The sequence below is a fragment of the Coenobita brevimanus genome, chromosome 53 (assembly GCF_032717465.1).
Source record: "Coenobita brevimanus isolate Jiangsu-jjx chromosome 53, ASM3271746v2, whole genome shotgun sequence".
Lineage (NCBI taxonomy): Eukaryota > Metazoa > Arthropoda > Malacostraca > Decapoda > Coenobitidae > Coenobita > Coenobita brevimanus.
The window spans coordinates 2644365-2716453 of record NC_137006.1 but is presented as its reverse complement, the minus strand read 5'-3'; the positions used below and the strand labels follow the sequence as shown (position 1 = coordinate 2716453).

General features: G+C 41.0%; 1 protein-coding gene across 1 annotated transcript; it reads right to left on the bottom strand.

The window, feature by feature from the left end:
• Positions 1-22295: 22295 nt before the first annotated feature.
• On the bottom strand, positions 22296-52898 carry RanBPM (Ran-binding protein M). The gene is made up of 14 exons (XM_080273083.1): positions 52709-52898; positions 35590-35701; positions 34640-34788; positions 33991-34085; positions 33053-33237; positions 32421-32533; positions 30530-30639; positions 29930-30062; positions 25877-26136; positions 24550-24589; positions 24352-24438; positions 23411-23565; positions 22903-23014; positions 22296-22435 (listed from the first exon to the last, which is right to left on the bottom strand). The coding sequence occupies exons 1-14, from the start codon at positions 52896-52898 to the stop codon at positions 22296-22298; spliced, it is 1881 nt and encodes a 626-aa protein (XP_080129209.1).
• Between the last annotated feature and the right edge of the window lie 19191 nt (positions 52899-72089).

The following is a 72089-nucleotide window of genomic DNA, read 5'->3' as shown; positions in this document are numbered from 1 at the left end:
TTTTTTTTTTTTTTTTTTTAACACTTGCCACAGGACTTCTGAACTGGACAGTGAGACAGCCTTCATAAGCCAAGTGCTGGAGAGGAATCTCTTCACTTGGTGGCACCAATACCAGCATAAACAAGCAGGTATGCAGCTTGGTTATACAAGTTCCAGAACTCCCTCCCTATCCCTCAACAGGATGATAGTGAACCACATAAGAGGGGGATCCTCAGCCTGCAGTCCACCATGTTCACATTCAGATGAGCCTGCAGCCAGAACAGTATCATCAATATTGATGTGAACCTGTTGACTAACCCTTAGTTATACCTAAATTTAATATCCGTGAATCACAGCACCAAGCGTTTGTGGTGAAAAATACCAGTAACTGAAATACTCCATCCACTAATCTTCACTGATGGTTCAACACCTTCATTATGATTTTGGGAAGAGGTGCGTTTTTTTTTTTTTTTTTTTTTTTTTTTTTTTTTACTGACTCAACTGACATTAATTTGCTGAAGCGAATGACCAAGGGATGAAAGAAAAAGTTAGCGTGGGCTTAACCCTTGCCGAGCTCCTCACTCCAGGCACAATGACAGTCTGCAGGCCTCATGTCATATCATGTCATATCGTATATACAGGCTCCAACATGCCTGCATGTGTCGGCCTTGGTCACCTAATGACAGCTCTCCATGCTGCTTGATCTTTAGCAGCCTCCCTATTCAGTCGCTTATCCCTGAGGTCACACTCAATGACCTCGTCCCAGATCTTTTTCAAGCTGCCTCTCACAATCCTACCCCCAACATTCACAATTTACACTGGTTATTATAAAACAATGACTCAGGGGAGACAGAACTACCTAACAATGAAGCAGCCTGGCAAGGATTAACAAGAAGTAAGACCATTTAAAAAGGCAATTTATAATGAGAACTTACTGTACTGCATTACACTACAATGTTTACTGATAACTGGACAAAAGTTAAATATTCCTTACCGGTGACTGTTGGGTGTGGGTGTTGTTGCCATGCTGGGATGTAGTGGTGTGGGTGTTGGGGGTGGAAAGGGGCTGTGTGGTGGCTGAGTCTGGCTGGGTGTTTAGCTCCACGGTTGCCAGTTGTGCAGGGGACACTATCTCTGACTCGTCGCTTGACCCCACCTGGTCCTTCCCTCCAATCAGATCCTTCCCGCCACCCTTGTTGGTCTTGCTCGAAGTATCGCTCTCATTCTGCCTGGTTTTCGTCTTCTCACTGCTGGCGTCCTTCCTCCTCTTGGTCTCTCTAGTATCCTCCTGGGAGCTGAGAGGTCGTTTGCCCTCCCCAACCTCCCTCTCAGGACTCTGTGCAGGTTCAGCCAGGCCCCTGATCTTCAGTGCCTCAGCTGCACGCATGAAGCGAGAGAGGTCCCCCTGGAGGATGTTGGCCTCCCCGACATACATGTAGTCCAGTAGCGCCTCAAGATCTTGGTGGCAGAGGTCCGCCAACACCACCACCACCTGCTGCGTCACCTCACCCACCTCAAACATGCGCTGGAAGAACTCACTGCACCCGCCCAGTACCAACCGGTGTACTGGGTAGAAACGACCCTCACACGCCAAGGTTGCATCGCAGTACCAACCCTGAAACACACAAGACAGCACTGGCATTACTCTAACAACCCAAACACATCAAGCCTACATCACAACACCACCAAAAACACACAACACATAACACACCACTAGGAGTATTCTACTCAGTCCTCACATGCCAAGCCTACATCACAGTTCCACCCCCATAAAACAAAACACTTTAGCTGGTGTTTTCATCTGACAGAATTGGGCCACTCTCACAACTTGAATACTGTTTGCACGAAATTTGATGGCCTTAGATACGAGGTAGGACTGAGTCTCCTTGGTTACTGAACTGGAAATCATCATCTGCATTTGTATCAACATTGCCTATCATCATCATCATCATCATCATCATCATCACAGCCTATCCTGGGACAAAATTCAACGGATTAAGATAAACAAATGCAAGCTGGCAATACTGTATACGAAGATATCACACGTGGACATCAACTTCGAGAAATTACACGACACACTAATGACATGTGGAGAGAATGGAGAATGAAAGACTGATTAAGAGGGTGTATGTAGGTGCAGTGGAGGGAGGGAGAGGGAGACTGAGGATGAGGTGGAGGGATGGAGTTGAGAGGTATATGAGGGAGGGGGGAGTGAGTTAGGGGGGAGGGCAGTCAAATGGTGGGTGACAGGCCAACTTGGAGGTGTTTTGTCTCCGGCCACCCTTTGCAGGATTACGGCATCAGGCTATACGTAGATAGCCTAATGATGCTTAACAGAAGGAAGGCTATTAACGTAAGATATCAGAATTTCCAGAGATGGGGCACACATCCATTCACTCGCCATTCAACCCTAAAAGCCAGAACAGGAAGTGGAGTGCGTTACCTTGGTGCAAATAGAAAGTGGAGCCTTGGTGGAAATAGAAAGTGGAGTGCGAAGCCTTGGTACAAATATAAAGTGGAATGCATTACCTTGGTGCAAATAGAAAGTGGAGTGCTTTACCTTGGTGCAAATATAAGGTGACATGCATTACCTTGGTGCAAATAGAAAGTGGAGTGCATTACCTTGGTGCAAATATATGTAGTTAAGTGTTCAAGTGAGGACAGTACAGGAGAACGATGGTAATATACCGCACTGTACTGTGAAACTGACCACACATCCATTCACTCATCATTAATTAAAAAGGCAAAGAGGAGTGCATTATCTTGGAGTGTGGAGAAGACAGTGTTTAGGTGAAGGAATGCAGTATATTTAACAACAGAGTCCAGATAAACAAAATATATATAAAAATAAAAATACAGTAAAACCTTGATATAATGGACTTCAATAGACCAGAATTCGCTTTTATTGGACTCGAGGAGCTACCGGACTAAATTCCTACATATCAGAAAAAGTTCAATAAAGCCAGCAGCAGTCCAAACTGCCTGACCACTTCAGCTGTGTTCACCAAAATATGGTAAGTGAAAGGCATGTTTATCAGTGTACAGTACAGTATTATTATATATATTATACCATCTGATTAATGTAGTGAAGGTATAACACAGTACAGTACCACAACGGAAGTCAAAACAGTTTAAAAACCGTTCATGCAATCTGGACTGATGTCTGATATATCGGAAAAAGTCCGGATTAGCAGAGGGAAGCTTGGATGTCGCTTTTATCGGAATTTCGCATTTTTCGGAATGGTTTGGGCCCCAATTAGTCTGTTATAGTAAGGTCTTACTGTGATAATAATAATAATAATAATAATAATAATACTGAAATAATAAAACATGCCCCCACACATCCCTTCCCTCATCACTAATTTTAAAGAAGAGATGAATGTAAAAAAAAAAAAAAAAAAAAGTCCCCACACATCCCTTCCCTCATCACTACCCTTAAAGAAATGAGGAATGTGAGAAATAAATAAAGAAAAATACCCATACATAAAATAAAAACACAGACAAAACACACATCCACACATCCCTTCCCTCATCACTAAATTTAAAGGAATGAGGAATGTGACAAATAAAGAAAAATAAATAAAACAACAAAAAACACACACCCACACATCCCTTCCCTCATCTATCTATCTTTTGCCAGAAGCCTTAATCCCGTACGGGGTGGCCACAAACAAATCGCCTCCATGTTGCCCTGTCACCCCCTCATCACGAATTCTAAAAGCCAAGAGGACTGGGTTACCTTGGAGCGCAGAGATGTCAGTGTTCGGGTGAAGGTGGTGCGATGGTCCCGCCACTTGAGGCACAGCACACCCTCCTCCATCGTCACGCCTCACACACACACTCACTCACCACTAATATGGACAGAGACACAATGCATTAGTTGGCAATATGTACAGGTAGTCCATACTCCGTTTTTTTCACTGAGGCGAAGATGCACTTGACAGGTTGGTGATGACTGGCTGGATGCAACAAGTCCGAATAACATTTACTAACCCAAATTTCCCCCTCAGATATATGTTGCCAATTAATAATGCGAACGAGTAAAGAGATTTTGAAGTAATGTTGTATTCAGCCAATCATCACCAACCTGTAAAGTGCATCTTCACCTCGATAAAAAAAACTGAGTATAGTAGGTTAAGAAACACTCTATCTATTTATTTATTAACCTATCTATCCATCTATCTAGTAGGTTAAGGAACACTCTATCTATTTATTTACTGTATTTATCTATCTATCTAGTAGGTTAATGAACACTCTTTATCTATCTATCTAGCAGGTTAAGGAACACTATTTATTTATTTATCTGTCTAGTAAGTTAAGGAACACTATCTATTTATTCATTAATCTATCTATTGTCACTCAATGTCAAGCCACCTGAGAAGGAAAACAGATGAATCAAAAGTGACATGAAAGATGGGAGAAATAGGAAGAGAGGAGGACTGACAGAAAAACAATGATACAGGTGAAAGAAGAAGTAGGCACTAGGCAGCACTACATCAAGTGAGTGGATGATAGTCACCACCACCTAACATTTTTAAAGTACTGTTCTTACTGAAGGAAAATTTTGTCAGTAGGAAAAATCTGCCAAAATGTGGAAGAATCATGAAAATAAAAATGAATTAGGGTAGACTGAGGATGAGATAATGTCTGACTATACAGATGTTTATAACAATGGTGGAACTTACCCGAAATTTTTTTACACTGATTCACTTTTTCATTTGTGGAGGGTTGGGAGCTGAAGTGAAAGATATCCATATGTTTAAAATTTGTCATGATGGTCATTTTTATTGGAAATGTCTTATTTTACCTCCCCTTTCCCCCCCCTTACATGGTGAAAACAAGCATTTCTATTTAAAAAAAAAAAAAAAAAAAAAAAAATCTTGACTGATAAACATGGAAGTCTTTCATCTGAACCCCCTCCTCAAAAAATTAATCAAAAGCAGGTACCTAACTGGAGGGGTGGCACAGCCCCCCTGATCCCCCACGACATTAACCCCTTCAGCCCGGCAATACATATTCATTTCTCATCCTTCCTACTTCCAGACGATTTTATTAACCTCAGGATGTATTTTTTTCGGTCTGGAGGGGTTGGTTATTTTTTTTTTTACCCTCTTCACTGCCAGACAACCCTCCGAAGATGAAGAAAATCGTCTGAAGGAAGCAAAAATAATATAAGAAAAAATTCATCCCTGGTCTGAAGTGGTTAACCATACAAACCTAACCTAACCTTGAAAACGGCAAACCAAGGCATTTCCGACAAAAATATTCATTATTATACAAATTCCAAACACACAGAAATCTTTCATTTGAACCCCCACCTTTAAAAGGTGAGGTCACACACACACACACACACACACACACACACACACACACACACACACACAAATCTAATCCATTATCACCAACTATACAAATGTCAATTCAAAATGAAGTCACCAAGATAATAAATGCATGAACAAGTGTATTAAGTTACAAAGTTCCCTGTAACTATTAGGATGTTGCAAAATACGGAATGTCAATGGCTGCTTTTCAGAAAATAACTGAAAAAATATCCAGAAGAATATACTGTATACTAAAATTACCATCAAAATTATGCACAAAATTGTTACGAGTACATTATCTACCTCAAAACATTACTGTACTCGATAAAGCTCACTCTCAACATTCACAACTTAACATTATATAAAATGTCAATTACTGCTCTTCAGAAAACTACAGAATTATAAATGGACTTTGCTGTTTCCTATAATTATCTCCCGAAATACATTCAAAACTGTTACAAGCATCAAGACTCGATCGTAAAACACTACTCAACAATACCGTTTTTCTGCATGGAATTTCTTACCAACAGTTCCTTCTACTGCATCATAATTACAAGAATGAAAGGAACATGCACGTAGCTTCGTATCTAGTTCCTTGGGCGTATAATGCATGAAATTACCAATGGTCTGGGGCTTGTCGGCGTCTCCTCTCCTTTTTATCCTGCTGTTTGACTTGTTTGTATCCTGAGCAACAGAAGGCGGTCGCGCCTGACGTCATAATAGGTTTCGTTATAACTGCTCTTTATGATTAACATTAAATCTTTTTCGCGACTTTTGGTGTACTTAGCTACTTTATTCAGGTTAATAACAGAAGATCTTGTATAAGTGTAAAATTTCTCATCAGGAGCCCTCGAAATGCAACCTTGAGTAACCTCTAGGGAATTTTATTAAGGCTGCCACAAAGTAAATTTATTCAGTGAACAGATATCTCAGCAATCTTAGAGTTAAGAAATAAAAATACGTTAAGTAAATGCACTGTTTCAAAAAATGCATGAACAGTAAAGTTGGGAAGAATTGACGAAGCATTCTGCTATACAAAACGACTGTGCACTTGAATCATAAAAAAAAAAAAAAAACTATGCATATATATGTTATTATCACTCCTTTGAACCTGTTATTAACACGAAGCTTAGGCCTGTCCCTCACGTTGCATCTCCTGCTGTCGCTTGGGAAGGTCGGGTGATTTTTGTTGATTCCCGCGGCGTCGCTTCCTTGGTGGTGGAACCTTTATACAGCCGCGGGAAATTTAAATCGAGTAAAGGTAATTTTCAGAAACACATTTTTTACTCCAAAATACATTACTACAGTATTTTATCTGCACTTAATGTTGACTTGCTGCATCCAGGAAGCACCTGGTACATGAATCAGATAACCTGTTTTTAAAATAAATGTATTGCATGTTCTTTGTATGTTGAATAAAATAACCTGATAATAATAGCAGTAATAGTAGTAATAATAATAATAATAATAATAATGCCTTCTGCTTCTCAAAAATGCCAGTTCTTCCTGAGGAATTCACTAGCATGTGACACTCATTTGCACTTTTTCAGTACAAGAATTGACATCACTTACACACTATACAGGCTTCATCAAAGAGAATTGAAGAGAAGAGAGAGAGAGAGAGCATGTGTGGGTTCAAATTAGTCACTCACTACACCTCCATATCATTCCAATCATCCAATTTCTACTTCACATCCATAGACTTCTTCAATCTATCTATCTATTGCCAGACGCCTCAATCCCGTTTGTGGTGGCCACAAACAAATCGCCTCCAAGTCGCCCTGTCCCCCACCATTTCACTGCCCTGCTCCCAACTCACACCCCCCTCTCTCATATACCTCTCCACCCCATCCCTCCATCTCATCCTCGGCCTCCCCATCCCTCTTCCCCCCTCCACCTCACTCACATACACTCTCTTCGTCAGTCTTTCACCCTCCATCCTCTCCACATGGCCAAACCACCTCAGTGTGTTCCTCATAACGCTTCCTATCACATCCACATCCACACCACAACGCTCCTTTATATCCTCATTCGTCAGCCTGTCTCTCCATGTGACTCCACAGGCTCCTCTTAAATAACTCATTTCCACTGCTCTCACTCTTGACTTGTGTCCTTCCAACAATGTCCAAGCTTCACTTCCGTACGTTAGAGTTGGTATCACAATACTGTCATGTAGTAACTTTTTCACTTCCATGCTCACTTCCCTGTTTCTTATCACTGCTTTCAAAGAACCAGCAACCTTTCTTCCCTGCTGTACCCTTTCAAGCACTTCACCCTCCAAACCTCCATCCTTACTCATCACACTACCCAAGTACTTAAACGTACTCACATTTTCCAATTCCTCACCATCCAACCTCGCTGTACATTCACTGACTTCACCTCTCTCAAAGACCATCACTTTACTCTTCCCTACATTCACCTTTAGATTCCGTTTCTTACACACTCTCTCAAACTCATCCACCAAGCCTTGCAGCTCCCCTTCGTCTTCACTCAACAACACAGTATCATCTGCAAACAACAGTACAGGGAGTTTCCAAACACTATCCTCTCTCACCAGGGCCACTCCAACATCCACTACCCTACCTTGTACCTCTTTTATTACCCCATCCATGTACAGATTGAACAACCATGGAGACATGACACATCCCTGTTTCAACCCAACTTTCAAAGAGAAAAATTCACTTAGTTCACCATCCACACGCACTGCAGCCTTCGCACCATCGTACATACTCTTCACAGCATTCAACAACTTCCCATCTACTCAATATATTCTTAACACTTCTTCAATCAAATATCTAAACCTCCTCAGTCCCATTACTTCTAAAATTTAGTTTTACAGCCTCTATACAATGTTAGTCAATAAACGAATGGCATGTTATTAAAAGGGCTGGTCTGGAGGGTCCTTCATGTAGAGGCACAGATGTAACCAGACAGCTCAATTGCCTAGTACAAATGTCCTTCATCTACTTCCTTACCTCACCAAAAAGAGGATGGTGGAGTACAGGAGGAGAGGGAGAGGGGCAACTTCTGCCTGAAGTCCATTGGGTTCACATTTCAGATGAACCTGGGGCTACAACATCTACAGTACTACTACTACTATTACTACTACTGCTACTTCTACTACTACTACTATTACTATTACTGTATTTGTGGAAGGGTGAGTTAAAGCTACCCATTACCCCTGCAGTTTGGAAAGCCTACCCTAAAAGTGATTATAATTGTTTGGAGATACCAATAAAATGATAATTATGTCAATGAACTGAAGTGATTAAGAATACAGTACAGTATCATCATCATCATCATAAACACCATTCTTCCTCTCATCATCATAAATACCAACCTCCTCATCATCATCATAAATTTCCTCCTTCTTCTCCTCCTCATTATTATCATCATCAGCATCCTCATCCAGACCTATTTTTGCACCTAAGGATGGTGTGAGTTAGTGTGCAGAAAGAAAAAATCCTGATAGGAAGAGGAAGCAACCAAAGATTTGTCCAACTAAATGGGCCACACTCTTATTCAAGCCACTGGAATCCTGGCTCCACCTAACAGAAATATGCATCCACACACACTTCATAATGAACATCAATCCAAAAATAAATAATGATAATAATATAAAATCATCATTTGTATCATATCATATTGTATATAAGGGCTATAACTTGCTTGCATGCATTGGCCTTGGTCATCCAATGGCAGCCCTCCATGCTGCTTAATCTCTGACAACTCCCTAATAATAATAATAATTTAATAATAATAATAATAATATAATGAGGGGCACTCATTGGAGCGCATCTTTCCAACAAGGGCAACATAATTTCCAAACCACTCTACGTTAATGGGTTAGGGTTTCTCATCACTGATTAGGGTTTCACAAAATGTGTTTCCCAGATCCAGAATCTGTAATATGATTTGGATCGGTCCCAAAAGTTAATCAATTGTTCCCTGGGACATGGGTTATCTACCTATCAAATTTGGTCCAAATCTCTCATTTAGTTTTTGAGTAATCCTGCTAACAGATGAACAAACAAACAGAGTTGAAAACATACTCTCCTTGTCGGAGAAAATAATCAGTCAATCCATCTATTGCCAGACGCCACAATCCCATAAGGGGTGGCCATTTGAGTTAGTTGTTTTATGGGTAGGGGCATGAACCCTCTGCCAACCCACTTGTTGGCATGCAGGAAACACATATGGTTGGTTATAAGGCTACTATCCAGTATTGTAAAAGGTTTCTTGCCTTACAGGAAACCATTAGGCTTGTCACTCAATACTGTATAAAGCCATCTAGAAATAAAAGAAGAGTAATAAAGAGTGACATGAAAAATGGAAGAGAGGAAGGCAGAAACAGAAAAAGAATGATAGAGGTGAAGGAAGAAGTCGACAGCACTACATCACGTGAGTGGATGATGGTCATCATAATAATAATCCATCCATCATCCAATCCTACGTTGCCCCATGAGGAGCATAGGAGCCCAGGGCTAGGCAAGTTGGTCCTGACATTTTTGATGAGAGTGACCAGCCTCACTCACCCCTGAGTGGCATTACATGAGCAATCAACCCCAACCACCCCTTGGATATAAACCTTCACCGACTCAATCCGATTGGAGCGCCATAATTACCCACTAAACCACCAGGCACCATAATTTGGTTATACGGTTACGACCCAGAGTAGTAAATGGTTTCCTGGTGTACAGGAAACCATTTGGCTTGTCACTCAGTGTAGAGTCACCCATAGGCAGAAGGAAGAGGAAAGAATGAAGGAAAGAAAGACAGAAGAAGGAGTGTAAAGTCACTTGTAGGCAGAAGGACGAGGAAAGAATGAAGTAAGATGATGATGATGATGATGATGATGATGATGATGATGATGATGATGATGATGATGATAATAATAATAATCAAAGGCACTACGGCAATATTCCGTGGAATAAAATAAAACAACTATAATTTCTTTGATAATATGTATTTTTTGCAGTTAATTCTTGCTTGTACATACACCTGCTTATCAAAGTCTATTAATCTGCAATGGCAATATTGAAAATACTGTAAAACTATCCATATTACTACAGTATTTCAAAATTAGTCATTTGTATATAGTAGTTTCAAGAATAATGTTGACTCTTCACTGCGCTCGTCCCAGTCAGGAGTAAACCCAGTACATTTGAGTAAAAAATGGTTCTCAGGGATTAAAAACTATCATACCAAATCCTGAATAAAAGTTAGACTAAGTAATGACATGATTCAGAGGACAACTAAAAAATTTCTCAACATAAAACGAGACTAAAAAAATGCATTCCACAATAAGGAACCTTGTCGATGTTTTGACGAACTCAGGGCGGTATCTCGGGTGGCACAGGAGGCTTCAAGCACCTCTTCCATAGCTATTTATTTTGTGCACAACACCTTAATACTGTATTCCTTTTTGTATTATTTATCACTTCTTCCTTATCTACGGTAATTAATTTGAATATTCCATCTCAATATTTCTTCTGCATTACATGCCACTTCCTCCTTTTCTAATTATTTTCCATTTTCCACCTCAGAATCCTCATCTAGGTCATTAATCACCTTTCCCACAGCTAATCACTTGAGTATTTTCTTCTTTTATGTTATTTATATGATGTTAATATTGACAGTGTTTGTATCATGACATAGAAGTGATATTACACTTTGTATTAACTTGTATGTTACTTATTCAGTACTGCATCAACCTTAATATTCTCTCAGTTTAATTTTACAATAGCCTGAAACAGTGATGAGAGAATAATATTACAGCTTAATATTCTCTTGCATGTTAGTTATGTCACTTTAATATTAACCTTATTCTTCTTGTCACTAAAATATCGATGTAGTTGGTACCTGTGACATACGTGATATAATAATAATAATAATAATAATAGTATTCACATGGATGTTAATTATGTCACTTTAATACAGAAACAGATTTGTATCCATAACATACAGGATAAAATCACACCTCCATATTCTTTTCTATATCCATTCAATATCAACACAGCATCAGTGACACACAAGAAGGAATTAAGGTGCAACGGGCAAAATAATTAACTGAAGCTGAGGCACTAAGAAATCTCCAATAGCCATTTAAGATACCACCCACAGAGGCACGTCCATAGCTCATCCGAAACAGCCAGGCATTGCGCAGTTTCTGTTCCACTCGGCTTTTATTTCCAGCATTCAGTTTTGCATGGCTTCTATTTCCGCAGTTTCCATTCTGTCTGACTTTTGTTTATGCACTTTCCATTCTGCTTGACTTTTGTTTCCGGGGTTTACATTCCATTTGGCTTTTGTTTCTGCAGTTCCATTTCCCTTGACTTTTGTTTCCGCAGTTTTCATTGAGTTCAGCAGTTGTTTACGTAGTTTCTTTTCTGCTTGTCTTTTGTTTCCACAGTTTTAATTCGGTTAGGCTAATAATTCTGCAGCTTTCTTTCTGTCTGGCATTTGTCTGTGCAGCTTCTAATTGCTCAGCTTCTATTTCCACAGTTTTTATCTTGTTTGGATTTTAATTATGCAGATTCTATTCCGTTCAGCGCAGGTTCCATTCCACTCGGCATTTTGTTCGATGTATTTCAAACACCAAGATTCATCCATACAGGAGGTCACGGCACCATTCACTGTGGGCGTCTGGCCTTGCCGTCACACATCCAGTCTAAGTCTTTGTAGAAAAATTGCACTAGAGAAGGCGAAGGGGATATGAAGTGGAAGGCAGCCACAAGAGTGCAAGAGTAATTTCCCTCAGACGATCCTCACTAAAACACGCCTAGTTCAACTCCTGGATAGAGATACACAAACAAATTTATGATCAATTTCCTGCTGCAACCCAGCTTGTTTTTTCAGGACAAATGAGAGACAAAGAACGAATCTGCTCTCTCCTTTCTGCGTCCTTCAAAATTACATTCAGTACAGGTATCTGCGTAACTAAGATCTGTTTATCGAGTTAGAAAGACAAGGGAAGGTTCTGCATTCTCTGTGTCTTCCTGTCAAAACAAATCACAGTTATGACAGAGAACTCATCATGAATTTGTTTGCGTATCCCAGTCTGAGCGTTTAGTAGTATTGCCAAGCCTTATATCAAGTTGGGCATCTGTGTACAGTGGTAATTTTTTCTATATACATATATAAACCAGTCTCTATCCTCCTATACACTCCACTAACCCACATATAAAAATCATATTCTCTCAGCAACAAACTTTCCAGGCTTGCAAATAATCCAAACTCTATAAACTACAAGCATAAGAGACTCCGACAGGAACCTCGGCCTCCACCTACACATGCACAGGACACAAAGCCATCAAGACATATTTACGAACAATTCCATGTCATAATTTAGAGTTTTACAGCGAGTGCTAAACAAGGGAAGATTTTGCACTCCTTTTGCTTGATCTTCCTGCAGAAAACACGTATAACCTGCTGTAAATTTTGCCTCGTCACTTACAATTTATTCATTAAGTTCAAACACGAGAAAGATGAAGATTCTACAGCCTCCTCATCCCTGCTGCATATTAAAACCTGTGTTGCGACAAGAAACTGATCGTATGTGCATTTGTGCATCCCAGTCCTGAATTCTAAGCCTGCCCTACACCTATCCACTTAGTTTACCAGAATACTTGTACACCCGTTCCCCTCCCCCTCAACTCATCGTCCTCACCACCTGCAGACAGCAAGAGATAGGGGGTCGTGTCCAGTCCCTGATTTCTTACAATTAACCAACACACCCTTTAAGCCTTCATACCCGCTTCCATGCTCACCTTTGATGCATGAAACATTTACACTCTCATAATCAGATAACTGGGAGAAGTCTAGTACCATTATCTTACTTCACCTCTTCATTTCCAGTTCCACGCTCATCTTTTACCGGTACCCTCTCACGATCAGAAGTCTAGTTATTGTATTTCACATCCTTATTTCCTATATTTGGGGCACAAACCAATTACCCTTTCATGATTGGGAGAAGTCTAGAAATCTATTTCCACTAACACAGGATGATTTTCTTCAGCTGAATGAGTCAAGACCCCCAGAAGCGTTAGTTACCGAATATTACGATTAACACTCTTAATCAGGGCAACTCGGCTACAGTATTCTACTCCTGCTAAAGGCCGAACACTTTTAAAGCCACCAATATTAACCATCTCAAAGTTAGTACAACTCTACATTCTATCCCAGCTAATGCCACGTGATTTTATTCAACAGACTGAGTCATGCTAGCCTGAGAGCATTACGATGCCAACAAACAAAACTCCTTTTTACCTCATACCACAGTCAACCTTGGCATATTTCATTTACCTTAACTTGGCCCAGACATTAATTGTTTTGCAGCTTAGTTCAGGTAGCTCAGTGGCAGAAAAAGACATTACCATGGCTTTACATCTTACCATAACACTTCTTCATAACCAAGATCATATTCTTGCTTTAATCTATCACTACAACTCAGCATTCAAAAAAGAGATGACAATTTTTTGGCCAAGTTAGAGTAAAAAGAGTATAGCTATCGAGGCGAGCACATGAAACATACTACAACCGTCATTACAAGTTACCAAAGAATCTGTGAGCTTCATTTTTTTGTTTCATTTTTTTTTTTTTTTTTTGCTGCACAGGTAACAGGACAGATGCCACAAGGTGCTTAGCCACAGTACGGATCTCCATCACTTAAGCCTTTGAGCCTGTGGAAGTGATCCATTGCCTTTTTATCCAATTTTCCATCACTTAAAATATCAACAGACACCTTAGTTACCTATTTACTCTTAATTTCCATTCTCTTCACCACTTTTTAATTCCATATTGTCACCTTTGCTCCTATCCAAAAATATTCTATCTACAGCCAGACGCCTTAATCCCGTAAGGGATCACCCTGTACCCCGCCATTTTGCTGCCCTCCCCCTCCTCACACCCCTCTCTCATATACCACTCCATTCCACCCTCCACCTCATCCTCACCCTCTCCCTCCCTCACCGCCCCTCCACCTCACTCACATACACTATCCTTGCTCGTCTCACTCTCCATCCTCTCCACGTGGCCAAAAATATTGATCCTAGGCAAACAAGCCTTCCATTTTATACCCAATGAGGATTACAGTTGTTTTTTGTACTACTTGTAATTCTTTTTGAGTTTGAGGTCTTTAAAAAAAATAAAAATAATAATGATAATAAAAATAATACAATAATACTAACAATAATAATAATAATAACAATAATAATAATAATAATAATATCAAAAGCACCTTGGAGGGAGACAAAAATGGTAGTGAGCTGTAATATATCCAAATCTATCTTTAATGCAAACAATGTCAACAATTTTTTTTTACAGTTTTGCCAAGTACCACTACTACACAAAAACACTTTCAAAACCAAATTTAAAAAATAGGCCACTCAGGAATATTCTAAAATGAAAGGGGATAGGAAATTGTAAAGCTTGTCAGTGAGTAAGCAGCCTCCGAACTCGTCTCCAGCCCTCGCCACAGACACGCGGCAAACACGTCTTCCGATTATCCCACAGAATGGTTTTAGGGCGTGTACTCTAAGGGGCCTTGGGGATTTCATAAAACCTCTCTTTCACAAATTTTACTCACTCCTTCATGCATGCAACAGGTCAACTGTGGAACTGTATTCCTCTGTCTGTATTTCCTACTGCTTATGGTCTCCAGTCTTTCAAATACAGTGTGTCCAGGCATTATGAAATGAACTGATATTGAATTTGGCTCTCTGTTATCTTGTTTTTGTTTTTTCTTGGAGGGTATAATCTTGTGGGCTTCTGGCCTTTGATTCCTTCTTCCTTGCATAAAAAATAAATAAATAAATAAATTACACCTCAGTATCCACTTAAATGTTGCTGATACAAACTACAAAGATGATAAAATGATATGACACAAAATAAGGTGTAATATGCAAAATAAATTACTATAGAAGAGGTGCTATGGAGGTTTCTGTGCTTCCTCAAGTACAGCATGGGGACACATGGCTGTATCCTGGTTGCTCTCTTTGTTAGCCATTTATTTTCCATCTTTCACCTATTTTCACTTGCATTTTACATACAGTCACCCCAAGAAGTGATGGCAAAGTCTCAGAATGCTTCAGTCAATCTATACTGTATGTGCATTATCAATGAATGAAAACTTTTGGATACTCTGCCATCACTTCCTGTAGCAACTGTATATGTACATCTGTATAATGTCATTAGAGGATTTATCAGTTACGTACAAAAGCATCACGGTATTATTCCTCTCACAGCTGGGACAGTTTTAGATTATCATTCCACCTAATGTCAGATCAGTGTAATCAGACAAGTCACAGGCACATGAAATTACCGGTAATACTGGTAGTGTACCATTAACACTCACATCCAGTATTCTACTTCAGCTGATGCCAGGATGATTTGATTTAGCTGGGAGTAAGTTATCGCAGTCTAAAAATTAAGATATAATATCCAAACAGCTGAGAAAAAGGCATTACAAAAATTCTCAAGGCCAATTATTACATGCCAAAGTTGCAAGCCAACTAGAGAATATAACTGATAACTCCAAAACATTTACTCGCTCACTCATCTACTTCAGTCTGTTGACCTGGTTTATGATTTACTCATTGCCTCCAGATGACTGTTTTCAACTTAAGTATGACTTTTTGAAATGAAAAGATGAGATATTGCCTTCCTTAACCCATTAACTAATTAACATCTGCATTCATGGGTACTATGTAATTCTTCCAAAAAATTAAGTGTTGAACTGACTGCAGTGTGCATGCCTAAAACATTTCTTCTGCAACCATGATATTATTCCATACATAAGCCATCATTTATCCTTTATTGCATTAATCAGGAGCATAGGGGCCCAGGACTAAGCTACTCAGTCCATGTATCTAAAGAGAGAATTATCAGTCATATTTAAAGACAGAATTATCAGTCACATTTAAAGAGAATTATTAGTCACTCATCCCTAAGTGTTATTTTGTGAGCATTGCACCCCTCCGATTCAAACCCTTCATGGGCCATACCCAGTTGCGTGCTTCTAAACCCACTAGACCACCAGCCATCTATGTCTTAACAATATGGTTACCACCCAATGTAGTAAACAGTTTCCTGGGTTACACGACACCATCTGGCTTGTCGCTCAATGCAGTCACCTGAGGGCAGTGTTACATTGACTGCATGGATGGTTCTTACCTGCACCAAACCTGACTATAAGCTTGATTTTAGGGTGGATTTGAATGACTGACCTCCCACACAGCATAACAGTTTGTACACTTTGGCTTGGTGAGACTTTTGTCCTTTTTGACTTGTACCCTGCAGCTCAGAGGCAGACTTAGACAATACTACAGCTGAACATTCTTTCCATAGCACTTCTTCATGATTACTGTAGTGCTTTGGCTCTATATCCTTTCCATTGCACTTCTTCAAGACTAGTGCTATGTTCTACAGTCAGTTTGTCTTCATCTGACAAAAATCCATAACATTTTTTCAGCTCAGTTGATAGCCAAGTGTAGTCAGACTGGATGTGGATCAGACTATTAACCAAAGAAACTACTGTATTCCTATCTTATAATCAAAGGTTGTATCCTTAAACCTTAAATCGCAAAGTGCAGTGCAAAGTCCTAATTCTGATGGTCCTTTATGAAACGCCAGCATCCCGTATTACACAATGCATATGACCCTAATGCTAAACCAATTTCACACCGCCACAATTTAGCATTCAAGCCGTGAGCCATCCAGTGCCATTAGATGAAAACAAACTAACCACAGCAGTGTTATTCTCAGATTTCAGCCCAGCATTTAAGATGGAGAGATGGGTCTTTTAGGCCAAGTTAAAGTGAACAGGGGACAGAAAGAGCAAATTTAGGCCAAGTTAAAGTGAACAGGGGATGGAAAAGTGACAATTTTAGACCAAGTTAAAGTGAACAGGGGACGGAAAGAGCAAATTTAGGCCAAGTTAAAGTGAACACGGGATGGAAAGGTGACAATTTTAGGCCAAGTTAATGTGAACAGAGGATGGAGAAGTGGCAATTTTAGATCATGTGAACAGAGGATGAACAAACAGCAATTTTAGGCCAAGTTAAAGTGAATAGGGTATTCAGTAACCTCCCAATAGCACTAATATTATCATGTCCTGAGTCTGGTCATAGGAAAAACAAATTTAAGATGTCAGATAAAGAAAAAAACAGAGAGATGAAAAACTTGATATGACTGCAATAAACAAAACAAAACTGACAATAGGTGAGAGGCATCATAGTCACCATCATCACCATCCAGACCTCCTTCCCAATCCAATGGGGAGGGGTGAGAGAGGGAGGGAGAGAGGGAGGGAGGGAGGGAGGGAGGGAGGGAGGGAGAGAGAGAGAGAGAGAGAGAGAGAGAGAGAGAGAGAGAGAGAGAGAGAGAGAGAGAGAACCTCCTTTTCCCACTCAAGAATGTCAGTGATGATGATGATGATGGAGTGTTCACATTCTCAATAACGGTACTAATATAAATAAAACACAAAATTAACTCAATCATGCAACATTGCTCACAATCATGACAAACCATAAAATATATCAAGCGTACAGCAAATGATCCGTTTAAAAAAAAAAGTTACAAAACGGTGCTTTTTAAAAATATGCCGGGTGATCCATACACAGAATTACTCTACTCCTCTGATGGTATCTTACGTGGAGTGGCTCAGTCTGCTGGCGTGAGTGTGAGAGTAGGCAATGAACTGATCTGAATATAGGATTAATAGTGCCAGATATCACATGGGAGTAGGAAATTAATGATACTAGTCAGACACACAAAATGCAGACTTTACTATTATATTTATTTTTTTATGCAAGGAAGAAGGAGCCTAAGGCCACAAGGGACACCCACAGCATATGAGAAAACCCCCAGCAGAAAGGGAGAGCAGTGTTATATATGGACCACCCTCTATTACACCTGAAGTATACACCTCATACCACTTAAAAATTTCTAAACTGGCATAGAAATTCAAAGTTGATGTTGGCGGCCATGTTCTTGATAGGTATGGAGGCTCCTTGGTACCCTCTTCTTCTTCTTCTTCTTGTGGTTCTGGATTCATCTGAGTCTGAGCCCAGTGGACTGCAGGCTGAAGAAGACCCTCTCCTGCAGTCCACCCTCCTCATTTTGGGAGAGAAGGGCGTTGAGAGATGCTGTACAACCAGTGAATTGCAGGCTGAAGTTGCCCATCTCCTGAAGCCCACCATCCTCAATTTGTGGGATAAAAGAACTGAGGGACACTTGTATGATCAGTGGACCCACCCAGTCAAACCAGTGCCACCACTTGAAGATGCCCCTCTCCAGCACCAATAATAAAGTACTTCATGGTGACAGTATCAGTGTAAATTGCAGTAACTACAATTACCACATGCTTTCTTAAACTTTGATAGACTTTTTGCTGACCCCTTAACCATCAATGTGTTTGTATTTTACTCTTGCTACCACCCGGCAATGTTAATCAGGCATTTTGAAGAGGAGGGGTTAGAATTAAGTCCTACACTGCTAAAGATAGTGATGAACTGGGATGCCTTCATGTGGTGGCATCAATGTAACCAGGCAATTCCACTTCCTGGTTATACAAACATCCCCCAACTCCATCCCTATCACCCAAAAGGAGTAACGAGAACTGCAGGAGAAAAATTTCAGCCTGGAGTCCACTGGGGTCAAGTCCAGATGAACCTTGAGCCACAACAACAACAGCAACTGCAAGAAATCTCCCCTCATCATCATCAAAATAAAAAACCAGACCTCTTTCCCCACCGACATTAAATAAAACAGGCTGGAGGTAGCACATAAATACAAAAATACATCATGAGACAGAGAGAGCCAAATCACGATGCTCTATACTTAATAACTACCCTGTTTACATCAACAATTTGTATCTCGTTTGATTCCCAGATGCCCGCCCTAATAGTAACAACAACGGATTTACGCTAAAGTGGATAGGTGCTACAACATTTTTTTTTTTTTAGTGAAAGTTTATCCACCAATCTAACATTATTATTATTTCTCTCAAGTATTTCTAAAGTAGATCTGGACAGAGTTTTTAGATTTTTTTTTCTTCACCAGCAGCCCACATTCAAACAGCACTAGGGGGAAGGTTAGAGGTCTTTTTTTTAGCTTTTCTTTCCATCACCCTCAGCCATTTCATACACCGTTATTGCTCTCACACTGTTCTGTTCTCTTTTCACACTTCTACCACTGTTCTGCTCTTTTTCCACTGTTATACTGTTCTTATTCTGCTCTCTGCCTTCACTCTTCTACCATTGTTCTGCTCTTTTTACACTGTTCTCCTCTTCTTACATAATTCCCCTGTTCTTACACTGAACTCCATGTTTTTCCTCTTCTTACTGTTATTATCTTCTGTACTCCTGTTTCTCTCTTCTAACTCTGTACTCCTGATTTTCTCTTCTTACACTGTACTCCTGATTTTCCTCTGCTTACACTGTACTCCTGATTTTCTCCTCTTACTCTGTACTCCTGTTTTTCCTCATATTACACTTTACTCCTGATTTTCTTTTCTTACATTGTACTCCTGATTTTCCTCTGCTTACACTGTACTCCTGATTTTCCTCTGCTTACACTCTTCTGTTTTTCCTCTTCTTCCATTGTACTCCTGTTTTTCTCTTACACTATTTTCCTGTTCCCACATCGTTCCAATCTTGCACTTAAGGAAAAAAATTGTGGCTCTGCTAAACACACACAAACACACACACACACAGCCTATGCTTCTCGCCTTCGTATTATTTCCCTCTAAAGCCTACTACCCTCTATTAATTTCCTTCCGCAATGGCTCTATACATTAGTTGCCTCTTCTAAAAGGATATAAAACGCTGCAAAAATGTAAGTTCAATAAATATGAGAAGTAATATACGTCGGCCCCAGCCACCCCAAGTTTCCGCGCGACCTGACAGACAGACGAGTAAGTAAAGACAATCCTCATACAGAAAGTCATCCGGTAAATCGTCACACACAATGGCCACGTCGATCACAAATGCGTGGATTAAATTAAAAATAAAAAAAAAATCCAAAAATAATAACGTCAACATTCCATTATTTTGCCCAGTTTAGAGATCTACAACTATCCTTTGTCAAGAGAACAAATAATAATAATAATAATAATAATGATAATAATAATAACAGGGAGACTGCACTGGCCAACATTTGTTACTGCAGTAATAGTCATGTCTGTGTAATGGTGCTTAACCCGTAAACTGCGGCATTAGGACTTTCCAGTAAACAATAAATAAATCAGAAACTGTTGATATAATAATAAGAATAATAATAGCAATAGTCCATCCATCCATCCATCACCCAATCCTATCTTGCCCCATGAGGAGCATAGGAGCCCGGGGATAGGCAGTTGGTCCTGACATTTAAGATGAGAGTGACGAATCTTACTCATCCCTGAATGGCATTACGTGAGCAATCAACCCCAACCATCCCTTGGATATAAACCTTCACCGGCTCAATCCGATTGGAGAGCAATAATTACCCACTAAACCACCAGGTGCCAAAATTTGGTTATGTGGTTACCATCCAGCGCAGTAAATGGTTTCCTGGTGTACAGGAAACCATTTGGCTTGTCACTCAGTGTAGAGTCACCCACAGGCAGAAGGAAGAGGAAAGAATGAAGGAAAGAAAGACAGAAGGGGGAGTGTAAAGTCACCCATGGGCAGAGAGACAAGGAAAGACTGAAGAAAGAAAGATGATGATGGAAGGAAAGAAGGATGGAGGAGAGGAAAGGGCAGGCACCTGAGTGCAGCTCTACATTGAGTGAGTGGATGGTGAGTAATAATGATAATATTTCTTAAGTCAATTTTACTGTTTTCATTTTAAAACGTAACACACTGAAGTATACGTGTCTAATATGAGGTCAGCCTCTTTCACAGTTATATGCATTTTAATTCTGTTCCAGGTTTTTTATACAGCTGTAAAAATATATGTAATTTTTATTGTGCTCTGAACAGTTTTTCATGTGATGCAATAAAACAGCACTGTATTTTCTCATGAGATAAAGAGCATGGTGTATTTTAAAGTACAATTTCAAAGTCAATATCCACCACAGAATGGCCTGGGTAAATGTTAAAAAGAATCAAATTATAAGGGGCACTGAAGTAAAAATGGCAACTCCTTGAAATTCCTTCACTGACAATTTATTTATAGTAAAGATATCAATAAATGACAAATAATAGCCAACTGACAACACTTGAACCCAAATTAAACCACGAAACATTTAAAAATAGCTTCCCTTTCCAGGAAATATGTGGCAGTCATCTGCCACAATTTCCAGAAAGTGTCGCAGTCTACGGGTTAAAAAAAAAATAATAATAATAATAATAACTTGCATTACTCTGGTAGCATCTCCGAATTTGGTGGTCAGATGAGAGATGAAACAGGAGAGAATCTATATACAAAGACCTGCAACACCCTAGAAGACTGAACACCTGATTGAGTTGCTGCCGCATGGAACGTTCGCCGATGCTGGAGCGAGAGCCAGTCTTTGCTTCCCCTGTCTTGGCTCAGTCTGGGCTGCACTAATTCAGCCGTCTGCACTCATCACCATCATCATCATCAGTGAAGGTGGTGCCAGGTAGCCGAGTTGTAAGCGTGGGTGCAACTCCTGTCAGATACAATGCCATGTGAGAGATCGACGATGGCCACATCCCCCTGATAACAAAACCTAAGTTGCACGAGAGGACATCACTGAGCACACACGCCGTAGACGTCAATGCCACATAAGTTAATTCAGCTGGATGCACCTCACACACACAGAGGTTGGTGACGTGAACTCAGAGAGGGCACCGAGGCCGCAAAAGTCGGTCTTGGGCACGGCTGCTACCCACAACTCTCGCAGGCGGATGAGACGGCCAGCAGTTTGGACTTTGCCGAGAACACAGTACCGGTAGGCTGCGTGGGGGAGGGCATGCGGCGAGGGCAGGAGACAGGGAGGGTGGAGGGAGGCATAGAGACCAGGGTGGGGTGGAGGGAAGGCAGGAGGGGTCACTGCGGGGTGCCGAGTATGGAGTCCACGCTAGCAAAGGCACACGACCCCAGGCCCGACCGTGACATGAGGTTGATGAGCTGGCGAGTGTGGGCCACGCAGATCTCTAGTGGAGGTCTTCGTGGCAGCTGGTGTGACTCTGCAAATGCAACAACAACAACAATGTCAGTGCTGCATGAACAAGTGTTGTGGCTCTGGTAAACTACAAGTGGTATGCTTTAACTTAGCCTAGAAGTGCCATCTCTCTGCCTTGAATGCTGCCTTGTAACAGAAGATTAACACCAATATAAGGGGCAGTCACAAAGAATGACCATGTAAATTAAGTAGTGCCATACTGTTGTCTTTCTCTACCACTACGCTACATGAAGTAAGGCTCAAAAGGAAGAAACTCTGGGCGAAATCAGAGTGGACAGGGTATATTACAAAATGCCTAGTGATGTGATTCTAGAAATACATCATCATCATCAATGCTGTGTAAACGGTGGCTAAGGTATTAAATAAAACAAGTGTCATTGCTGTGTAAACATGAGGAATGACTGGGGGGATATGTTCAGATTTGGGAGGTCGTTCTGTGCCACCTCCACCTCCACTGATCCTGCAACTCACCTAATATTGCGGAGTTTAGGGACTGACACACAGGTTCTCTCTGTAGCGGGTCAAGCTGCCACCCAACAGGACTGTTCCAAGGGTCATTGTACGCTAGCAGGCTAAACGCATCCTGGCACGAGAATAAATGGCAAAGTATTAATCATCATCATCAGCAACATTATAATCATCATAGGACCTGACTCGTAAAGCTGTATGGTTTGTTGTAGTTGTTCTTGCTGTATTTAACCCCTCCAGTTCATCCATCACTCATCAGCTACTCGCTTACTGACTCATCTGGAGTGTAAGGGCCTGGGACTCGGTTAGCATTTAAGACAAGGGTGACCAGCCTCTCTCACCCATGAATGGCACTACATGGCCAAAAAAATAAATAAATAAACACCCTTGGATATCAACCATTATGGGTTCTAAACTCCTCTAATAATAAAATAATAATGAATAATAATAATAATAAAAAAATAAAATAAAAGTGCATGGAAGGGGTTACTAGACACACTGAGACACCAACCTGGAGCATTTTTTTGTTGTGTTCATTCTTGCCGAGGTCCCGGCGTAGGACCTGACTCATATGCTGCACCTCACGGCCAAATGCCAACATGCGCACTATCGCTGCCGGGTCACCACCACACATCTTACGCCCACCAACACTGCTGTTCTCTACCTCTGTGGTGGTCATCATCATCACTATAACCAGCAACATTATCACTAGCCTCATCCTTATTACCATCATACTGAATGCTCATCCTTATCCTCACCAACATTACCATATCCATCAACATCATTATCACTATCACTATTCTCATCCTTACCATCATCACCATACTCAATGCTCATCATCACTATAATCCTCATCATGACTTTTACAACTAAGAATGGCGACGGTAGGACCTAGATACAGAGACAGAAGCCAGAGAAAGTAAATAATCAAGTAGCCATCACCATCATCATCAATTTTTCTCTCACTTACAACATGATGTGAGTAAGATCCAGAGACAAAGAAAGAGAATTTAAAACAGTGGAAGATCTATTATCATACCCAGCACTACAGGTATCAGGATCTGTAGTCAGCACACACCATACTGTCCCACATCTTCCTGGTTCTATCTCCACTGAGCAACTGGTACCTCTATACAGGGTGTTCTAAGACTGGACATACTAACTTCAGCAGGTCATTCTACTGTGACTTTAAGGAAAATTGCTATATCAACATGGGTCTGATTCTCAACTGTTATGGAGTGACAATTACTGATGACTTTATGGGCAAAAATGGTACCCCACATAGTTCACCTGTAAGGTCATCAATACAGTACAGTTGCAATTCCTCAACAGGTAAGAATTGGACCCAAGAATCATCCCCTGAAGTTAGTGTGTCAAGCCCTGGGACACCCTGTACAGCCCATCCACACCTACACACTCAATTTTCTCACAATAATACAAATGCTCACTAACCCATGGCCTCATCACAATCGTCCTGCATGTCGATGTGCTTGGAGTAGCCATTGGAGAAGCCGTTGCTGTGGGAGGCGTCCATGTGTGCTACCGCTGTGGACGTGGCATCCGGCGCGACCAGGAGGGAGGAGGAGGCGGCGGTGGTGGTGGCGGCGGAGGACGTGGGAGGTGGGGTGGTGGAGGTGTGGTGGTGATTGCTACTATTGGCCTCCAGGCACTCCATCTCTGTGTCACTGTCCTGGAGGTTAAGGATGACTGTTTAGTAACTGCACAGCTACAGAAAATGATTACTGAGAGACTGACCAGGAGATTATATGAGTGAGATGGGAGGGGGAGAGGTGGAAGGGGGAGAAGGTGATGGAGGAGAGTGAGGATGAGGCATTAGGATGGGATGGAGAGGTATATATATGAGGGTGGTGTGAATAGAAGAGAAGGCAGACTGATGGCAACAAATATGATGATAAATTTATTTACACTCATACCTCAAGGATTACAACATCTGGGTGAAGACACTTGGGTTACTTCCATTTAGCAAAAGTTTACATTATGACATCATTATATGCTTTTTTCCCCCATTTTTTGGGAGGGAGAGGGGGATTAAATCAACAATCATCATCGTCATCGTCATCGTTTCTTTTCCTGAAGATCGGGATGATAACAACTACTGATTTAATTCAAAAAAAAAAAAAAAAAAAAAAAAAAACACTGCTACCTATATAAAGTTGATTTACTAATTTCCTCAGCTGTTTCTCATAATCTGTTATTTAGCGATTGACAGACGTTTTATTTTACAGATAGTCCTTTTACGTGGCCTTTTTCTGACGTTGCCTACTTCATCCTCCACCTTTATCATCTTTTTCTGTGTCTGCCCTCCACTCTCACTGTTTTTCCCATCTTTCCTGTCACATTTATTACAGTACTCTTTTTCGCTTTTCAGGTGGCTTTACATTGAGTGGCTAATCAAATGGTTTCCTGTAAGCCAGGAAACCATTTACAGCGTTGGGTGGTAACCATATAACCAATACATACGTGTTCCCTACCTCTCAGCTGGTGGGTTGGTGGGAGTTAGTGCCCCTCCCCATAAAACAACTAACTCAAAAATAAACGGCCATAATTGCAGGATTATGACGTCTGGCTATAGATAGATAAATAAAGACATTTTTAGCTACCAAGTCTACAGTAAGCTCTTTCTAGCTATCATCTACAGCAACCTCTTTTTAGCTATCAAGTCTACAGTAAACAAAAAATACTGTCTGTTTTCCCAGCTTACAGTAGAGGGAGGGGAGGCCAATAATGAGATGGAGGATGGAATGGAGAGGTATATGAGAGAGGGGGGTAGAAGCTGGGGGGGGGGGGGCAGCGAAATGGCGGGGGACAGGGCGACATGGAGGCGATTTGTTTGTGGCCACCCCTTATGGGATTATGGCATCTGGCAATAGATAGACAGACAGCACAGATTGTATACAAAAACTTGTAATAATGTACGTTTTAATGCATCCTTGTTGAGACAAACTGGCAATTATACCTGAAGGTTGGACGAGGATGACGATGAGGAAGATGACGATGACGATGGTGGGTGTATGACGGGTGTGGCTCCATTGGTTGCAGCGGCGGCGGTGGTTGGCGTGGAGGGTCGTGGGTCCTGGCTGCTGTTGCGCTGATTGAGCTCCTCTGTGGTGGTGGCGCCGGACCCCCCTATGACGCTCTTGGTGGACTGGATGACGGAGGTGTGCTGCTGGATCACCGGCGTGGACGTCAACCCCGCCCCCGACGTTGACGACGGACCTGATGCACAGAATAAATCTCAGTCAGCATCATTATCAATGTCATCGTCATCATTATTATCCCTTCTCAAAAAAATAAATGCAAATAATAAACAAATCAATATGCAGATTATCAGCACTATGCAACAATAATAAATGATGCTATGGTATTTTCACTGTGCAGCAATATTAGAGGCAAACTTTATTTTTATTGCAATATCACCCCAATCCATCACAGAACAACCCCATCACAACACCAAACTTGTTCTCAACCTCACAAACACCTGTCAGTAAAGCATCCACAACATAACCCCAAAACAACACTGCTCACCATGTCACTTGTAACACATATTTGAGTTAACAACATTTAATGTCATTTTGTTTACAAAGGCTCCAACATGCTTGCATGCATTGGCCTTAGTCATCTAATGGCAACTCTCCACAATGCTTGATCTCTAACAGCCTCTTCATTCAGATCCTTATCCCTGAGGTCACACTGTACAACCTTGTCCAAAGTCTTTCCTGGTCTGCTTCTCACAGCACTACCCACGACATTCACACCTCTCGTCCTCTGCACCTAGTTGTCATCTTCCATCCTCTCCACATAACCAAACCTTATCAATCTACCCATTCTCATTATAGTGTTTGTATCATTTATAAAGGCTCCAACATGCATGCAAGCATTAGCCTTGGTCACCTAATGGTGGCTCTCCATGCTGCTCGATCTCTGGCAGCCTCCCTGTTCAGTCCCTTATCTCTGAAGTCACACTCCATGACCTTGTCCCAGGTCCTTTTCGGTCGGTCTCTTGCAACCCTGTCTCCATTGTTCACATTTGTCACTTTCTGCACCCAACTGTCATCCCCCATCCTCACCACATGCCCAAACCATCTCAATCTACCTCTCCTCATCACAACATTAATGCACCCCAGTCCCATCCTTCCTCTTGACTTTTCCACCATAAAACTAGCCCCTCCCCGGCCTCACATTCATGGACGCACTGCACAAATTATTTCATCTCTAAAGCCATGGAAATAAGTATATATCCACCTTATGCCATTAATCACAAGAGCCGTAATGCTGGTCATTTCAGGACACTAAATTACTCCATTTAATGCTTTACGTTATTACATGGAGACAGGATTTCAGGGGACTGAATGGTGAGTGAATTGGAGTGTGGCTCATTCAACTGAGCAAACTTTGGTTAGTATCTCATTCTATCAATTTTTTCTGGTTCTCTGGACCCTACCACGCCTCACTTTCAGGTCTGAAAGGTCTAGACGATAATGTTTATGATGTAAAATGTTAATTACTGACTTGTACTGAACAAAAGCATATGACCAACCTGTATTTTCAGTAAAACACTCCATCAGAAAATATTTTCACTGTCACAATATTATTACGCGAGAGGGGGTGTGAGCTGGGGGAAGGGCAGTCCAATGGCAGGGGACAGGCCGATATGGAGGCAATTTGTCTGTGGCCACCCTTTACGGAATTGAGGCATCTGGCTATAGATTTTTTCCCCCCCTCACTTAGAGGAGCCCCAATATCAGCACACAGTGAGAATACCTACAGCTCTATTATTATTGCTTGGTTTATTACCACTAAATGGTGAAAATACAGAGACAAGAGTATAAAGTCACCCATTGCAACAGCACTGTTATAACTCCCCATCCTACCCATGTCAAGTGTTTATGGAATTTCAAGAAAAAACAAATTTAGTTCACTTGAAAAACATTCCAAAACCATGCAATCAAACTTTTTCCATTCAAGAAACAGGGACTTTACAAGCACTGCCGGAAATCATATTCAGCAGCCAGCAAAAAACTCTGACGAAAACATCCCCCAGGCGTCGTATAAACCCAAGGGCACGGGTCAAATGGTTAATCATCAGCGTCAACAGCAACAACAGCCCACATATCCAAGGGGCACCTGGGGAGGGATTCACAAACAGGTTTATCATACATTCCCTTTGGCAATGCTTCAATTTCTTGCCGCAGGAAGAACTGGAAACATGGGACGATTCTACACCCTCCTTTCCTTGTTCTTCCTACGATCAGAGGGAAGGACACAGGAAGATTCTGCATTCTCCTTGAATTCCTTTCCTACTTGAAACAGGCATAACATACAGTAATTTCCCTCTTACAAACAATCAAGATTTGTTTTTCAAGGTGGAACAAGGGTCGAAGGAAGTCTCTGCACTCTCCTTCCCTTGTCCTTTCAACAAAAACAGATCTCACTGACAACTGGGAACTGACTTTGTATGTCTACTGGCAACTCTGAACAAGTAACTTCTTGAATTCCATGACACGGTCCTGATAATAATTTCAAGCAAATTAGGATGGAGTCTAGTAGTGAAGGGGTTAAGGAAGGCTAAACCTAACCACCAGTTTGGAAAGTCTCTCCAAAGATAAATAAACCAATCTGGTGGCAACAAGAGCAGAATACAAAATACTATTATATCTGGGGAAGTGGTACAAAAAAAAAAAAAAATCACATGCTCAACAAAATATATATCACAAAATAAATAAATAAAAACTGATTTAAAAATACTTCATCTATTACACTACAAACAAACATAATACGGTAATTAAAAAATATGTTAACAAACTTATTCTGAAGAGGGGTAAACTCCCTACCTTGGACATGGTTGTTCTAATATGCTTGCAATCAAACCCATGAAAAAAATATACACCATATATTTTTTTTATTCATTTATCCATTTACTCACATTTTTCAGGGTTGGGGGGTGGGGGTGAGGTATTACAAAACTGCAGCTTAACAGATGCATATTGATGCAGCCACATCCAAAGTGGCAAGTTTACCCATGTCTTGTAACTAGTTTTGTCATAAAGCTACTATGGCTGTTTCTAGGTGGCACAGGAGAGTTCATTTAGATCTATATCTCAGAAATTCATTTTAAATAATACACCACAACATTCTCTCCAATGTTACTTATACATCTATTTATCAATCATCCACTCCTCTGTGACCCATCAGGGGTGCATAAGCCTGGGGATCCTGACATTTAAAACAAGGGTGACCAGCTACATTTGTTCTGGAGTGGCATTATGTGAGGAATACATCTTATTTCCATCCATCCATCCATCATCCAATCCTCCATTGCCCCATGAGGAGAGAAGGAGCCCGGGGCTAAGCAAGTTGTCCCGACATTTAAGTTGAGTGACCAGCCTCACTCATGCCTGAGTGGCATTACATGAGCAATAAACTCCAACCACCCCTTGGACATAACCTACACAGGCTCAATCCGATTTGAGCGCCTTAATACCCACTAAACCACCAGGCGCCATAATCTGGTTATATGGTTACCACCCAGAGTAGTAAATGGTTTCCTGGTGCACAGGAAACCATTTGGCTTGTAAACAGTGTAAAGTCATTTATAGGCAGAAGGAAGAGGAAAGAATGAAGGAGAGAAAGACAGAAGAAGGAGTGTAACTTGGATGTAAATCCTTATGGGATTCATCCAGTTGGAGCACCTTAATCCAGAAGACCAAGCATCATATGCTATACAATACACACTCAAACCATAACTGGTTTTTTGCCCTGCAGGAAACCATTTAGCTTGTAAGTCAGTGTACAGTCACTTGAAAAACACTACATTTATTGAGAGGATGGTGGGTGCTCCTTAAACACTATTTATATCACTTTAATACTGGCATAATTGCATCAGTAACATACAAGGAGACATTATGGTGTAATGTGAGGTACAGTTTGCTACAGAAAATGTGTTATGAAATCTCCATGGCCACTTAGAATACAATTATACCTGTGCTGTACATGCAAAACCAAGACTGACCAGGGAGAGGGTCTGGGGTCCTGCCATTGGACCAGCATGGGGGTGAGGCAGAAGGGGGCGGCCTGGGGGGAGATCTGGATATGCCGCGCACCTCTGTGTCCGTCCCATTCACCATCTCAATAAACTGACGCACCTGAAGAGACCAACACAAAATGAAGATGGCCCCTCCTGCTGCTGTGGCCGTTCTTGTCAGCGTTTATTCACATTAACACTGAATGATTTTGGTCAGGTGAGAAAGGCTGATGGTCAAGTGGTTATATATTAATTCAATTAACTTGTTTCCTGTAAAGGGCACTCTTTGATATTTTATTTAGGTTAACATCATGTAGCTTTGTTCAGTTGCGATAAATCCTCATGAGAATGGGTTTTCCACTCTGTTCAGAGTCTGAGTTAAACATGTAAGCATGTTCTTTCATGAACATGTGCACACACACACACTATAGTAATTAATTAAACAAGTTAAAGTCAGGTTCATAAGGAGGAATAAAAATCAACTTGAGGGATCACTACTAAGCTGAATTAAACGGTGACATTTGCCAAAACACAATAAAAAAGTATAACTTATTACCAAAGATGTAAAAAACAAAAGGCCTATGTCACCTTCAACATAAAGAGTAGGTTGTGGTTGTTATCCAGCAGGCCGGGGTACAATTGCTGGACTGTTTCTATCGCCTCACCCATCCGCCCCCCCAACACTAACTTCTGGATCTCTGAAAACATGGAAAGAGGGCCTTTTTATAATACAGTCAGGGAAGTTCACCCAATATTTCACCTTTGGTGCTTGTCACTTTCCCCTACTGAGCTGAGAGAGACCTTGTTTGTTTCCCAACCAAAAGTACAAAGTTCATCAAATATTTCACTTTCTATTTGTCACTCTCCTCTGTTGGCTAATACTCCTCAACTGGGAGAGGTTTGGTATATTTACCAGTCCACAGATACAAAAGTTAATCCAGTATTTAACTTTTTCTACTTGTCACTGAAATTTACCCAACAATTCACCCTTTATCCTTGTCATTTTTTTTTCCCACTGGTCAATATTTCTGAAGTGAGAGAGACTTGCTATGTTTCTCTACCCATAGATACAAAAATTTGCCTATTTCACTACCCATACTTCTCACTTTCCTCCATCGGCTAATATTCCTGAGGTGTGGGAGGCTTGCAGCTTTGCTGTCCATGGATACAAAAGTTAACCTAATGTTTCACCTCTTCTACTTGCCTCTTTCCTTTGCTAGCAAATTCTTGGTATGTTTCTCTGGCCATAGATGATTTACTCTATAATGAATCAAGGGGAAAAGTGACAGACATGCCCTAAGTGCGAAGCAGACGCAGTGGCTGCATGAACCAAATTTTCCCCAAGAGTAGATAATTCTCATAAGCTCTCACATGTTCCCAAATATTCACACTCTGTCAAGATTCCATTGACAGCATAAAAAGACTTTCACTCACAAACACAGCCACTCCTATATATACACATATCTGCATGTACTTGTCACCCTACACTACAAAAACCTTCTGCACATACGGTACACCCGTACATGAAGCACTGGATGGGGCAGATCATTTTTCCAGTGACAAAATGTAGCTTTCCTCAGCCCACATTGGGCTGGGTGGAATCACAAAGTACACATGCCCTGATTGTTGTGTAGACCCACACAACATAACACACATTATGAAGCACTGTACAGCACAGGACACAGACATAGCATCAAAAGTGTAGGGAACCTACGGGACAACCCCATACGGACAGTTGCTTACCCACAGTCAACAAATCTAATGGGAGGTGAAGAGTCACACTATCATGACCATGAAATAGGATATGAAAACCCACACTGGAAGACGAAAAAAGATGTATTTCATCTGCCAGTGAAGGTTTTTGTATCCAAGTCTGATAGGAGAGACATGACAAGAGTTAAGCAACAACAACAACAATATTACCACACTATCTTCATCACCTTCCTGTAACCATGAACACCAACAAAACAAGAATCTACCTGTTTGTTAACAGGCATTTAAAGGGTGCTGGGTTTGTACCTACAACCACATACTTAGATCAGGTAGACTTTACAAGGGCAGTTTCTTTGTGTTTGTGCCTCGATTTGAAGGTAAATGGAAATAATTTTAATCTGCATAAGAATAATTATAAGCAGCAATAAAAATAGTCTAAAACAGTGGCTAGTTTTAACAAAAAAAGTACCTGAACTAGTCTTTTTTTTTTTCATAACTAAATATTGCATTAAGAGTTGTATCTTGGGTTAAATGACATTTCACTGTATTCATCATCATCAAATCCACAAAAACACTCGTTTGAGCTGAACTGCCCACACATATTAGTCATCATCATATAACGAAGACCAGTACCATACTTCAAGTTAACCTACCCCTTCATTCTTTGTTTCTCGAGTCCAGAATGACAGAATCCTATGTCAAATAATTCCTTTAATAATATTTTTAATCAAATCCAATGCAATCCACATCAAGGCTGGGGTCTTACTCTGTCTGTTTTTTATGGAGGTTAGCTCCTCATCGAAGTCTTGACTAGTGGATCTGGCAAAGGCTTCTGCAGTGGCACAGTAACCATGATGCACCAGATACGTTGACACCATTCTGCAGATACAAAATATACAGTAATATATTTTACCATTACAGCTTTCTTTAAACTGTCTAACTGGCAGCCATAAGTGAAAAAAAAAAGAAAAAAAAAAAAAAGTCACATACACTGAGTAGGTATATGAAGATAATTCTACCTCTGCCTATGCAAGATGTCACCCTATGTTACCCCTGCCTATGCAAGATGTCATCCTACAGTATGTTACCCCTGCCTATGCAAGATGTCATCCTACAGTATGTTACCCCTGCCTATGCAAGATGTCACCCTACAGTATGTTACCCCTGCCTATGCAAGATGTCATCCTACAGTATGTTACCCCTGCCTATGCAAGATGTCACCCTACAGTATGTTACCCCTGCCTATGCAAGATGTCACCCAATATTACCCCTGCCTATGCAAGATGTCACCCTATGTTATCCCTACTTATGCAAGATGTCTGGTAGGCAGAATAACAGAAATACACCGGTACAGTATCTAGCAGGAAAAAAATAATATCGAGCACAAAAAATACTAACCTGTGCAACATGGTCTGCCACTGTCCATGTGTGTCTGGGACGGGGAAGTTCTGTATGGTGGTGCGTACTCGACACTGCAGCTCTCGCATCATCTCACCAATGTCAAACACAAATGGCGCCTGACCAAAGTTTGCGTCCACCACCTCCCCCGGCGTCTGTAGCCCCACCGTTGGGTATAACTGTGGCTATGGAGCAGAAGATAAAGTGATTCATTATATTTTTTACTGGGGGATAATAATTGGGCACAGAAAGTGAGAAGCGTTAATACTGGGGGGCGGGATTGCGAGGGATAGACCAAAAAAGACGTGGGAAGAGGTCATTAAGTGTGACCTCAGGGCTAAGGGACTGAACAGGGAGGCCGCCATAAATCAAGCAGCATGAAATGCCGCCATTAGGTGACCAAGGCAAACGCATGCAAGCACATTGGAGCCTTCAAGAACGAAACTTAAGGTGTTGTATTAACTCCTTATCACATAGGTGATTGTGGAGCTACGTGCAGAATTCTAATTGACCAATTAGGTGAAGCCAAGATTCTGGGGGTTTGAATGGTGAGTGAAAGGGTGTGTGGCCTGTTAAACTGGGCAAACTTGGTTAGTATATCATTCTATCAGGCTTTTTTCTGGCTCTCTGGACCCTACTTCACCCCATCTTGGAGTGGGAAAAGAGACCTGGATGATAATAATTATGATGATGACTGACAACGACGATTATGATGACCATGATGATGATGATGACTGATGATGACGATAACAATGACCATGATGATGATGGCAGTGGTGATGATGGTGGTGATGATGATAATGATGATGATGACGATGACAACAACAATGACGATGATGATGATGATGATGAGAGAATGAATAAATACTGTAAATAAAATCCAACCGAAAAGGCATAAAAGAAAAAAATCAGTTTAAACATGATCTGTATGCACTTACAGGGAGATCTGTGAAGGCAACACCCAAGTAGTGGCCGTTCTTTGTGTAGAAGCAAACGTTGTCAATCAGGTTAATGCCACATCCAATGACGTCACCTGAAAAAGACACATATTAGATTCTGGCCTTTGGTTCCTTCTTTGGAAAGAAAATAAATAAAACAACAACTGCCCTTATACAACTCTTACAAGTGTGGTGATCCAGTGAGTCAAGGTGCTCCAAGTGGATGGTGCATAACAATCTATATTCTTTTTACTCTATCTTGGTCTAAAATTGCCATCTCTCCATCTTGAGTCCTGGGCTGAAACAATGAGCACTAGAAGATGACGCCAGTCATCAGGAAGTGCTATGGAATGGATGTAGTGCTGTAGTAGGCTACTGTCTTTTTCTGCCATTGCACTGCACGAAATAGACTACAAAAGGACAAACATTTGGGCCATGTTATGGTGAAAAGCTAGAAACACAAGAATATGCAGCTAGTCACAAAGAAGTGCTATGGAGAGGGTGTAGAGCTGAAGTATTGTCTTTTTCTGCCACTGAACTGCATGAAATAAGCTACAAAAGAACAAAAGTTTGGGCCAAGTTATGGTGAAAGAACTATAAAATAAATTTGGGCCAAGTTCAGAGGAAAGAACCACAAAAATAATCCTACCGGTTGTGAAGGTGGGGCCGTATGGATGCCCGCTGCCGGAGGAACAAAAGGAGTGTCCATCGTCACCATGGTAACCAAAGGAATTCTTGTCCCAGCCAGGCAAACGATTCATGTTGACCCCCTGTGATGATAACCCAATGCCCATGTACCTGAGGGTGGGGAGGAGAGGTTAGCCTTCACTTACACAACAGAGGTCTCAAAGTGGTGGCTGCTGGAGGACTGTATGAAGGAGTTTTAATGTCTACACTAACATACAGGTGGTGCTAGGGAGGGACACCTTCACACGGCGGCACCAATAATGCCTAAGCAGCTCCACTGCCCAGTCCGACACAATTTTTTTTCCCCCCCTTACAAAGGTTCAGTACTGGGTACTGTACCTCTTCAGGCAACGTGGAGAGCCACCTTTAGTGACCAAGGCTAATGCTAGCAAGTCTGTTGGAGCCTCTATAAATGATATGAACAAACAAATGGACTTCACTCTTCAATCACATGCTGGAGCAGGATGCTTCACTTCTGAATGTTATGAGTGGGGGTTCACAATACTGTCATGCAGTGACATTTTTTTTTTACTTCCATGTTCACTTCCCTACTCCCTATCACTGCATTCAATGAACCAGTAACCTTTCGACCCTGCTGTACCCTTTCAAGTACTATTGTTTTCTTCACAGTGCCATAAAATTTCCCAAGATCACATTACAGTATATGAAACCTCTCTTTTTCATGACGTTCAACATCAAAATTGTACAGTATTTTCCCTATAAATTTTTAAAAGTTTACCATAAATGTTTTAAAAGAAACTGTAATCTTGAAATGCAGCTCTGAATGCTTAGGTCACTGAAAGTCTAAGGCCTTCTTTATCAATCTGGGTGTCATTTGAAGTAGTGTTAAAGACTTCTCACTGAGTATTTCTTTATATACTGAATCTCTCTCTCTCTCTCTCTCTCACTTACCCATCTCTTCCTTTACTGACAATCTTGACTTCATAATAGTATAATCCACATGCGGCTGGGATGGGGTTGGTTGCCCGCACACTGGCTGCATCTTTGTGATTCTTCCCGTGACCTGTCAAGCAAAATATTCAAAAGTGAACACCATAAGCAGGATAACCATTTGCTCTATTGCATTATGAAAAACAGGTTGGTACAGACAGACCTTGTGTGGTAGGGAAGAAGAGGGAGAAGCAGTATAATGGTGAGAGAGAAGGTAGAGGAAGGGGAGTGTTTGGGAGACCAAGAGACGAAGTGTGAGGATAAAGTGGCCAGAAGGTGACTGGTACAACTGGTGTTTCTATGGACTGCAAGCTAAACCATGAGCCAAAATCTGCTCATTATATCCCCTTCTTGCTTACACCAGAAAATTTTATTTTAACCTGGAAAATGCACTGCCTCCTACCACACCATACACTTCCCCTCAGAATGAATAATACAAATTTTCATACTATAAATGTGTGATATGCAGAGTTGCAGACATAAATACTGATACAATTGACTACAATAAATAACAAGAGAACAACTGCTCCAAAAAAAGTGGTGTGGCAATCTATGAAGAGCAACAAACTTTTCAAAATACTGTGAAAGTTTTATAATTGTTTCAACTAAAAATTGGAGTGCCATTCTCATGCACAATTGTACTCTCCCATACTCTACTACCCCCTTCACTACAACAGCCTCTCCTAATCTGAATAAGTGTGTCGTGAGGTAACCATAACACAATAAAAATAAATGTCATTGTACTTAGGATTAAGCTTGATTTGGCTCTCTCTTATCTTGTTTTTGTTTTTTTTCCTGGAGGGAACAATCTTGCAATAGAACAAATTATCTCTACAATCTTATGGCAAATATTTACCTTGATGTCATTAGTGAATTTTTGGCAACAAAGTTATAAATCTGTCAACTAACTATCATCTTCAAAATGGATAGTGAACTACCTCATTGTGGTCTGGTGAATTGAGTTCCTTAACACAACAGACTCTAATCCAAGATTTGCAAGGGACAGCACAACTGCTTTGTTTTACTGATGCTGCTCACACAGATGTGTACTATATAATGCCACAAAAAAACTTGGATATTTTCTCATTAATATGCAACAAACTACATGATGTTATCTCAATTCTTGTATTTTCGATAAATTTCTAAAGCTGTACAAATAATTTGTGGACACCCTGTATATTTCTTGGCCTCTGCCCTTCATGTGGGGAATGCATTGTGTAAAACTGCAATATCATCACCAACACCAGCTAAGGAAACATGTCCCTCGCCTGATGGGGTTAACATCCTGAAACAACGCTATCTATATAAAGTACATCTTAACCTCTTCACACAGAATTTAAGAATGGAGAATGAAAAACTGACTAGAAGAGTCTATGTGAGAGAGGAAGAGGGGAAATCAAGGATGAGATGGAGGGGTGGAGGGAAGAGACATAAGAAAGAGGGGAGGGGGGAATGAGTTGGAGGGGGAGACCAAGAATTCTGTGAGGATGGAGACTGAAAAACTGACTAGATGGAGAATGGTATGTGAATGAGGAGGAGGGAGATACGAAGGATGAGATGGAGGGATGGAGCAGATAGACTAAGAGAGTAGGGGGTGTGAGTTGGAGGGGGAGACCAAGAATGAGATAGAGGGATGGAATGGAAAGATATATGTGGGTGGGGATAAGGGTTGGAGGGAGGACAGGAAAATGGCAGACGACAGAGCTATATGGAGGCAATTTGTCTGAGGTCGCCTATTGTGGGATTAAGATGTCTGGCAATAAACAGATTAACAAAGAATCCAGTATAACTAGTACTATATTCAATGCCACTACTAGATTATTATGCTCTAACTTGGCTTAAAACTGCCATCTCTCCATCATTAATGCTGAACTGTAAAAAAATATTAACATTAGAATATGATGGTGCTGTTAATACTTTTTGTGCCGCTGAGCTACACAAAACAAGCTGCAAAAGGATGAAAATCTGGGCCACATTAAGGTAAAGGGAGATCACCTAGGGAAATATCTTGTATTAAGGAGTTGAGATACTAACTCCATCCATTTTCCATACTGTATTTCTCAACCTTCTTCACTTGTGTCATCTGTATTCTGTTCACATTACCTAAACATTATTTTAGTTTGGTTAAAGGACATCGTGTGGGGATATGCATCCTTACGCTGGAGATAAAATCCTTGACTTACATCATCCATTTACAGTATGTCTTGACCTCCTTCACCCACAGAATGCTGCATGTATTTCTACTGTGCCATCTCAAGATTATTTTCTTCCCTTATTGACTTTCTGAACTGGACAGGATGGATACAGCCTTCAGTAACCTCTTCAAAATGAGAGGTCTTTCCCAAGTTGAGCAAAATAATATGGAGAAACCAAAACTATGTTACTCAGTTCATCAAAGGTACCTATAGACTGTCATCATTCAAACCCTCAAATCAAGTAATGTATTAACTACAGCTCACTCTTCCTCCCAACTAACAATTTTCACTCAACTTACGATCTCTTGTAGTGTCTCCTAAACTGTATAAAGTCTGGATACAGCAGTAATAGACTAACACCTTTTAATTAGTTACTTCATTACAGTAAGTGGGGTTGGTGGAGGATTAGTGCCCCTCCCTGAAAAACAATTAACTCTAAGCCCTTGGCCAACCCGTTTGGGATACATGGTGTCTGGCGATGAATGAATGAATGAATTACAATATTTCATTGCTGATGGCAAACTTTTCATTAGCAGCTGCTTGTGACTCATTACTTCTACCGATAAGCTGAGCAGAAGTTATGTATTCATCTGTCTGTCTGCTGTTATCGAATTTCAATGAATGAGTGATGGACAGGTGGGCAGCAGGTGAAGGAAAAGCTGATTAGAGTTTGAGGTGGATTCAGATCCGTATACAAAAAATCACAAATTTTACTGGTTTTGCATATGTATGGGCTCTCTGAAATTAAGTAACAAGGCACTCTAAGACTGTAGAATTACAGTAGTTGACTGTGAGACTCCGAAATTATTTGTCTGGTAGGAAAGAGGCATTACAGCAGTAAATCATAAGTTTTACTGACACTGGCAGAGGTGTGTGCTCTTTAAGTACTTTCTAGTTATAAAGCTGCTTTGAAATCCGAAATGAATCTTTTGTTTGTGTTTTTAACTCTTTACCTATGATCCAGAGGCAACTCTTACTCAATGCTGTTTCCCTCATATATACTTGCACTAAGCTTGCCCACATCCCTGCCTACAGTAAGTGAAAACAAGATGTATATATCTATCAATCCATCTATCTACCATCAAGTGATAACCATCTAACTACACTTAGCTAATAACTATTATCAATCCCTCTAATACTATCTACCATGAAGTGATGACTATCCACCATGGTATCTATCCATCAATCTACCCTTAAGTGATGACTGAATATGTATTTCTCTACCTAACTACAATATAAATCTACCCACTGTACCTACCTGTCCATCATATCTACCTATTTATCTATCTCCCTGCCATCTGCCAGGAACTCCCTCATAACAGGCAGCCATGATGACAATTCTCAGGGTTACTCTGCCCTCGCCATCTGTTATTATGAATCTATACTCCTTTTACTTTAACTTGGCCCAACTTCTCCTCCTTTTGTGGCTTAGGTCATGTAGTTCAGTGGCAGAAAAAGACAATACTCCCACTCTACACATTATTTTGTCACAAGACTTCATGACTATACTACCTTCATCTTTACACGGGCCAGATTTTTTCCCTTTTGCAACCCCTCTCATGCAGCTTGGTGGCAAAATGAGCAAAATGAAACAATACCATAGCTTTACATTCTTGCCCTAGCACTTCTTCATGACTAGGTTCATCTACTAGTGTTAATCGATTGTTAAGCCTCAGCACTGAAGATGGAGAGATGGCAAGTTTAGGCCAAGCTAGGGTAAAAAGTGTATAACCTAAGTCTTCTGCAAATGTGCTAAATTCTTTCAAAAAATACAGTAAAATTCCTTTCATCTGACCACCAATAATCAGAACATCCCAAAACTGTACTTCAAATTTTTCGAAGCAGCAGATAATTTTAGAGGGAGTAATAAACTTTCCTGTATTGAGTGAAAATTGAGTGAATTACAGTAAGTTACTGGTGAGTGAATGCTAAGTGAATCAAGTGGATTTTTCTCTGGGCTTAAGTATCTAATGCCAAAATACAATGATCTCTATCTACCTATAGCCTGATGCCATAAAGCCATAAGGGATGACCATTTGACTCTGAGTTAGTTGTTTTAGGGGAAGGGGCACTATCCCTCAGCCAACCTACTTGTTGACATATAAGGAAAAATGTAATTAAGTAAGACTGGGTTAAGACGGGTCAGGTTAGACTGGGAATGGATAGGTTAGATAAAATCAGGGCAGGTTAAGTTAGTAGATTAGGATGTCAAGTTACAATCAGATCAATTAGGCTAGACAATCTGTTATATTGGTAAGGGTAGGGCAAAGACTGGTTATGATGGTATGAAGTTAGGTTGGGTTAGATCAGGTCAGACTAGATAGCAAGCACAGGTCAGTTTAGCAAGACAGGATGTCATAGGATAAGACGCATTAGGATCTTGGTTAGTAAGGTTAGATGGGTAAAACAGGTTAGATTGGCAGGAGAGGACAGGTTAGGCTGAAACAGGTTGGGTTGTTAGGTTAGGTTAAGGTAGCAAGACAGAACAGGATAGTTAGAACTGATTTTGTTAGTACACTTGGGCAACCAAAGTTAGATTAGACTAGATTTACTTTTTATACTGTATTTGTTTTTCCTTCCTCTATTCCCCTTAAAAAAAAAAAAAAAAAAAAAAAAAAAAAACACACACACACACACACACAGGTAGGGTGGGTAACACTGGGTATGTAAGCAAGTTAGCAGAGTTAGATTTACTATTTCTGATTTAAAGCCAAGATATAAAGGTTACTCGAAGGTGTAAAGGTCAGGATGGGAAAGGTTATACTGTACAATATCATGAAAGCTCCCACAGCACTGGGTTAAGTACACAGTGGACACCTGGTAGTCTCGTTAAGGCCATCCACCTGGATATAGTCATTAGGGGTTTACGTTCTAGGGTTGGCTGGGGTTAACTGCTCACATAATGCCATTCAGGTGTTAGTAACTGGTCCTTACTATAAACATTTGAACTGAGTACTGAAGGCTAGTCTTGCCACAGGATTCTAAAATCTTAATGAGGTAATGATGGATGGATGGATGGACGGACAGACGGACAGATGGATGGATAGATGGACGGACAGATGGATGAATGGTTAGACAGGCAGACAGACAGATGGACAGATGGATGGATAGATGGATGGATGGATGGACACACAGGCAGGCAGACGGACGGACGGATGGACAGACAGACAGACAGATGGATATATGGACAGACAGATGGATGGATGGGCAGCATAAAGGAAATACAATAGGTTAAAGCAGATAATGCTAAAACATTGGGTTTAAATCTTTCAAAGGATAGGTGTTTCTTTCATTTCAGTTGGTAATTTCAACTACTCCTATCTGGATACCTGCATTGTAAAGGGTTAAATCAATCAACCACATTCTATCAAGCCTTCCCTTTTCTCTCACAGTCATATCCTCCTCCTCCTCTTCCTCCTCCTGTCACCAATGTACTCTGAAATTCCACTCTTTCCTCCCAAACCACATCAGTCTCCCTCTTCCCATTATACCCCCTTGTCATATTTCCCAAGACTTTCATAGGCACCCAATTCACACACAGTTTTTGCCATACTGGTATCATCCCAGTGCAGTTTTCTTTATTCAGCATTGCCACATCCCACTCCTTTATCACCTTATTCCTTTCTAATCTCTCATAACTTCTCTAATACTTATGCAATCCACTCAACTTATAGCTACTATCTACCCATCCATCTACATTTCCAGAGGCCTTAATCCCATATGGGGTGGCCACAAACAAATCACCTCCATATCACTCTGCCCTCTGCCAACTGACTGCCCTCCTTTCAACCCACACCCTCCTCCCTCATAAATTTCTCCACTCCATCCCTCTATCCCCTCCTTGGCCTCCCCTTCCACCTCACTCACATACACTCTTCTAGTCAGCCTCTCATACCTTCACAAATATCACTACACCATGAGTTATGGAAGTTAGATATTTTATCACAAGGTTCTCTGTGCTCTGAAACGAATCTTCATACCCTTCACTATCTATCTATCTGTAGCCAGACGCCATAATCCCATATAGGGTGGCCATTTGTCGTTAAGTTAGCTGTTTTATGGGTAGGAGCACTAACCCTCCACCAACCCACTTGTTGACATGCACGGAACACATATGGGTTGGTTATATTGTTGCCACTCAGCACTGTAAATGGTTTCCTGTCTTACAGGAAACCATTTGGCTTATCACTCAATGTAAAGTCACCAGAAAAGGAAAGAATAATAATCAAAAGTGACAGAAAAGATGGGAGAAATGGGGAGAGGAGGGCAGATGCTGAAAAAGAATGACAAAGATAAAGGACGAAGAAGGCACCACTACATTAAATGAGTGGATGATGGTTGCCACCATCTACCTACCCTCCCCAAATACCTTTCTCTCCTATAGTGGTCTCTCTACAATATTTTGTCACACTATTCTGTCATGTTTACAGATCAAAGCTTCCATATACTGTACCTAAAGCAATCAACCTTCTCAAATAGGCTACCCCACCTTGACAGTTCATACAGATTCTATCTTATTCTGCATACCAGAATAATGTGTCCATATCTTTCCTTTCACATATTATTATTTTTAAAACAGTATATTGCACTGCACAACTATTTACAGTCATGCTCAATTCACTTCCTTGCGCATACACCTTTAAACTCCCCCACCACCTCTCTCAATTTCCACCGGAAAATACTTTCCAATTCTCTCATTGAGTGCAAAAAGGTACAGTGTCCAAAAACACTGCTAATGCTTACCAACCATTCATGTTCTCCAAAGATATACTACCACAAGTCAATGGGATCTTGGATATTAAACTTCTGAATATAATTATGTACAGTAATTCCTGAATGAAGACTAAAGATGGGTTCCAAAATTAGTGAAGTAGACTGTAGCACCAGTCGAGCAGGGCAGTACTCCCAAGGTGGATGGAAAGCTGATGATAGGGAGAGCTGGAGCTCTCGTTTCATCAGCCCTCGGGACTAGGTCCCGACCATCCCGCTTTGCTGAACTTTTTCAGTGTCTCAGTAACACAAAGAGTAGGCCAGCATGCTCTCCAGTACAAGTTTCTCTAACTATCAACACCAAACTACATGCACATTACACACCACACTTCCTTTTCAAAATTTAAAAAGAAAAAATGGCATCAAATAACACAGCCTCGGAGTCCCCAGGGGGGGGGACCATAAATGCCCCCATCTTCAGCCCCTCTCCCGGTGACAACTCAAGATGCCTGGAACCACTGTCTGACTCTCTTCTTCTTCATTTCTGCAACATTCGTGGCCTTTCCTCTAACTTTCGCTCTGTTGAGCACCACCTCTCCTCCTCTAAACCTCACCTTCTTTTTCTAACTGAGACTCAGCTGACTGAGGCAACTGACAGCAGACCCTTTTCTGTATCCTCCTACTTTCTCTATACTCATTTCAAAGTCAAAGGTGGTTGTTGTGTATATATACGCAACGACTTATCTTGCTCTCGTGTTCCTGAACTTGATTCTTCCGAATTCTCTACACCCTGGCTTCGGCTTTCCTGTCATTCTCTGACTAAATATATCTGTGCTGTTTACTTATCTCCTAATTCTACTGACTATCAAAAATTCTTTGACTATCTTACTTCTCCGATGGAACACATTCTATCCATTTCTCCATTCTCTGAAATCTCCATTCTAGGAGATTTCAATGTTCACCACCACCTTTGGTTCTCCTCTCCTTTCACTGATCCACCTGGTGAACAAGCCTACACCTTTTCTATCCTTAATGACCTAGAGCAGCTTGTACAGCACCCTACCCGTATCCCTGATCGCCTTGGAGAGAGCTCCAACATACTTGACCTCTTCCTTACAACTAATCCTTCTGCTTACACTGTTAATCTTTTCTCTCCGCTGGGCTCCTCCGATCACAACCTTATCATCTTAACCTGTCCTATCGCTCCAGTACGGCCTGCGGACCCTCCAAAGAAACGTCGTCTGTGGCACTTTGGAGCTGCGGACTGGGAGGCCCTCAGGCAGTACTTCTTTGATTTTCCCTGGAATGATTATTGCTTCCGTGGCCGGGAGCCATCTGGGTGTGCCTTGTGCATTACAGAGGTTATTCTTTCGGGCATGGAAGCATACATTCCTTTCTCATATCCTTTGACTAATGCACGAAAGCCTTGGTTTAATCACACTTGTTCTAATGCTGTCCGCAACAAGGAGAGGGCCTGTAAAAGGTACCGGAGCCAACCCACCCCTGAATCACATCTTTTATACGTTTCTGCCCGGAATCGTGCTAAGTCTGTTCTTCGCTCTGCTAAAAATAATTTAATCCGTACTAAATGCTCTCAACTCTCTAACTCGAATTCTTCCCGCTCCTTTTGGCACCTTGCCAAAAACCTTTTTAACAACTTTACCTCATCATCCTTCCCTCCTCTTTTCTACTCTGATGGCTCTGTAGCTATTTCTTCTACTGATAAAGCAGATCTCTTTCCTCAGACTTTCTCCTCCAATTCCACCTTAGACAATTCCGGCGCTGTTCCTCCATCACTTCCCCCCTCTGACTTCTTCATGGCTGACATTAAAATTTCTTCAGCTGATGTATTTTCTGCTGTCACAGGCCTCAATACTAATAAGGCATATGGGCCTGATGGAGTCCCTCCTGTTGTTCTCAAAAACTGTGCTTCTGTGATGACACCCTGCCTAGGCAAACTCTTTCGCCTTTGTCTGTCAACTTGTACCTTTCCTTCTTGCTGGAAGTTTGCTCTCATTCAGCCAGTCCCAAAGAAGGGTGACCATTCCCAACCCTCTAACTATTGTCCAATTGCTTTAACATCCTGTATCTCAAAAGTTTTTGAGTCTGTTCTTAATAGAAAAATTTTAAAGCATCTTTCCTATCACAACCTTCTTTCTGATCGTCAGTATGGGTTCCGTCAGGGACTCTCCACTGGCGATCTTCTCACCTACCTTTCAGACTTATTGTCATCCTCCTTTCGGGACTTTGGCGAAAGCTTTGCCATTGCACTTGACATCTCTAAGGCTTTCAATCGAGTCTGGCATAAATCTTCAATTTCCAAACTGCCCTCTTACGGTTTCTATCCTTCTATCTGTGCCTTCATCTCTTGCTTCCTTTCTGGTCGTTCTATAGCCGCTGTTGTAGACGGCCATCGTTCTTCTCCTAGATCTATTAACAGTGGTGTTCCTCAGCGCTCTGTCCTATCACCAACTCTCTTCCTTTTATTCATCAGTGACCTAAGCTGTACATCTAACCCTATCCACTCATACGCTGATGACTCCACCCTTCACCTTTCCATTCGATTCCTGCAACGTCCATCTCAGCAGTTACCTCAACAAACAAGGGATGAGGCTATGGCACACCTAATGTCTGACTTGGCTCATATCTCTAACTGGGGTAAAAATAATCCTGTTGTTTTTAATGCATCAAAGACTCAGTTTTTGCACCTACCAACCCGACAAAATCTTCCACAGGTATACCCACTAGTGTTTGATAATATTCAGCTTAATCCTGCATCATCCTTGAACATGCTTGGGGTTTCATTTACTCGGGACTTGTCTTGGAAAGATCATATTACATCTCTTGTAAAATCTGCTTCCAAGAGATTGGGTGTGCTAAGCCGACTCTGTTCCTTCTTTACCCCTGCACAATTGTTGACTCTATACAGGGGTTTTATCAGCCCCTGTGTAGAGTAAAACTCTCATGTGTGGGGAGGCTCCCCACATACAGCTCTTCTCAACAGGGTGGAGTCAAAGGCTTTTCGCCTCATTAACTCTCCTCCTCTTACTGACTCCCTTCAACCTTTGTCTCTTCGCCGCACTGTTGCATCTTTATCTCTTTTCTATCGCTACTTCAATGGTCACTGCTCCTCTGAACTGTCTGCATGCATTCCTCCACCCCTATGACGGGCGCGTAGCACCCGTCTAGCAGCAAACTCTCATCCCTTTTCTGTCCAACTCTCTAATGCAAGAGTTAACCGTTACTCCCAGTCCTTCATTTATGCAACAGGTCAACTCTGGAACCGTCTCCCTCTGTCTGTATTTCCTACTTCCTATGATCTCCAGTTTTTCAAACGCAGTGTGTCCAGGCATCTGGAAATGATCTGATCTTGAATTTGGCTCTCTCTTATATTTTGTTTTTCTCTTGGAAGGAATAGTTTTGCAGACTCATTGCCTTTGGTTCCTTCTTCCTCACATTAAAAAAAAGGAAAAAAAAAAAAAAAAAAGTAAGGGCTGTCCTCCAGCAAGAAAGATTATATTCTCAGATAAAATAAAAATCACATTCAAGGCGGCAAATAACTATCAGAATGGATTTCATGCAGTCGCCAGGTGTATAAAGGTATATTAAATGTTGAAATCCCTACTTCCAGAAATAATAATACAGTACTGTACTGTATAATGAAACCTTGATGTAGTGCTCCCTACTTCTTCCTTTACCTTTATCCTTCTTTTTCTGTGTCTGCCCTCCTCTCTTTCCTGCCACTTTTTATTACTCTTCTTTCTTTTTCTGGTGGCTTTACCTTGAGCGAGAAGCCTAACGGTTTTCTGTAAGTCAGGAAACCATTAATGACACCGGGTTGTAACCATATAACCAACCCATACATGTTCCCTATATGACAACATGTGGTTTGGTGGAGGATTAGTGCCCCTCCCCGTAAAACAACCAACTCAAAACAAAGAGCCACCCCATACAGGATCATGGCATCTGGCTATAGAGAGACAGATAGATAGATAATGAGACCTGTGCTGGTGTGACTTCTATCAACCCTGGCCCTTCACTGTATATCCCAACTGCTTATTAGTAAATATACTATATCAGTGTGTTAATGAAAAACTGTCCTATGTTAACAGCCTTAGTGTGAAAGTGAAAGCATGATTAAAAAAAAAGACTTTTATGTACACAGTAATCTCTCTTATTTTAGCTATTTCCAGGTAGCCTAATTCTATTTAAGCTAGGAGAGCCACCAGGTAGCTACAGAAAGGACAGACTGAGGTTATATCTAACTCCTCCAGCTCAGAAAGTCTACCCTGGGGTGAATAAGATTGCAAAGAGATATTAAGGATAAAATTAAAGACATTCTCTGTTTGATGGGATTATACAACAGTGGATCAAGGAGTGCATGGGGGATGTGCATATGGTCTAAGGAATGCAGAAGGGGAAAGTATACTCGAGTTTGGGGAGGCAACGGACATGATTGTGTGCAACACATATTTTAGGAAAAGAGACAGTAGGTTAATTACGTATGAGTCTGGGGGAAATAGCAGTCAGATAGATTATTTTCTGGTTAGGAGGGCCGATAGGAGGTTAGGAGGGATGTTAAAGTTATAGGAAGTGAGGAGTGTGTGCAGCAGCACAAACTATTGATTTGTGATATGGTGCTTAAAGAACAAGTGATGAAAAAGAGGACTTATGTACCTAGGAGGAAAATATGGAAGCTGAAAAACCAAGTAGTAAGGGATGCCTTCTATAGCGAGTTGAGGAGAGTGGTGGCTGAACAGGGAGCTGTAGACAGAGGCGTTAATGAACAGTACAGAGCCCTCAAGAACAATTTCTCGAGAGTTACTGATGTAACATGCGGCTGGACAAGAGGACCACCAAGACATAAAGTTACTTGGTGGTGGGATGAGGGTGTAGAAGCTGCAATTAAGGAGAAAAGAAGGCTTTTCCGGGAATGGAAGAAGGGTGGTAGCAAAGAGGAATATTTGGCTGCCAAGCGTAGGGCTAGGAGAGAGGTATACAGGGCAAAGTCTGAGTCACAGAGACAATTACTTGATAACCTAAATCATGGGGAAAGGAAAAATATATTTAGGGTGGCAGGTCAGGTGAAGAGGGATAATCGGGATATCATAGGTGAGCAGTGTGTGAAGAATGATGAAGGAAGGGTAGTGGTGAACAGTGAGGATATTAAAGATGCATGGAGAGAGCATTATAACCGGTTGTTGAATGAGGAGTTTGACTGGGACAGGGAAGGTTTGGAGCCAGCAGATCCAGTGTCTGGCCCTTGGCCTTTGATTGATACTGCTACTGTGAGTGAGGCAATAGGCAGGATGAGGGTGGGGAAGGCAGCAGGTGTGTCTTGGTTGACTGCCGAAATGTTGAAGGCCTCAGGCGATATAGGGGTGAGTTTAGTCACTGACCTGATAAATAGGATTATTTATGAGTGTGTTGTCCCAGATGATTGGCTGAAGAGTGTAATTGTAAATGTGTATAAAGGGAAGGGTGATGCCCTGGAAAGAGGGAATTATAGAGGTATAAAGCTTTTAGATCAGATAATGAAGGTAATGGAGAGAGTTTTAGAAGGTATGATTAGAGAAAGAGTGAATATTGATGAGATGCAGTTTGGGTTTATGCCAGGTAGGGGGACCACTGATGCCATATTCATTGTTCGACAGCTTCAGAAAAAATATATTGGCAGGAGAAGGGATCTTTATTTTGTTTTTGTTGATTTGGAAAAGGCCTTTGACAGAGTCCCTTGAGAGGTGGTGAAGTGGGCAATGAGAAAGCTTGGCTTGGAGGAGTGGCTGGTTAGGGTGGTTATGGCCATGTATGTGGGTGCTCACACCCAGGTGAGAGTGAATGGAGATTTGAGTGATGAGTTTTCCGTGAATGTTGGTGTGCATCAGGGGTCAGTCTTGAGTCCCATGTTGTTTATCATGGTACTTGAAGCCCTTTCACGTGACTTTAGAAACGGACTCCCGTGGGAGTTGTTGTATGCTGATGATTTGGTGTTGATTGCAGAGAATGAAAGGGAGGCGGAGGAAAGGTTTAGGAAGTGGAGAGATGGTATGGGGCAAAAGGGTTTAAGGGTAAATGCAGATAAAACAAAAGTGATGATATCTAGGGTTGGTGGCGGTACTGTCAAAGACGAGGGAGAGTGGCCATGTGCAGTTTGCCACAAGGGCGTGGGAAGTAATTCCATCTTGTGCGGTGTGTGTGATAAATGGGTGCATAAGAGATGTAGTGGTATCAGAGGTAGACTGCGAGATAATGCTGATTTTATGTGTACGGCGTGCCGGGGTGAGCAGGTGGAGATCGTCAGACGTGAAAGGATTGAACTTGCTGGTGAATCTCTTGAGTGTGTGGAAGAGTTTTGTTATTTAGGAGACATGTTGTGTGCTGAAGGTGGGGCTGGAGCTAGCTCTGTGGCTAGGGTGAGAAGTGGTTGGAAGAAGTTCAGGGAGCTCTTGTCTCTCCTGACATTGAGGGGGCTCTCACTACGTGCTAAGGGGTCTTTGTATGCAGCGTGTGTTAGGAGTGTAATGCTGTATGGCAGTGAGACCTGGGCAGTGAAGGAGGAAGACATTCGCCGGCTCAGACGTACAGAAATGACAATGATTAGGTGGATGTGCAGTGCGTCCCTGCGTCCAAGGCCTGGAGGGGCTGGGTTTACAATGGAAGAGTTGAGAGGTAGGATGGGACTGGAGTGTATTGGTGTTGTGATGAGGAGAGGTAGATTGAGGTGGTTTGGACATGTGGAGAGGATGGGGGATGATAATTGGGTGAGGAAGGTGAGAAGTGTTAATATTGGGGGTGGGGTTATGAGGGGTAGACCGAGAAAGACATGGGACGAGGTCATTAAGTGTGACCTAAGGGTTAAGGGACTGAACAGGGAGGCTGCAATGGATCGTGCAGCGTGGAGAGCCGCCATTAGGTGACCAAGGCCGACACATGCAAGCATGTTGGAGCCTTTAAAAACGAAAACAAAACGAAAACGGATAAGACTGTGACATTTTACTGGCATATGGACCAGTCTCTCTAAATGGTGGTGTGAACAGCTAAGGTCCTTTGGGTCTTGTCATACTGATCTTTATTGTTTATTTTTATTTATTTGCTTTTTGAAGAATCACCAGCCCTCAACACTGGTCCTCAGGTATTTGCACCCAGCTATAAATACTGTACCATAGTCCTTTTAATCTTGCTGTCCTCGACGAAACTCTTAACTACTCCATCCACATACTGTAAAAATCTGACATGACATCCATATTACATCTAGCTATATTTAAACTGTCTCACTCATATATAACCAGCATCATTACCCTCACAAATGGATCTTACTGCACCCAACAAACTCCCTTCAACACAAAATATACGTTTCCTAATCCCTCCTAATCTTCCAGTACCAAACCACAAGGCAGTTATCTCAAAATCCACAACATACACTTTCATATTCTTTGCAAGGTACTTCTCTGACAACATTCTCTTTATAAACACTGGACCTGTACACCCATACTGTTCCTCACCTATCTTATCTTAAGTAATACTTTGTGCCCTCAAGGGTATATATGCTACCCTACACTCCCTACCATAAACCTTCCCTGAAAAGCTGAATAAACTGATTCCCATTTCCTTCTAAATACTGATCCTTCCTACTCTCTATTTTATACAAAGGAACTACTACTGCCTTTCTTGGATCTTTTAGTACTAGTACATTCCCTCCATCCATCTATCTATCTGTCTGTCTAAAGTGGTCCCCATTTCATTCTAAATGCTGATCCTTCCTATCCTATATTTCATACACTGCAACTACCACTATCTTTCTTGGACTTCCTAATACATTCCCTGAATCAATCTATCTATCAACTGCCAGACACCTTAATTACATATGGGGTGGCCACACACAAATTGCCTCCAAGTCACCCAGTCTTTTGCCATGTGACTGGCATCCCTCCAACTCCCATGTCCCCTTCTCGTATCTCTCCACTCCACCCATCTCATCCTTGGTCTCTCCCTTCTCCTTTTCCCCTCCATGTCACTCACATTCACTCTTCTGGTCAGTCTCTCATTCTCCATCATCTCCACATGGCCAAACCATCTCATGCCTGTATCATATCCTCTAGTATATTCCCTGCATCCCACACCCAGTGACATACTAGTTCTTTGTGTATTATGTTGTCCGTCACCTCACCTCAGCATTTCAATATCTTCATCAATTCTATTTTTTCATACTGATTTATTCCCTTTTCTATCTATACACTGCCCCCCCCCCTTCTCTCTCTCACATCATCATCAAACCAGTCACACCATCCCACCCCCACCTTGGTTCATCTGACTTCCTTTGCAGGCAGTTCGTAGCCCACAGTCCACTGGGTTCATATTTCCGATGAACCAGAGACAAAAATAAAAATTACTACTACTACTACTATTACTCCTACTACTCTGGTACTACCAATACCTACCATCCATCTTCAATAATTCTGAACATACAACAAAAGCCTTTGTAGTCTGGGGATTAACCAATACTCTTTTCAGCTTAACCTGGCCTAAAATTACCAGCTCTCAATATTGAATGCTGAGTTGTAACTAGAAAGCGTATACCTCCGCCAATGCCACTGCCATTAAAAAGAATCCGGACCCTGATCCTTGGAGGTGTTGTGTGGAATACATAGGATCTGGATCCACCCCCAAATTTAATCAAATGTTCCCTGACCTATGGCCCACCTTCCACACAAATTTACTGAAATTCATTGAGAACTTTTGAAGATATTGTGCAGGATACAAAGGATCCAGAGCCGCCCCTAAATTTACCGGTAATCAATTCCTTTTTGGCCCAAGGTCCACCCTTCCACAAAATTTCATTAAAATGATTTATTTTGGATATCATGTAGTCAAACAAACATAGATGAATATACAACCTCCCCCAACTTTTCACTGGTGGAGGTAACTACAGATTACCATTACCATTAGAACATGATCCTAGTCACAGTGAAGTGCTGAGGAAAGGATGTATAGCCACTGTACGGTAACATATTTCTACAACAGAGCTACGTGAAACAAGCTGCAAAAGGACAAAAATCTGGGCCATGTTATGGTGAAAGAGCTATAGTTAGGCCATGAACATGTTAAACTAAACTATATAAATAAACTATTTAAGATGGCTTTGCTTCTTAAAGAAAATTTTAGATACAGAATACAAGTTATTTTTAGTAACCCTATTATACCCAACGGCTTACTGAATATTATCCCCATGACTGTTAACTGAGACGAGTAATTATGGTGGGTCAAATTAGTGGGGGGGAGGGGAAGGGGGTGACCTAGGATGAGATTGAGTAATGGGATGGTGAGGAATGTCAGTGAGGGGAGTGTGCGCTGGAGACAAGGCAGCCTGCTGGTAGAGGGCAGGGTGACAGTAGCACTCTGTCTGTTTTAACCTTTCTGGGATGAAGGCATCTGGCAATAGATACAGATATATTGACAGATATTGGCTTTTTTTTATGACTTTTTCTTGAGCATACCACAAATCACCAGAGAGAGACAGAGAGAGAGAGAGGAGGGGGGAGGGGAGAATGCCTAGTTACTGTCTGCCAAAACCCATCAAATGCAGTCAGCAAGAGAAATAATTACTCAGATGATTAGTGAGAGCAATAAACTCTACATTCATTGGTATTCAGTTTAGCAGCTCCTGAGGGATATGGTATGGGTGTGAAGTCAGTTTCTGGCGCCAACCCCTTCACTCAAAGGGGCCTATTCCAACGTGGATAAGAATATATGGCAAAAATGTGACTGGAAAAATCGGCAACATGGTGAACGTTTAACGGAGAGCGTGCCTAAGAAAATCAATCCTAAAACTTCTTCCCAAGTTGAAATAAAACTCCCTGAAGGTAAGCCGCGTAAAATATAAAACTGGCGATGAGGGTGGCTGCATGTGAGGGTTAACAATGGGGAGTGTTGAGCCAAGACTGACCCACGACGCCAATCAGCTGATCGCACCAAAAACACAAACAAAGGGACTCGACCCCTACTCATCAACGCCTTATTTCTCAACAATTCCTCTAATTCTCCCTCTTATATTCCCGGACACATTGGATCGAGGGCTAATCTATTGGCAAACCCATCCCAAGACCCTCTTCCGTCCCTCAATGTACCGTAACAGCCATAATAAGAACATAAACAAAGGGCCATGTCATTCTGCTCACCCTTGTAGTGGACTCTGAGGTTGTTTTGAGACAGCCCAATGTAGCTGTACTTGTCTTTACTACTCCAACAGCGAGGCAATGGCGTCTCCTCCTCGTTCACCATAGGGTACAGTGCCTTGATGGGGTCCTGTCCACTGTGGGGGCCAAATACTGGAGGCTCTACGCTACACCTTCCACTGCCTGTCGCCATTTTCACTCATTTCCCAATAATTTTCTGCCGACCTTAAAATCACAGTCGGTGAATAGTTATCGTAAATCCCACTAACTCCTCCCGCACTTATTTATTTACATTTATTATTTCATGACAGCATTATATAAATTTTTTCTTTTTACATATATACCCAAAAAGATAACAAAAAACTCTTTGTGTTGCAAATACTAAATAATATTATTGCCCTCCAACCATCGTATGGCGGGCTATTCAAAGTTCTTATGCCTATGTCAAAGGGCAAGGTTACACTTGCAGCCCTAATTTATATCATACTCCATCATTATTATAATTTAAAAACCAATGAGGTATATAGTAGGATAAAAATGCGTCTTTTAAAATAAGAATTCGACTTTCTAAATGGACATTCCATTGCAAAATCAGTGTGGTAATTGGGATGTGGTTTGAGAGGCTAGCATGATGAAGGCCATTCACTATGATCTCGTCTTCTATTGAGCAAATTGCGCCGTTGCAACAAAATTACTCGGAGATTGCCACACTTCAGCGAAAATAGCTACTGTCTGTATTCACAGACATTCTGTCAGATATAAAATGGCTGAGCTGCAATTGTTCATAAGCAACGAAGACCTCAACAACAATGGACACTAAAAAAAAAAAAAAAATCATATGCGCAACAAGGTCAAATGTTAACGTCTGACTGTAGTGTCCCGTAGTGTTTTTTAATGCTGATGTTTAGTGATAATGTACATTTGTAATATCCTATGGTACATTTTTTTCTACTGAACATCGTGTTACAGGTGTTCTGTACGAAAGTCAACTCAAAAACATTCTTAGGTCCGTTTCCTTAAATAAGACATTACATCAGGATTTTACCTCGTCACAGTATTTTAGGACATTATGCTGCAGCGTTCTCTCAAGACATTACTTAGACGTTTCTCTATGACATTAGCGTACCTTAGGACATGAGAAAGTTACCATAGGACGTACATTACTGAAAGACAAATACTCGAGTTATAATTTTCAGGACTTCAGCACAGCATAGTACCTCAGGATATTAGGACATTTCTCTGACCATCTCTTAGGACACTACCTCATTTAGGACATTACCTGCTACCTCTGGATATTACTTTAGGACATTGTGTCAGAACGTTATTTTAGGACATTACCTGGTTAGGACACTGGTTTAGGACATTACTTCAGGACATTGCCTTAGGACATCAACTTAAGACATTAACTCGGGACATTATTCTAAGGCATTCCATTAGGAAATTATCTCAGGACATTAGTCTGGGAAGAGGATATGCTCGGGCTTAAACGTACAGAATTGACAATGATTAGTTGAATGTGCAGTGCGTCCTTGAATGCGAAGCCTGGGGGGAGGGGGGGAGGTGACCGATGGATATGAGTTGAGAGGAAGAGTGGGACTGGAATGTGATGAGATGAGGAGAGATAGACTGAGATGGTTTGGGCATATGGAGAGGACGGGGTATGACAATTGGGTGCAGAAAGTGAGAAGTGTGAACTTTGGGAATAGGGTTGCAAGAGGCAGAGTGAAAGTGACCTGGGAAGAGGTAATAGACTGTGAGTCTGGGGATAAGAGACTGAATAGGGATGCACGCAGAGATCGAGCAGCATGGAGAGCCGCCATAAAGTGACCAAGGCCGACGCACGCAAGCGTGTTGGAGCCTATATAAATGGTCTCTGGCAGCTTCCCTATTCAGTCCCTTATCATTGAAGTCACACTCAATGACCTCGTCCCAGGTCATTTTCGGTCAACCTCTCTCAACCCTACTCGTAACATTAACACTTCTCACTTTCTGCACTTTGTTGGTTCACTGAAAGCGGTGATGAGAAGTAGGAAGGTGAGTATGGAAATTAAGACGAAGTCATTGCATGAAGCGAGGCGTGGACCTTGCTAGAGGAGGACAAGTCAAGAGTGAAAGCAGTGGAAATGAGTTACCTGAGAGGAGCATGTTGAGCCACATGGAGGGACAGGTTGACGAATGAACAAGTGAAAGAACGTTGTGAGGTGGATGTGGATGTGACTGAGAGAATTAGAAGAAATACACTGAGGTGGTTTGGACATGCGGAGAGAATGGAGACTGAAAGACTAAGAGGGTGTATGTAGGTGAAGTGGAGGGAGAGAGAGGGAAGGGCAGACCGAGGATGAGGTGGAGGGATGGAGTTGAGATGTATATGAGAGAGGGGGGAGTGTGAGTTGGGGGGAGAGAAGTCAAATGGTAGGTGACAGAGCGACTTGGAGGCGTTTTGTCTGCGGTCACCCTTTGCAGGATTACGGCGTCGGGCTATAGACAGATAGGTAGATAGACTTTCTGCACCCAGTTATCATCCCCCATCCTCTCCACATGCCCAAACCACCTCAATCTACCTCTTCTCATCACAACGCCAAACCTCTCCTCATCACAACACCAATACACTCCAGTCCCATCCTACCCCTCAGCTCTTCCATCATAAACCTAGCCCCCCCCAGGCCTTGCACTCAGGGACGCACTGCACATCTGTACGTTTGAGTCTGCGAATATCCTTTTCCTTTATTGCCCAAGTCTCACCACCATACAGCACTAGCTACACGATGAGAGTTGTACTCAACACAGGGGCGAGTAAAACCCGTGTATAAAATCAGCATCTGCACAGGGGTAAACTAAGCTATTAGGTTCTCTTACCTTGACAAAGATTATTTTCCTTTTGCAGCATGTAAGACGTTGCTCGGTGGCAGAAAAGGACAATGCTATAGCTCTACATACTTTCCTTAGCACTTCCTCGTGTCTAGCATCATATTCTTTAGTGTTAATTACATCCACAACTTCACCTCAGATTTGCATATATGGCTCTATATCCTTTCCACGACACTTCTTCTTGATTAGCACCACAGTTTAGTATTAATCACTTGTTGCAGCTCAAAGGAAGACTGGTCCTCCTGCTACCTAATCTGCCATCAGTGGCGTACTAAGGGGGGAGTGGGGGGCGGTCCGCCCAGGGTGACGACCATAGGTGGGTGCCATTAGCTGAATGGTAACTTTTTCATTTCTCTGTTTCAAGGTGTTTAGTATTTCTATCAGAAACTAGATCGAAAGTACCGTACTAATGATTCTGTGCTGCTTTTCATTGAACCTAAATTCTGAAACGGTGATTTTTTTCATTTGTATATTATTCATCTCGGTCTGGGAGGCAGTGGGTTCCAGAGGACAGGTCCGTCCTGGGTGCCAACTACTCTAGGAACGCCCTTGTTTGGCATTTAGCCTGCATTAATAATATTTATAAACAGGCAGCTGTGCTACCAGTCGTAGTATTCTCGGTGGTGGGCCTCTCTTCACTTCGTATCGCAGTACGTTCAAGTTACTACTGTTTTGTGCCGCCAACTTTCGTATTCTGCCACATCACCTGCATACCAGAATTAGTTCCTCGTTCCATAGAAGTTACTAGCGCTATGAATCCCACTCCAATCCGTTTCCCAGTTCCCTTCCATGATTCCCTTCCTCTTATTACACAAAAACGTTATAGATATTGTTGTTCCACCTACTTTGTGATTATGCCCATGTCATTCACGAGTTTCTCTCTCTCTCTCTCTCTCTCTCTCTCTCTCTCTCTCTCTCTCTCTCTCTCTCTCAGTACATTGTCTCGTCATTTTTAAACCCTAACTGCACACTATAGTCCTTACATTTTGTGCCAAAATCAGATCGAGACAGTCTTGGTGGTGACCGGAGGGCTGTTGCCGGTTGGAGGCCTGTAGGAGCCCTCCCAGAGGCTCACGATGAGAATTTCATAACTAGAGGCGGTGCAGTACTGTATTTCAGATCGATGAAGTCATACATATGGTGAAGGACTTGATGTCGTCGCTAATGGCTCAGGTCCATTCCGCTCAGTTATCTATCTGTTTATAACCGGTGAGGTAAGATCCAGAAATAATCGGTCTATCCATTTATCTATATGTCCATCCATCTATCTATATATCTATCCATACAAACATCTATAGCCTCATGTCTTAATCCCAGAGGGGTTGGGCCACAAAAGGACCTTCATGTCATTATCCTCTAGCATCAGGTTGCCGTCTCTCCAACTTACTGTACACCTTCTTCATGCATAAACTTCTCCATCCTATGCCTCTATCTCATTTTCAGTCTCCCCTTTTCCCTTCCCCCCACTCCACCTCACTCACATACATTCTCCTAGTCAATCGCTCTTTCCTCATTCTCACCACATGACCAAACCACCCCAAAGTATTCCTCCTAATGCTTACCAACATATCCACATCAACAACACAACACTTCTTCACTTCATTTGTCTGTCTGACTCGCCATATAGCTCCAGATCCACGTCAACAACACAGTGCCCCTTCTCTTTCTCATTTTTGTTGCTCTCTCTCTCTCTCTCTCTCTCTTCCCCCATGTAGTTCTATGTACTCCTCTAAAATAATCAGTTTCCACTTCTCTCACTTTTGACTTGCATTCTTCCACCAGTCTACACTTTTCTCCCATACATTAGCATGGAGTTTTATTGCATATCAGAATTCAAGCTTTTCTCTCATACTGTACATGTTTGTAAGTGGGATGGGTCAGATGGGCTTTGATAGCACTTCTCCACCTTGATGCATTCTGTGCCAGCTCTTTAGTAATACCTTTAGATCTACTGTAGGGTCAGTACACACCACCCATTCCGTCTTCTTTGGTACACTTCTTATTGACAACCTGGCTGCTCATTACTTAACACCTCCCTAACCTAGAACCCATGGTCCATCCTCTTGACATGTCCAATCGATCTCAATCTACTCCTTTTTAATTCAGAGCCATCTTCTGTTCTTTTGAAGATAGCTTGTCATCCAATTTTACTTCAAATACCCGACAAATAACTTACCATTCATTCCAGTATCATTACATGTTCATTTATAATCCATGTTTCACTCCCATACAAAATGACTCTCCTAATGAAGATACCAAACACTTTTTCTTTTGTGGACAATGAGAACACTCAAGATGTCAAGGTGGGAAGCAACTCTCTGAAGCTTCTTCCAATCACTTCGCACCCTAGCAATGGCACTCTGCAACATCCCTTGTACTGATGTCAATACCAAGGTAGGAGAATTTGTCCCCAGCATCCATTAACTCATTTCCTATCACTATGGATGTTACTGGTTTATCATCTAGTGGCTTAGCTGTGCCCATTCATCTACTGGAACTAATCCAGAAGGAAGGAAGGAATACTGAAGAACTAGTACCAAGCCATGACATGGGTATATGACACTATGATACAAGGTAGCAGGGGGAATAATTAAATGCATGACACTGTGAACAGAAAGAAATGATAGTCTTGTAGAGAGAAACAGTGGGAAACCAGCAAGCAGTGGGGACTATCATAATTAAGACAGGAAAGGAAAAGCTGAGAGACAGTTTTGGAGTGTAGCTACGCAATCGAGAAAAATGTGACATTTAGTTGTCGGGAAGTTCTAGTGTAAAGAGAGTGGTGGAGGGTCATGGTTAATTAGATGATCATGAGTGAGGTGGGTATGACTTACAATAGGATCAGCAAGGGTAGTTTCCCATCGACGATTGGGGTGGGACTTATCCAGAAAACCCAACTCAAATATGATAGCTGGAAAACTATCACCAGCATGGCCTAAGAAATGGCCCACACAATCTTCCACACATCAGTCAAGGCCCTGTGAGGACAAAAGACAAACAAATTACAGTATTGTATATGATTTTTATTATCATCATAAACACATGAACATAAATGCACAGACCAATGAACTGCCAGTGTACCTCCAGTCTCTCTCAGAAACTAAATACACTAAAAATAAGATGAGAAAATCCACCTGGTCCCATGGGAGCATCAGCACAATGTAACACTGAGCAATAATGACACAAAAAAAGCATTGCATACTTCAAAACAATGCAACACTGACAATGACACAAATCAACACTGCATATTTCAAAACAATGCAACAGTAAATGGCAATGACACAAAACATTAACACATATTCCGAGCTGTACAGAAATATGTACGTGAATTTACATGAACATACTTAAAATTTACCTCTTCACTATGATAATCTTCTACAATTAATTCTCGCTATCTCCAGACGTTTTTATTCAGCTTGGGAAAGATGACTTGTAATGAAATGGTTAATGAAGGTTACATCTACTGCTCTAGTTTGAAAAGTCTTAACCAAAATAAACTCATCTGATGACAGCAAGATAACATAAAAGACACCATCACACTGAATGGGTTATTATTGAGTGCATAATGTAGAGGATGTCCTATAAGAAGTTGGGAAAAGTTCATGTTATTCTAGGGTTAATTTTGAGTAATAAATGCTACATCAACATGGGTCCAAGTCTGAACTACTATGAAGCTACAATTACTGATGATGTTATGATGAGGAAGACATTTTCACCCACATGGACACCAATAACTGTAGCTCCTTAACAGCTGAGATTTAGTCATGTCAATATACCATTTTATACTTAAAATTAACCCTCAACTGACATCGTAAAGTTTCCAAAATATCTCAGGGGACATCTTGTATATCTAGTTATGAATGTATGTATGACTGCCAACATGTATAGCTGAAATTCATAAAGAAAGGTTTGTATGTGTTCTTAAACCTAACTGAATCTTTACAGGAATGAGTCATGCTCGTACTGTCCCGTGTATTAAACCATTGTTACCATACATATCTTAAATTTATGAACTGTGTGTGTGTGTATGTGTGTATGTGTGCTAAAAGCTGGAATATGCGGACACAAGATATAATTTCAAAATGTACCCGTACCTTCTTGGTATGAGAAACTAAAGCAGTTCCCAGACACATATCCAAGTAATAATAATGACTGAGGTTCCATACAAGCTTGGCAGTAACACACCTCACCTACCCTAAGCTCCACTAACTCCATACCATCAGCCCGCACTCACCCACACCCACACCAGCAGACTGAACCATCGCCACAGCACATAAGATACCACCAGGTGAGTTTCTAGGGAAGTGTTATTTTGAGACCACCTTGTTATCTTCAATGTGCCTTAAATCATATCTAAAAACCTTGCAAGTAATTTTCTCTATTGTTAAGTGATCATCGGCAACTCATCTTTCACCCCTACACAAAACTGGTGTACACATTCAACGACAAGCTATCACAAACATACACGGACTTACACACACACACACACACACACACACACACACAATGCACATACTGTATACACACATCATGGAAGCAGTCTATGTACATTTGTGCTCAGAATGTACTAGGTATGGCTACACATTACACTTACCTGACTAGCCATTACAGATAAACAATATTTGAGGACTGCATTCAAGAGAGAGAGAGAGAGAGAATAAGGACCTGAGGCTAGGCTACAATGGTCCAGTACATTTACGTGTAGATGACCAGGGTATGCTCCTCGTTGGTATTACATGATTAATATGTTGCCACAAAATTCTACAATAAGATCCCAAACCTATAGAGGGATATTACTCTACCTTTTTCACCTTAATTTAGCCCAGATTTTCTTTCTTTTGTAGCTTATTTCAAATATTGTAGTTCAGTGGCAGAAAAGACAATGTTACAGCTCTACATCCTTTCCATGGCACTGCTTTATGATTAGCTGCATATTCTAGCATTTGCCATTACAACTCAGCATTCAAGATGGAAAGATGGCAGTTTTAGGCCAGGATAGAAAAAAATGATATAGGGCATTCTACCAAACTGATAACTACACTGTTTTTACTTTAACGATCCAAAATTGCCATCCTCCATCTTGAATGCTGAGCTATACCAATAGATTAACAACAGAATATGGTACTAGTCAAAAAGATGTGCTATGGAATGGATGAAGGGCTTCAGCATTGTCTTTTTCTGCCACTCAGCTACTTGAAATAGGCTGCAAAAGGAAGAAAATCTGGGCCAAGCTAAAGTAAAAGAAGTATAGTACGATATATACTGTGGGGAAACAAGCTCTTCCTGTACTTTCACATAATCCACTTGTTGACATTTTCCATATTTCTTTCTGTTACCAATCAATTTTATTTTGCTCAGAACAGACTTGCTGAACTGGTGGGGTTGGATACATCCATCCATCCATCATCCAATCCTACATTGCCCCATGAGGAGCGTAGGAACCCGGGGCTAGGCAGTTGGCCCCGACATTTAAGATGAGAGTGATCAGCCTCACTCATCCCTGAGTGGCAGCCTTCATTAATTTATCTACCTATAGCCAGACGCTATTATCCCATACGGGGTGACCACAAACAAATTGCCTCCATGTCACCCGGTCCCCTGCCATTTCGCTGCCCTCCTCCCAGCTCACATCCCCCTCTCTCATATACCTCCCCACTCCATCCCTCCATCTCATCCTTGGTCTCCTCTTCCCTCTCCCCCCCTCCAACTCACTCACTCACACTCACCTCATTAGTCTCTTGCTCTCCATCTTCTATACATGGCCAAACCACCTCAATGTATTTCTCCTAATGCTTTCTATCACATCCACTTCATTAATCTCTTCTCAATAAAATATCCCCCATAGAGGGAATGAAACCGAGTGGCAGGTAGCAAAAGTAAACCAACGAAGTATACCGCAGAATTGAAAGAGTTAGTAAAAATCCTACTTCCTATTTACCCTCAGAGCACTGTACAGTATAATCCATCAATCAAGAGCCTTTATGACAGAAGCTGGCAATTAAATTCAATCCATTTATCCATCACCCTCACCTTTACTGCCCCATCAGAGGTATACGGATCCATGGCTAGGCTACTCTCTCTCTATATATCTCTCTCTCCAAGGCCTGAAGCCCGGGGGAAGCAACCACAATCAAATCATTTTCAAGTCACCCTGTCCTCGGCTGCTAAACTGAGGTGTCCTTCCATCCCCTTTGGGTTGGTAAGTAAAACGAGTACCCGCTTAACAGTTTGGGGTAGGTAACTGGGGTAACCTGACTGATGCAGTGACCTTGTATCAGGCAAGTAGGTAGGCACAGACTCAAAGATCTAAGTTAGGAAGATAAGTACAGTAAACTCATGGCAACTGTACCTTTACCCTGCTGTCCCCAGATGATTTTATTCAGCTTAGGAGAGACTTCAGTGACTGGAATGATTAGATAATGTCCTCAACAGCTGCTTCATTACTTAGCAGTCTCCTGGATAACTGAATATAATCATCTAATGGTAGCAAGAACAAACCACCAATACCAATGGACTGATGAGGTTAACAACTAAACATAACACACTGAATACAAACAAACCTGAATAATAAAAAGGGTTATACGGTCTGAATAAAGTACAAACATTTTAAAATTACTGTACAAAGACGAGGCTTCTAAAAACCATCCTGCTAAAACCATTCTTCACAAAAGTGTTTTCATCTTCATCACCATCAGCACCACCTCTTTTCCTACTTAGAGAGAGAGAGAGAGAGAGAGTCATTCATGCTGCTTTTACCATCATCCCAACCCAGTTAAGATGGGCTGAGGTACGATTCATAAACACAGGACGCAACAACACAGAACTGTATATCACACACATCCCTACAGCAGATGCCTTAATCCCACAAGAGGCGGCCACAAAGAAATCCCCTGAATTATGATGACCCCACACTGCTGTACTGTGCTTACCCGATCAACAATTTCCACATGTACACTCCCCAAAAATGTATCGGCCCTTTTACAGCATGTATCATTCTGAAAAATGGATGAAGCATTGTGATATATGGGGCATCCTGTGATAAATGACAATATTATCTATCTATTTCTCTATTGCCAGATGCCTTAATCCTGTAAGAGAAGGCCACAAACAAATCACCATGTTGCCCTGTTCCCCGCCATTTCACTGCCCTCTCCCCAGCCAACACCTCCTCCTCTCATATACCTCTCCACTCCATCCCTCCATCTTTGGTAATTATTAGAACTCAAAATTGCAAAAAAAAATTCACATACTGGGTGGTATATGTCCTGAGGCACCAGATTTATAGATTCGTGTGTGTCTGCAGAACTCGCTCATTTTCACAACCACTGTACACTAAGGGGCCGATACTTTTTTGGGAGGCTGTACATCAACAATTATTCCAATACATACAAAGCATTTTTTTTTCCCCCTATATTATCCAGTGCATGAGTTTCGGAAAATGTTTTATAAATGAGCTGCTCTGAAAAGACTGATGACATTTTGCTGGAGGTTGTTTAAAGAAATAATATCTGTCATAGGGAAACCACACTCTCACTCTCTCTCTCTCTCCTTCTCGCAAAAAAATTGTAATGATAATAAAATAAATAAGAGTAATAATAATAATAAGGAATCTACTCTCTCAAAAAATGAAATAAAAATATATAATAATAATAATAATAATAATAATACAGTAACAATAATCATAATAATCTGCAACTCAATTTATAATTTACAGGTTAACTTAGGCATTTAAATGTTGTGGAAATAATACTGAAGTTACTATTATCACAACTACAAATGCTTTTCACCATCACCAGCATCATTATCATCATTCAACTTCCACCACCATCATCATTATCATCATCATCATCATATCACCATCATCATTATTCACCATCACCACCACCACCACCACCATCATCATCATCATCATCATATCACCATCATCATTATTCACCATCACCATCACCATCATCATCATCATCATAATTCAACTTCCACCATCATCATCATCATATCACCATCATCATTATTCACCATCACCACCACCATCATCATCATCATCATAATTCAACTTCCACCATCATCATCATCATCATATCACCATCATCATTATTCACCATCACCACCACCATCATCATCATCATCATAATTCAACTTCCATCATCATCATCATCATTATTCAAAGTCCATCATCATCATCATCATCATTATTCAACTTTCACTGTCACCTCATCCAGATCTCTTTTGCCATCTGTTAAAAAAAGAAAAGTCTCATACATAAAAGCCAGTCTCAGTTTACCCTTTTCAAAATATAAGGTCCTGAGGCAAGTTACTGTTGTCCTGAATATTTAAGAGTAGATGACCAGCCTACACAGAATATTTAAGAGTAGATGACCAGCCTACACAGAATATTTAGAAGTAGATGACCAGCCTACACATAATATTAAGAGTAGATGACCAGCCTACACAGAATATTTAGAAGTAGATGACCAGCCTACACACAATATTAAGAGTAGATGACCAGCCTACACAGAATATATAAGAGTAGATGACCAGCCTACACAGAATATTTAAGAGTAGATGACCAGCCTACACAGAATATTTAAGAGTAGATGACCAGCTTACATCCCCGGTGACATTACATGATCACACCTCCTGGCGCTTCCTGGGGTTCAAACTTACGGAAGGCCAACTTTACTGATCTACCATAAGTCCCACTGACATGTCATAAAAACACTCCCATTATAGTGATTTTACCCTAACCTGGCCTAAAAATGCAGTCTTTCTATCTTCATTGCCCAGTTGTAACACTAGATTAACATTTAAGTATGATGTTAATGAGGAAGAAGTGTTGTGAAAAGTATGCAGAGCTGTAGTGTGAGATTTTCTTCCACTGACTAAAAAAATATGATGCAAAAGGATGAAAATCTGGGCCACGTTACGGTAAAAAGAGTATAATACCAATACGCAAGTCCTGCATGAGACAGCCCTGGCATGTGTTCATTGTGGACGGTGGGTATTAGTGCTGAAGTGGTGACATCTGGAGGTGTATAGTATGCAGGAGGACTGCTGAGCTTCAGGGAATGGTCTGTTAAACCTATGTCAAGAGTCATACACATAAAAAAAACTCCCTTAGCATCAAAGTAAAGACTACTGTATATGTGAAAATTCTGAAGTATTTACCATCAAGTTCTTGACTAATACAACTAGACAACTAACACACACAGCAAGTCATGAAAGGGGCTCTCACATTTATCATCATGGTGTGGAAGACATGGTGTATACTGACGAGACGAGGTTATTTGTTCTCAGCCTAACAGATGAACAGCAATGTACAGTATATCTATCTAACTAACTATAGCCAGACACCATAATCCCATAAGGGGTGGCCATTTGTCTTTGAGTTCGCTGTTTGATGGAGAGGGGCACCAACCCTCCGCCAACCCACTTGTTGATACGCAGGGAACACGTTGAATATGTTAACACATTTTTTTGTTTCACTATCCCAACAGTAATAATTTTCTAACTATGAATAATGACTGATACAGAAAAAGAAAAAAAAAATCAAAAGCCTGGTACATTTCAAACATTATATATTGGAATGAAAGTGCATTCCACAAACAACAACCCGTGGCAAAGAGCAATACCTATACACAGATCCATTTCATGTATGCTATATACAAGGACATTAAAGAAGCAAGCACACTATACAGCAGAGTACATAGAAACCTTTTATCATACTGCATACTGACTTCTATCTATCTATCCATGGCCAGACACCTTAATTCCAAATGGAGTGGCAACAAACAAATCCCCTCAGTGTCACCTAGTCCCCTGTCATTTCACTGCCCACCCCCTCTGTCTTATACCTCTCCACTCCATCCCTCCATCTCATTCTCAGTCTCCCCCTCCCTCTTCCCCCTCTCCATTTCACACACATACACCCTCCTCAATAATCTCTCGCTCTCCATCCTCTCCACACGGCCAAAATTCTGACTTCACACTGCTGTTTTCATGCACACTATACATACTGACATTACAAATGCATGCACACTATACAATACACAGAGAAGTAATTTATCATACTCCATACTGGCTTCACACTCAATTATAAATACTGTACTGTAATTTCCTTGTGTTGTGGCCAATGAATCACAGCGAATTTGCCCAAACTGATCCCTGCATATCCAGTCAATTCTCTCTCCTCCCACAGCATGCAGATGGAAGTTTCATTACAGGATTCCATTGTGAAGTTAGCATTTTATATGGATAGCATGTAGTTGTGACTGGGTAATATCTAATGAATGAATGAATGAAAGATATGAAAACTGTACTGGTTGGCTTGGATTTGCATGACATGAGATTAAAGGTTTACTATAAATGTTCAAGCAATGTTTTACAGCTCCTAAAGGCCTACTGATAAAAATGGCTAAAGACAAGAAAAATCATGAGGTGCGTATGGTGTGGTGTCCAATGTGCGTACCAAGATGCAATTTGTTTTTCACTGAGGATGGATATAAGTTGGATTACTGGAAATGAGGTTAAAAGGGCATAAACATCCTAAATCCAGAAGCCTGAAGATGATGGGGGAAGGGTATGTGTGTGACTGTGTTATGGTGGTAAACCAATACAGTATCATAACTAAGAAGGGAACTCTTGTAGATCCTGAAAACTTTGTCAAAACTTGGACTGGATTTTCATGTTTCAGACAAAGCTCTCTCTGCATCCTCCCCTTCCCCATTACAAAGCTTCACACAGAAGAATAAAATAAAGGAAACTGGCCATAAGACTGAAGGGGTAAAATGTAAATGAGTTGCATCACATCGTCAAGCAATGCACATTACAAGGAAATGCTTATGAAGTCTCACACTTACGACGGAACTCTCTCTGCATCCCCCCTTGTCATCATCATCATCATCAACATCACCATCCAATCCCACATAAACAAGAGCTTAAGGCCCAGTGCTATGCCTTACATTCTAAGTACTGGTATCATCATCCGTTACAACTACAACTACAGTTCTTTGTTCCAGTAATATCATGACCCTTTCGGCAATCAGATCATGTCAAGCGGAAATCTAACTTATTATCATCATTAACCTAACTACATTCATCATATATGCAATCATGTAATGCAGACGTCAAACTAAACATTATCACCACCATCATTCTTAACCCATTCATCAAACAATATCATCATCATCACTATCATTCTTATCCCACTCATCAATATCACCATCATCACTATCATTCTTATCCCACTCATCAATATCATCGTCATACCTAACCCTATTTCCCACTGATAAATTAGGCACCTGAAAGATCTGGCCTACAATAAAGTTGAAAATATTGACAGTGTTACTTTGCACAGAATTAACACAGGAGCAAGTTTAATATAGAAAAATATCACGTGAGTATACCTATGACATCATATCAAGTACTTGCTGAACATGTATTGCTTCAACTTAACCATAAAGAAGGAAAGTACAAAATCAAGGACCATCCATCATTTCAGTTTAATTTTTTTCCCCCTTATTTATGGCTAAACTGAAGCATTACATTGTTCAGCAAGTACTTGAGATATTATGTGTGAGTTATTTTCACACAATAATCATCTATTTTAAATGAAATTTATTCTGACACTAGGAAAACACTGATATTTTCAATTTGCTTTAGACCCAGATCTCACAAGTGGCCAATTGGGTGGTCATAATCCAGAAATGAGAAACAAAACACAATAGTATGAGAACTATCAACAGAGTGTTCAATAAAATAAGCCAAACATCCAATCATGCAACATTTAAATGTATGAAATTCTTGGCTAAACAGATCCAGTACCTATTTCCACCATCCAAAACTAGGAAATTCTTAGCTAAACTATTATCTAAAACGGCTATCAATAACTACGAACAAACAGATATCTAGTTCCATCAGTCTAGGAAATTCTTAACTAAACCAGTCTCTATTTCCAACTGTCAATATCTATGCACTAGGCTCCTACTGCCTATATATAGGAAACCCTAAAAACTACTCCTACAACCAATACATTTGTGGCTGTATTTTCTTGAGTTTATGAGACTTAACATCTCTTCTGCATTTAGCCCCCCTTTTATTTCTTTCTCTCTTTTTTCTTTTCTAATACCTCACCTGAACATTCTCTAATGTGTTATTACCTCTGCCAAAGGCGTCAGAGGAGGTTATGTATTCACCACTGTTTGTCTGTCCATTTACTCCTGTTTGTCTGTTTGTTTATCCACAAGATATCTCAAAAAGCTACACAGGGATTTTAATGAAATTTTTTGGATATGGGCCAAGGCTCAGTTTATTAAGTTTTGGTGGTGATCTGAGTTTGAGTTGCATTGTAGTCCCCCCCCCCCACACAAAATCTCAAAAAGTTACTGATGAATTTCAATAAAATTTTGTGGATACTGTATATGGGTAATGGACCAAAGAAGATTATTAAATTTTGGTGGTGACCTAAGTTGTCTGGTATAGGCACTAGCAGAGGTATGCAATCTCTTAGTGCTGTTTTCTTGCTTTTCAATACAGTAGTCCGTCAATATTCACTGGTGTATCATAACAGGCGCCTCCCCAATAAATATCCATAAATAACTGATACCCACTCAAAGAAGGCACCAGAAGTTGTAAGTTAACGCTATGATTTCCTGTAAAAGTTTTGCAGTGCCCTAAAACACTACCTGACATTGGAATCTTTCTCTTTAAAATGTATTTTGAGAAGGTATAACAGCAAGTTCCTTAATTATCTCAAAATATAATTCAAACAAGTGTACTTTGAGATAGCTTATTAATCTGCGAATAACCAAAACCACAAATAGCATAGGCTGATACTGATATTTTGTTGATGCAGTTTGAATACTTCTTTATATTTTTATTTATTGATGAGGAGGATAAGATTGGTTAACTTGATCAGAGAGTGAAATTTTGCAAATAGTTTCGGCCTAAGCATTGACTAATTTTATTTGGCTGTATACACAAAGTAAAACAATATATCAATGAATATTAATCTCTTGGCTGTGACATGCTTGGGAGGAGAGATTGACTGCATGCAAAAACTTCTAGAATCCACTGTTTGTTTCTTAATCCAGATTTCTAAACACATTTCTTGTCTTATCCCAGCATAATAATTTATCCAGAATCCATTTTTTTTTTTTTTTAATAGTCCAAATTTTTAAACATATTTCTTGTCTTGGCATCACAATAATTTTAAAATCAGAATTCACTTTTTATATACCGAAATTTCTGGACATATTTTTTAATCCAACTTTCAGGATAAATTTCTTATCTCAATACCATGGTAATTGTTTAAACCATACATTTTTTTTTTTTTCCTTCATCCAAATTTCTTGACATTTCTCACCATCACAATATATTTCTACTGTTATAATAATCATCCCGTTTTCACAGATCTCTGTAACATGGAGGTATTTATTATATAGCGTCCAAGGTCAAGGGGTAAATGTATCACAGTAAAAAACAATCAGGAGAGGACGAGGTGCCGGGAAGTCTCCAAAACACACGAGTGAAAAGGTCTTTGGAATGACTAGACTCATTTCACCCTGACTTGACCCAGAATTCTGTCCTTTTGCAGCCAATGAAACTCAGTGGCAGAGTAGGACAATGCTACAACTCTACATTCTTCCCATAGCACTTCTTCATGACTAGTAAGATTTTCTAACATTAATCTCTTGCTACAACTTAGCATTCAGGATGGGCAATTTTAGGCCAAGTCAGAGTAAACTGAGTAGAAAGCCTGACATCCTAACACTAACCCTGCATACATACTGAAGCTACCTAACACACTAACAATACAGCCCTTCATCAATAAGTCATGCAGCTATCACAACTAACACACGGCTGCCTGGAATATGTCAAGCTCTCATCAATAAATCACACAGCTACCAGGGCTAACACTTAACTGCCTCGTGTATGTCAGGTCCATGGATTCACTTCTATAAAAACCACTACATTTAGACTACACATGACATTCAAATCCTCTAACACATCCCTAATGACTAACTTCTAACACACAGCCTATCTCAGGGGTCACATGAAATCTAAGTTATATGAAATTCTCCAGTGCTATGTGCTATGAATGCATTTAGGTATTTTATGCAGGCAAACAATTATTCTGTTAATCTCAGAAATGCTATGAATTGGGGAGTGAACATACTCTCACTGTAGGCTAGTTGTGTTCTTATGTCTTTAAAAACTATGACTATATTCTTGGAGCTTAAAATATGAGATAGGAATAGAGGCTTTCTAACACTTACTCCTTAGTGATCTCTGTTGCATCTATTCATCCACAGCCAGACACTTTAATCTATGTCCCCCTGTCCTCCATCATCAGGCTGCTCTTTCTCCAACTCACACCCCTCTCCCTCATATACCTCTCCATCCCATCCTGTTATCTCATCCTCAGTCTCCCCCTTGCCCTCCTCTCCACCTCGCTCACATACATTTTCCGTCAGTCTCTCATTCTCCATCCTCTCTACATGACCAAACTATCTCAAGGAACTTATCCTAACATTATAATGAATACTACAGCTCAATAAATTTACATAAGTTCCTTACACTAAATATATATCTACACAGCATGAATACTCGTAACATAAAGAGAACACTATCTTTCTCACAATGGCATCTTCTCTCCTATCTTAACCCAACTAATGCCAGATGTTTTTGTTCATGGAGGAGTGCAAGAGGCTGAGAGTGTTAGTAATGTCACCATTAACCCCCTCATGGCAGGGACAACTCTTAGTATTCTACTCCTGACAATTTTATTCCATTGGGACTGAGTCACAGGAGCCTGGGAGTGTTACTATGTCTAGTGTAGAACTAAACTGGTAAGGAAGAGGTGTTAGTAAAGCCTCCTATCCTTACAAGAATATTGGCCCTGGTATTCTTAATGATATACAGTAGTTGTATATCTTCTAAAATGGTCATGCATCTTCTAAAGGCCACAACTCCTCATTAAGACACTAAATAAACATCCCCTATATACCTATGTACATCATCATCATTTATTAACAACCAGATCTTCTTTCCTACCCTACGGTTGGGTAAGATGGGGTCCAGAGCCAGAAATAACTTGGCAGAATGAGTCATGGCCCAAGAGAATGAGCCACACTCCCATGCACTCACCTGTATGTACAACACAAATTAAAATTCTGACTCCTTCACTCTGGGTTACATCATAGTTCAACCTTACTACTAAAAAATTATTTTCTTTAACTTGAGAAAGACCTTTCGAACCGAAGGGGCTTCTCAAGGTTAGGTGCTGGAGAGGAATGTTGTCTTGCAGTAGCACTGATATAACCAGCTGGCTCTGCTGTCCAGTTACACCTATGTCCCTCAACTCCCTCCCTATCTGCAAAACGGAGGAGGGTGGTCCACAGGAGGAGGACAACTTCAGCCTGCAGTCCACTGGGTTCACAATCAGATGAGCCTGGGGTTGCAACTACTACTAAGGTACTACTACTGCCTGTACTACTATTACGGTTACCTATAACCCCTCCAAATCTAAAAATCTACCTGATGCTGAATAAAATCTGTCACAGATGGAAAGAAGAAGAAGACAAAAAGTGGGTCAAGAATATGGCATAGGATCTCAAATATAGGTAAGTAAAGAGATAGTGAAGATAAATATTGACACTTCTGATTATATACAATGCCACAGTGACGTCAATGTGAACCTTAGAATATTAGTGGCCTTTCCTACACTGAACTGAATCAACTGGCAGCACCACGAATAAAAATGTCACAAGGATTCACATGACTGAGGAAGCCTTCAGTAAAAAAAAATTAATATATACATAAAATATGAATAAAAAATAATGTAAACATATGCTGCTTCTGGGAATGAGGAGTGTCCCAGCATGAAAAGTAGGTTCTGATGTCCCAAAAGCATTATAAAAAACAACAAACTTGTGGAATGAAACAATCACTGAAAGTATGACAGTGCAATCCATATGTTTCACGATAACAGGAACCCCATACTGCTCCCTTCAAAGTATATGGAGGCTTGAGGCAATGCTATCGTTGTCCAGCAGACTGAAGGGTAGCTGAGCAGCCTACTTCCCTAGATAGTATTGTCACTGAAAAATCTCCAGTCACTTCTTGGAGATCACAGCTATGCAAGGCATTCACTCTAACTCTGGTGTTCTAACCATTAAACCACGCAGTGAAAAAAAAAAAAAAAAAAAAAAAAAAAAAAAAAATGGTGAATGTGAGATTTCAACTTTCCTTCAGTACTGTATCCTCGTCATCCAGCTCACCATCAAAATCAAGCCCAACCTACCTACGCTGGTGACTAACTTTGAAAGATGAACCTATAGGTATTGGACTAAAGTTGGTCTGTTTTCACCTACAGACATCCCTAACCCCTTTCTGCTCACTTGCTGGCCAGCTGTACTTGAAGTGGAGGGTGGATTTGACTAGTAACCAAGGACACTCATTCCTACAGCATATCTAAGGCTCAGCAAATTTCACACAACCTATGACAAAAACCAACCAG

Excerpts from the sequence above, each read along its gene's own strand:
- RanBPM (XM_080273083.1), bottom strand. The coding sequence starts at position 52,898 with ATGGCGACAGGCAGTGGAAGGTGTAGCGTAGAGCCTCCAGTATTTGGC. Across the intron at positions 32,534-33,052 it reads TGGCAGACCATGTTGCACAG|AATGGTGTCAACGTATCTGG; the intron begins GTTAGTATTTTT and ends TTGTATCTGCAG. Across the intron at positions 23,015-23,410 it reads ACAACAAAAAAATGCTCCAG|GATGCGTTTAGCCTGCTAGC; the intron begins GTTGGTGTCTCA and ends TTCTCGTGCCAG.